This window comes from Bufo gargarizans, chromosome 3 (genome assembly GCF_014858855.1).
Source record: "Bufo gargarizans isolate SCDJY-AF-19 chromosome 3, ASM1485885v1, whole genome shotgun sequence".
NCBI lineage: Eukaryota > Metazoa > Chordata > Amphibia > Anura > Bufonidae > Bufo > Bufo gargarizans.
In genome coordinates, this window is record NC_058082.1 from 64,703,432 (window position 1) to 64,775,520 (window position 72,089).

Here is a 72,089-nt window from a genome sequence, read left to right on the forward strand (position 1 = left end):
ATTTTTTCTCGAATATCGCCACTTCGAGAATTTGCGAATATTTAGAATATAGTGCTATATACAGAAAAGAACAAGTAAGTATGTGGCTGGAGGTAGATTACTTGGTCATTGTATATCAATTTTACAGCAGGCCAGTGGACTACAGGCCCCAAAAACTATGCATTCACCGTACAGAAAAGAACAAGTAAGTATGTAGCTGGAGGTAGATTACGCAGTCATTCGATATCAATTTTACAGCAGGCCAGTGGACTACAGGCCCCAAAAATTATGCATTCAGTGGACAGAAAAGAACAAGTAAGTATGTGGCTGGCTGGAGGTAGATTACATAGTCATTGGATATCAATTTTACAGCAGGCCAGTGGACTACAGGCCCCAAAAATTATTCATTCACCGGACAGAAAAAAACAAGTAAGTATGTGGCTGGAGGTATATTAGACGGTCAATGGATATCAATTTTACTGAAGGCCAGTACAAATACAGGTCAAATACATATGTTTAAAAGAACTAAAATAATAAATTGGATTAAAACATGGCTAACGAAATCCCCCCTCTTGAAAAAAAAAACTAATGATAATTAGGGTGGTCGTCACAGGTGTTGAATTCCTCCAAGGCCCAGGCATTTAACGGACAGAAAAGGCCTTTTATGCCTCATTATTTACATAAGACAGGGACCATTCTTTGTTCTTGGTGTTGTAGGATATGTGTGGGCTGGCATGAGGAAATTCAACTAAACGTGGTCGTCACAGGTGTTGAATTCCTCCGAGATCCATGCCTTATTAATTTTTAGAAATGTCAGGTAGTCCACACTGTCGTGAGCTAGGCGAGTGCGCTTATCGGTCACGATCCCCCCTGCTGTGGGGGCTGCACAGCGCCTGTATTGATATACTTATAGCCTAGATCCTGACCCTGGTGGTGTATAACTGTGCCGACTACTCTGCCGGGAAACATATGCTGACACTCAGCTTCTGGGACCATCACATCCAAGAAACAACAATAGGCCTGTTTTACAAGAATGCATATTCATGTAGAATATGGATCATAATTCGACAGAAAAAGTAATCATTGCATTTGTTCAGTTAATCTGAATACAGTGGGACAGATTTGCTAGTTTTGCTCAAAAATCTGGCATACATTATTTGTGCTGAATTTATAAAGTGTTTTAGACACTTTTCTAACCTTTTTACACTTCATCCAACAAGGGGCATTGCTTAACGGAAAGGGGCGTGGCTTAAATGCACCTTCATATCCCACATTTTTCTGTGGATTTTTTTAGAAAACTGAGTCAACTAATACAGTGGGATGCGAAAGTTTGGACAACCTTGTTAATCGTCATGATTTTCCTGTATAAATCGTTGGTTGTTACGATAAAAAATGTCAGTTAAATATATCATATAGGAGACACACACAGTGATATTTGAGAAGTGAAATGAAGTTTATTGGATTTACAGAAAGTGTGCTATAATTGTTTAAACAAAATTAGGCAGGTGCATAAATTTGGGCACTACAAAAAATAAATGAAATCAATATTTAGTAGATCCTCCTTTTGCAGAAATTACAGCCTCTAAACGCTTCCTGTAGGTTCCAATGAGAGTCTGGATTCTAGTTGAAGGTATTTTGGACCATTCCTCTTTACAAAACATCTTTAGTTCATTCAGGTTTGATGGCTTCCGAGCATGGACAGCTCTCTTTAAGTCACAACACAGATTTTCAATTATATTCAGGTCTGAGGACTGAGATGGCCATTCCAGAACGTTGTACTTGTTCCTCTGCATAAATGCCTTAGTGGATTTTGAGCAGTGTTTAGGGTCGTTGTCTTGTTGAAAGATCCAGCCCCAGCGCAGCTTCAGCTTTGTCACTGATTCCTGGACATTGGTCTCCAGAATCTGCTGATACTGAGTGGAATCCATGCGTTCCTCAACTTTGACAAGATTCCCAGTCCCTGCACTGGCCACACAGCTCCACAGCATGATGGAACCACCACCATATTTTACTGTAGGTAGCAGGTGTTTTTCTTGGAATGCTGTGTTCTTTTTCCTCCATGCATAGCGCCCCTTGTTATGGCCAAATAACTAAATTTTAGTTTCATCAGTCCACAGCACCTTATTCCAAAATGAAGCTGGCTTGTCCAAATGTGCTTTAGCCCACCTCAAGCGCACTTTTTGTGCTGTGGGCGGAGAAAAGGCTTCCTCTGCATCACTCTCGCATACAGCATCTCCTTGTGTAAAGTGCGCCGAATGGTTGAACGATGCACAGTGACTCCATCTGCAGCAAGATGATGTTGTAGGTCTTTGGTGCTGGTCTGTGGGTTGACTCTGACTGTTCTCACCATTCGTCGCTTCTGTCTATCGGAGATTTTTCTTGGTCTGCCACTTCGAGCCTTAACTTGAACTGAGCCTGTGGTCTTCCATTTCCTCAATATGTTCCTAACTGTGGAAACAGACAGCTGAAATCTCTGAGACAGCTTTCTGTATCCTTCCCCTAAACCATGATGGTAAACAATCTTTGTCTTCAGGTCATTTGAGAGTTGTTTTGAGACCCTCCATGTTGCTACTCTTTGGAGAACACTAAAAGAGGAGGGAAACTTACAACTGACCCCCTTAAATACTCTTTCTCATAATTGGATTCACCTGTGTATGTAGGTCAGGGGTCACTGAGCTTACCAAACACATTTGCATTCCAATAATTAGTTCTAAAGGTTTTGGAATCAATAAAATGACAAAAGTGCCCAAATGTATGCACCTGCCTAATTTTGTTTAAACAATTATAGCACACTTTCTGTAAATCCAATAAACTTCATTTCACTTCTCAAATATCACTGTGTGTGTCTCCTATATGATATATTTAACTGACATTTGTTATCGTAACAACCGACGATTTATACAGGAAAATCATGACGATTAACAAGGTTGCCCAAACTTTCGCATCCCACTGTATGTGTGTAAAACTAGACTAAACAGTGTATAGATGCACCAATTTTTCATCCAGAATCAGTCCCTATGATAAATCTGGTGCAGTTTTGTACTCACTGTCTTTCTGTAATCTCATTTTATTCATTTTTGGTTTTCATAAGCAAAAGAGTCATTACATCACAGGCATTGAAACAAGTAATGTGGACAAAGTCCAACACAGGGACACGCAGGACCCTCACGAAAACAGTTGAAATATCATAACGGTAATGGCCATTAGTGGGACACGATTGTCCCTACCAAACAGAGAACCCCAATCAGGGAGGGCTAACCCTATGCAGATGAATTATCCGCGTTCTAATCCCCGAGAGGACAAATAATCGCACAAAGAGAGTAAACCTGAACGGGGGACCCAACCATACAATAGACATAAAAGACACAGAAGGGAAGAGGAATGAGAATGGGAAGCGGGAAGGGTACTAAGGATGATACGTCTGACAAAAACCCTACGAGGGAAAAATTCAGGGACACACCAAATCACCAAATCTCTGAGAGTCTAAAAAGAGAATCAGAGGATTGTATCTTTTCTGGTAAATCCCACCTCTCTCCTGGCTATCTGCTATCAACTCTTCCATCCTAAGAATATGCTTCAATTCCTTGGCCCATTCAGACAAAGTGGGCGGGGCAGTGGTTTTCCAGTGTCTTGGAATCACCATGCGCGCCGCTGCCAAGAAGAGGCGTAGTGCGCCTTTCTTAACTTGCGAGATAGAGCCAGGAATTAAAGACAGCAATGTAATCTGGGGTGTATTAGCTACGGACTGGTTCGAAAAGCTGGTATAGATGCTCAAAACTTTCTCCCAGAACGGTTTTATCCGCTGGCAGTCCCACCAGATATGCAGCATGGAACCTCGCTCCCTTTCACACCGCCAGCAGTGATCGGGAACCGACGGGAACATCTGGTGCAGAGTAGTAGGGCAGTAGTACCACCTAGAGACAATTTTATAATTCTTCTCTTTAATTTGAGATGCCATGGATAACCCATGGGAGAATGTACATATTTTCTCTACCTCCTCCACCGAGAAGGTAACCTGCAAGTCTCTTTCCCATTTTGCGAAGCAGGGGGCTCTGTCACCATTTTGGGATTGTAGCAGAACCTGATACATGGATGATATTGTACCGCGACCGTCGATGGAGGCCAGGTAAAGTTTGTCGAAATCTGTCAACTGACCTACTGCTCCACCTTGGAACGTCTGAGCCATAAAAGACCTAACCTGAGCATACCCCAAACATGGAACTTGTGCAAAAGCCACATTCTGTCTAAGGCAGTCAATGGAGGATAAGAGCCCCGAGGTGACTAAGTCCCTAACTCTCAGGATCCCATCCCCTACGGTCTTAATGAGAAAAGCAGATGGTCGAAGACCCGGTAAAAATGCAGGATTGCCATGCAATGGGGTCATGTGGCCTGGTCTAGCTGACACCTGTGACATGGAGATCCATTTATCCCAGATAGATAGGACGTGTCTTACCAGGTATGGCCATTCCTCAGGGGCCGGACGTTTATCCAATTCAAGCCAAGGCAGCGCTTGAAGAGGGAGAGGAGACAAAGACTGCTCCAAACCTATCCATAACTTCTGAGCATCCTTATGTAGCCAGTCCCTGAGTCTGGTTAGCACAGAGGCGCTATGATAGATTAGCATGTCTGGGAGGCCAAACCCACCCAGGGATTTCTGTTTAGTCAGGACTTGCCTCCCCAACCTAGGCTTGCTAGCTTGCCATATGAACTTATTTAAGCCTTTCTGCAGCTCTAGGAAGTACGACCGTGGTACGTATATCGGGACAGTTTGAAAGAGGTAAAGAAACCTCGGTAGGATGTCCATCTTGAAGGCAGACATGCGGCCAAACCATGACAGCTTCCTGAGGGAATATTTCTGCATGTCCTCCAGCGTCCTCTTCTGCAGAGGCAAGTAGTTGAGAGAAAAAAGCAAATGTAGCTGCGCAGGGATCTGGACACCCAAATACCCCAAACTTTGCTCCTTCCATTTGAAAGAAAAGTTAGTTCTAAGAGCGTTTACATCCACCTCAGACAGAGAAATGTTAAGTAGCTCCGTCTTAGAGAGATTCACCTTAAAATTGCTCAAGTGGCCAAATCTGTCAAACTCCCGGAGCAAAGATGGGATTGAGATATGAGGGGATGACACGTATAGGAGCAAATCGTCCGCGTACAACGCCAGTTTCTGTTGTCTATTCCTGACAGTAACACCTGGGATATCGGGATTGAGGCGGATAGCCTGAGCGAGATGTTCCATTTGTAATACATATAGGAGAGGGGAGAGTGGACAGCCCTGACGGGTTCCATTATGGATCTCAAAAGGAGGTGCTAGGACCCCATTATCCCTAACTCTAGATGTGGGGTTAAGGCCGACACATAATCCATAAATCTATGTCCCAATCCAAGATGTCGCAAGGAGGCTAACATAAATCGCCAATGGACCCTGTCAAATGCCTTTTCAGCATCTACAGACATCAAACCAACAGGGATCTGATTGTCTTGCACATGGTGGATCAATGTGATGGTGCGTATGGTATTGTCTCTGGCTTCTCTGCCAGGGACAAAGCCCACTTGATCCAGGCTAATACATTGCGGTAGAATCAGCCGCAACCTATTCGCCAGGATCTTGGAATAGACCTTAATGTCGCAATTTATTAAAGATATCGGCCTATAATTACCACAGACCGTACTATCTTTATTGGGCTTGGGAATGACAACGACATGAGCCTCTAAGGATTGTTTAGGGAAGGGACAAGCAGGAGAGATGCAATTGAACGCTTTTGCCATTAGGGGACTAAGTAGATCAAGGAATCTTTTATAGAAAGCGCCAGTAAATCCATCCGGCCCCGGGCTCTTATGACCTTTAAGAGATTTAATCACCAGTTTTACCTCAGTCTCAGAGAAGGGTAGATCCAGATCAGCTTGCTGCTCAGGCGTAATCGCGGGCAGGGCCGTCTCAGCTAGATAGGAAGATATACGACCGTCCAGATCAGAGGGCCTCATGTCCGCAAACTGGCCTCTGATATTATACAAAGATGCATAGTATTCTCTGAAAGCTTCAGCAATATGGAGAGGATGATGCAATGTCTTACCTCGCAAATCCTTAATCTCAGGGATATAGGATTGCAATGATTTAGGATGGAGAAGTTTGGCAAGGGCCGAACCACATTTATTGGCGTTCTCAAACAAAAAGCCCTGATATCTTTCCCTAGCGTGCGCATGTCTCCTGCTGATCTCCTCCCTCAATTTATCTCTCACTGAGGACAATTCTGACAACAGATCTGGAGTACGAGAACCCTTATGAAGGGACTCAAGGCGAAGTAACTCGTCCGATAAGCTCCTAATGCGTGCCTCCCTTTCTTTTTTCAGTCTCGAACCGTGTTGGATAAAAACCCCCCTCAAAACACACTTAAGTGCTTCCCACTGCAGAGGAGGAGCTGTGGAGTCATTGGCGTGAGTGACCATGAAGTCTGAAATGGATTTCTCTATGGCTTGTCTACAGACCATATCCTTCAATAAATGCGCGTTGAGCCGCCAAGTCCACTCTTTAGCTACTAAATCAGGAAGAGCCAGGGTAAGAAAAACTGGGGCATGATCCGACCACAATATCGATCCAACAGCCACCTTAGGCTGATAGGACAAAGCATGATGAGAGATAACGAACAGGTCAATCCTACTATAGGAGTCATGAGCTGGAGAGTAGTATGTGTAATCACGGCTCGTCGGGTTTAACACCCTCCAGACATCCACCAACCTATTGGATCGCAAAACAGAGCGGACCCTAGTAAGGGTCGAGTGCGGAATTAGTGATCTACCTAGAGAGGTGTCCAGCAACGGATCAAGAGGTAAGTTAAAGTCCCCTCCCAGCAGTACAATACCATCCAAGAAAGGTTCCATTTTTGACATAATAGCGGCAAATGCCTTACCTTGACCCGAATTCGGGAGATATATATTACCTACTGTGTACACTCTCCCATGTATGACCAGCTTGACAAAGACGTATCGTCCAGAACTGCAAGATCTAGAATCCAAAACAGAACAAGGTAAATTTTTGTTCAACGCTATCGAGACACCTTTTGCTTTAGCATCTGGGTTAGTACTATGGAACCAAGTGGTGTACGTTCTGGATCTGAAATTTGGTACATGATGCGTCCTAAAATGTGTCTCCTGAAGAAGTAGGATCTGAGCCTTTTCTTTTTGTAACCCAGCTAGGATCAATGCCCTTTTGTCTGGAATATTAAAGCCCCTAACATTCAGGGAGACCAGTTTGATCTCCGCTCTCTGACTAGTCGGAGGCGCCATGACCAAATTACAGGGAAACCCTAACAGGATAAGTGACAGGAGCGGGGGTGGGGAAACACACACCGGTAAAACCACACAACAGAGAATCACACAGAGACACAACGATACACAAAATAAGGGAAGGGAAAAGGAAATCAGACAAGACAGGACCACAAAAAGAACAAAGGAGAAAAACTACAGACAGACACAATCCCAGACAGGGGAGACACCCTAAGGTATCAAGAAAACCTCAGGAATGAGGTGAATAAACGAATAAACGTTAAATAGGGAACTGTCTTCCAACAGCAGGTGCAGAGACCTGCCTGAGAGTATCATTGACCAACTTTACACTCCAGCACGCCTCAGATAGATGGCGGGCAGAGAAGGGGGAGAGCCGTTCCATAAGAATTCACGCAACCCCGGCAAAAACACAGGAAACTCAGTAACCAGAGATAAAACTGCGGGGAAGGGATGCCTGGTGAGATGGGATGCTTCTTCCTAGGAAAAGAGAACCCCGACCCTAGAACATATAGAAGAGACAGGCATTTGAGAACTGGATTTAAGCCAATAGAGGCTTCGTGGGGAAACAGTGGAGAGGAGCACGTCCCGCTCCCCAAAATATAGTTAAGAGACACAATCAGAAAGGCTGTCTCCTGTCATCCACCCCTCTGCTCCGCCCTGGAGAGGCAGCCTTCCAAACCGAGAATCTCGACGGGATCGGGGGGGTGATTGTCCAGTCAGGAAGTTCAATATCAGGGAGGCCCAGCGCTGCTAAGAAATCGGCTAGCTCAGATGGGTCACGTAGTTCATAGCGCTTGCCCCCCCTTCTGACCACCAGCTGGAACGGATAACCCCACATATAGGGGATGTCCCTTTCACGGAGGCATTCCAGCAAGGGACGGAGAGCTCTTCTCTGCTGTAATGTGGAGCGAGCCAGGTCCTGCAAAAGAGAGACATGAGCTCCCCTGAACTCGATCGTAGCGGTGTTGCGCGCCTTCCGCATAATCTCCTCTTTGATGGAATAATAATGGAGGCGACATATCACATCCCTGGGTCTGGCAGGATCCGGGTTTGGAGGGCTGAGTGTCCTGTGCGCCCCGTCAATTTCTAGGTCATCCGAAATCGGCCTATTCAGGATCATCTTGAACAGTTCTTGCAAGGTGCGAATAAGATCAGCAGAAGGAATAGCTTCAGGGAGGCCCCGCAGCCTAATATTGTTGCGCCTACTACGATTTTCCACATCTTCATGTAGACGATAAAGCTGACCGATGTGTAGATCTCTCTGCACACCTTTATCTTCCAGCATGTCCAGGCGGGAGGACAGTTCAGCCTGATGGGAGGATACATCGTCCACCCTCTCCTCTACCACTTGTAGATTTGTGGATAGGGTATGGAGCTCCTGTTTGTAGGAGGTTTCTAGGCGTGCAATAAACTGTTCCATCTCTTGCCTGGTCGGCAGTTGTCGGACATGGGCTCTCCAGTCCCAGGGTGGCTCCTCCGAGTCCACCGTAGGGATAGCCTGGGATAAGGCCTGTTTTTGTGGAGTCTGCGCGGCCTGAACCGGCGACGAGGAGTCTCGTGGGGCCTGGCAAGATGGCGCTGACCCGTAGTCTCCGCCAGACATAGCGCCGGCCGGAGGAGGCGAGTCCCTCTTCTGGTGTACAGCGGGCGAGTGGGGCTGGTTCATGCTTCGGTGAGCTACCCCTGATTTCTCCACTTGTCTCGGAGACTGCGAGGGCTTGTATGGGGGTGCAGCGACGTTCAGCTCACTCACAGCTTGCGGGAGAACCGTGGCGCCCAAGTCGCGGCCCGTTACCTTCTGGCCTTCAGAGGCGAAAAACTGCTGGATGTTCTTATGCCTCACGTCCGTGGGGGTATTAACGGAACCGGCAGAGGATCCCCTTCTCGTCCGAACCATCGGAGCCTGGAAATGCAGGTGCTGGTGAGCTGGAAAAGCTTGCTAAGGCTCTCTCAGGACAGGAGCTCACAGCGATGCGTGTTCACTCCGCCATAGTCAGGACACGCCCCCCCCCACTGTCTTTCTTTTAGACTGTATTAGCAAATCCTCTCTAGAATGGGTGTATGTGAAATGATATTCTTTTGTAACTCTGGTCAGATCAAGGGCAAATTGATCGATGTAGAGACAACTGTACTACGGTATGTTATAAAAGCTAGAGCTCCAAATCATTTTCATGTGTGGGTAGATGGTGATGAATTCCAGGTGGTAATCTTTCTGTAGCTACCTCTCTAATAGGAGGCTAGTTAACCCTCAGTCTAGCCCTGCTGATGACATATCTGAAGGTGATTGGTAAATGGAGTGACTCTACTGAACAGTTTGGTGCTTATTTTTGGCAGCTGGGTGTTATAGATAATGTTTGGATAATGACCCTGTTCTATTCACTCCTATATTACGTTTAGATGGGTAACCACGGCATTTCAAAAGTGAGAGATGAGTTGAAACAGGATAGATTATTAGATTCTCTTATCTTTTAGTTGGATACAGGAAAGTGAGGGCATACTTAGGGCTTATTCACACGAACGTAAGGGCTCTGTGCCTGTGCTGTGGTCTGCAAATTGCGGTCTGCAATGCACGGGCACCGACCGTGGGGCAGCCACATGCGGATCACAGACCTATTCACTTAAATGCGGTCCACGATTCGTCTAAACAAGTTCTATCTTTTTGCGGAACGGAAGCATGGAAACGAACACCACAGAAGCACTCCGTAGTACTTCCGTGGGGTTCCTTTACGTGCTTCCATTCCGCACCGCATCTCCGGATTTGCGGACCCATTCAAGTGAATGGGTCCCATCCCTGATGCGGAATGCACACGGCTGGTGACCCGTGTATTGCGGAACCGCCGTATGTGGCCTGAAGCACGGGCCGGAGCCCTTACGTTCGTGTGAATAAGCCCTAAGGCCAAGTTCACACATTAGTTATTTGATCAGTTATTTCCATCAGTTATTGTGAGCCAAAACCAAGGTGTGGGTTAAAAACACAGAACAGGTGCAGATCTTTCCATTAGGCCTCATGCACATGAACGTATTTTCTTTCCATGTCGGTTCCGTTTTTTTTTTTTTGCGGACCATATGCAGAACAATTCATTTCAATAGGTCCGCAAAAAAAACGGAAGGTACTCCGTATGCACTCCGTTTCCGTATGTCCGTATTTCCGTTCTGCAAAAAAATAGAACATGTCCTATTATTGTCCGCATTACGGACAAGGATAGTACTGTTCTATTAGAGGCCAGGTGTTCCGTTCCGCAAAATACGGAATACACGCGGATGGCATCTGTATTTTTTGCAGATCGCAAAATACATACAGTCGTGTGCATGAGGCCTTACACCTTATCTGTGAAGGTTTCACTCCAGGTTTTGGCTCAGAATCACTGATTGGAATAACTGACCAAATAGCTAAAGTGTGAACTTGGCCTAAGGCTACATGCGCATGATCGTATGTGTTTTGCGGTCTGCAAATTGCGGATCTGCAAAAAAATAAACGGATGACATCCGTATGCCATAGTTTTTTTTTGCGGATTCATTGTAACAATGCCTAAAACGGATAAGAATAGGACATGTTATATTTTTTTTGCGGGGTTACAGAACGGACATACGGATGCGGATAGCACATGGTGTGCTGTCTGCATTTTTTGCGGACCCATTGAAATGAATGGGTCTGCATCCTATCCGCAAAAAAACGGAATGGACACGGAAACAAACAATGTTCGTGTGCATTTAGCCTAAGACTGTGGATACATTTTAGATAGTTGATAGCTACAGCTAACCCCCCCCCCCCCCCCCATACAACTGTTCTGATGGTGCAGCCAAGTGTGCATAGGTTCTAAATGGGGAGAGGGAAGAGATTGCTGCTGCCAGGAACCTATCTTCCTGAGAACAAAAGTCCAACAGCCCAGTTCATCTTTCCTTGGAGAACTGCCTTTGGGAAACTTGTACTTTAGATGGGCCACCCACATAAAAAGGTTGTGAAAGAATGGTGAGGGCCAGTTCCATTTATGTCACATGACACAAGGGGATCCAGTCTATACCTGTCACAGCCTCGGTGTTGTGCCCCATGACACTTTAGCCGTGCATGCTGGTTGCCAGGGAGTAACCTGTTGTTGTCGCAGCATGTATGTGCTTTGCTCCCCTTCTCCTGGTTCCTCCCCTGTTTGGTGTCTTTGGGGTTAACTATCTAGCTGGGTGTGGCCACTGGGTTCATGTTGCCTGTGGCTTCCAGGCTGGAGTCTGTTGTCCTCCAGCCTTGGTGTGTGCTGGAGTTGCTCCTGTCCTGGATATGTCATCGATCCAGTTTGAGGGCCACCTAGTTGGACATCGATGTCACCATGATGTCTTCCCTTTGTTCCCTCTGTTCTGTACCCTTCCTTACATGTTTGGTGTGGGTTTATGTTTTGGGTGTGTTGTAATGTCTAGTTTGGTGTTCCATGTCTGGTATGTTTGGTGTTGTTATCCAGCATGGTTGCTAGACATTTCCCCTGTCTGTTGTACCTCCGGAAGGGGGTGTCAGGGTTCTCCGGAGGGGGAATCACAAGTCAGCGTGCAGCTCTGCTGGGTCCGCCATGCATCCTGTCCGCATCGGGGTCCATTCTTCATTGTTGCCGCGGCAGGTAAGTGCGAGTTGTTTCAGGGCTCTTACCTGTCGATGCAGTAGCTGTGCACTGCCTGCCTTTGCCTGAATCTAGGATGAACAGGTCGTCTCAGCCCTTTTCTTATTTTGATGGATTATCAGGGTGACTGAGGGTCGTAGGTTTCCTGGGTATGAGCCGTCCTACCATTCAGGTTAGCTCATACAGTGAGGAGTTAGGGCGAGGATTAGGGATGCAGGTGACCTGCTCCCTTATCCCGGCCCCAGACCTAGTTGTATTCTTGTATACCCACCTTATTGTATCCCCCACTCCCCACCGTGACAATACCATGGCTAGTGATTTGGCTTTGGAGATGTCAAACCAGGTGTTGACATCTAGGGAACCCAGTGGAATATTGCAGGCCTGGAGGTGAAGTTACTTTTTTGAGAAGGAGCCACGAATATTCAGTAAGCGAGACAAGACACAAATCAGTTTTTTGATTGATAGTTATATAAGGTATGTATTATGAATGATAAAACACTCATTTTTTTTGCTGGTTCTTTATTTTTTAAGTTGTTCTCATCTGAGCCAATACAGTAAATGATGCTTTGTCGCTGATGATAGGTTTTCCTTTGGGATGAAATATGGAAGATGTCATCCATTTAGATGTTCTAAAAATAATAAAAAAATATATAAATATAAAACCTAAAGAGGGATATTATCTAAAACAAATACGTACATTACACACAGCCAACGATTCTTGATAGAAAATTGTGGAGCCATCAAGTCTTAGGCTTCATGCATTCGATTGTATCCGTTTTGTGGTCCTCAAACCGTAGATCCATGAAATACAAATACCACCTGTATGTCATCCGCATTTTATTGTCGGCCCATTGATTTCAATGGGTTCGTGGTCCACATTTCGCAGTAAATTATTCAACATGTCATGCACTGGTCTGCAAAAAAAATGCAGACGGCACATGGAAGGTATCCGTATTTTATGGATCTGCGGTTTGTAGACCGCAAAATACATATGGTTGCATGCATGTAGTCTTACTTTCATTACACATACTCATTTTAGGTCAGAACATCAATTTTGGAGTAATTATATACATAAAATGATGAGATTGATAACTTTGAAGCTTGATGCAGCTAAAGCCCACCATGACATTCCTTTTTTTTAATACGACAGAAGGGACATGAGGGGAAATTTATCATGAGGGGAATATTTGAAGTACATTTTGCTTGAGTCTGTGTTGGAGTACTTTGTGCCACATTTACCAAAGTCACATGATGTTTTATAAAGTTGTCTATCATTAAGGGCCCATTCACATGAACGTAAGGGCTCCGTGCCCCTGCTGCGGACCGCAAATAGCAGTCCACAATATACAGACACCAGCCATGTGAATCCCTTATTGCAGTGTGGACCCACTGACTTGAATGGGTCCACGATCCACAAAATATGGCAAAAGAAAAGACGTGCTATTTTATGCGGTGGCGAAGCATGGACCCAAAAATCCACGGAAGTGCTTCCCAGTGTTTCTGTGGGCTTCAGATCCATGCCTCCACTCCGCAAAAGATAGGACATGCCCTTGCCATATCTTGCGGATTGCGGACCCACCACCTTTGTGGTCTGCGATATGGCCATGGAGCCTTTACGTTTGCGTGACTGAGCCCTAAACCTAACAATTTTATCTAGAAGAGCTACTCCAGTTTTCCTACTCCACCCTCCTACTATAGTGAGATTGCGACTTTTTGTGTGACTTTTAAAAAAAAATCTCAATAATAAATCTGGAGTGAAGCTCATTAACATAGCTAACCACGTCCACTTTCCAACCCATATTTCAAAACTGTAGTGAGTGGTGTAAAACTGCAAAAAATTGCAAAATGTTTGCACAAGTGAGCCCGAAAGCAAAAGCCCTATTTTGCAACAACAGAGTTCTGGAGTGAAGACATGATAAATTAGTGCCAATGTGTTTTACAGTATGTCATTTTTTTTAAGCAAGACTGGAAAATAAAAAAACAATAACCTAGACAACTTTTTGTACTATTTTTTTTTTTTTTTACACACATATTAAAGGAGTATTTAATTTTGATGGACCGTTAATATCGATTGCCAGGAGTCCACCCCGGGGGTGAAGCTGTAGTGGAAGGCAGAAGAAGCCGCTGCTTTGCGGCCCAAACTAAGAAAAGACCTGCCCAGGAAGACTAAAAGATTTTAATATGATGGCCCCCTCAACAGTGTTATACAATGATATTATATACAGTTACACTATATATAGTGACATGACATACAGAATATATCTGCCTGGCTTGGTCAGAGAGCTATCTTGAGTGAGGGTTGCACAAAAGAAGGTCTTTGTTGGGGTGGAGGCCCATTCAAAAATTTGCTGTGTGGCCCAGTCAATTCTAGCTATGCCACTGGTCCATCCCCTACCCCTGCTGATCAGCTGTTTCAGAGTAGCTCCAGCACTTAACCTACACAGCTTAGTTGATTGTGTAGTGGACGCAGTTGGTATTCACAACTTTAGTGGGAGCAGTGCTGTACCTACCAGCATTGTCCACTATACAAAGGACAGACATGTGTAGTTCCTGATTTTGGGCTACACACTCTGCAACAGCTGATCGGCTGATTCAAATATTGAGCACCAATATAAAAATGTGACATACAGGGGTTCTGAATGATATATCCTGGATATTATTATTGGACAATGTTCATTTAGTTTAGTCACTTACGCTGTTGATCCAGGGGATGTAAGAGGAGGTTTTGGTAAACACGGATGGTTTCCGGTAGTAGTTGCATCCAAGAGAAGAACCAAAGCTGACAATACCATGGACTTGGTACACACCATTGACAGCGCAGTTAAGGGGTCCACCAGAATCACCCTAAGATACAGATTAAAAATTTCCGTTTGATACTAATGTCTGCTCTGAAGGACAATGCATAATAAGTAAGACAGAGCAGAATACATGACCATCATATAGCCAACATACAGCCCTTAGAATGATGGTAGAAGAGATTGTGACTTATGCTTTCACTGTTAGATGTATACATTTTAAGATAGAACTTACATTACAGGAAGACTTGACTCCATCTCCACCAGCGCAGACCATGGTGGTCTTGACAGTAGTACCCCACCAAGAGCTGAGAGAGCAGGTTGAGTGGGCAACGACGGGCAAAGTGGCTTGCTGGAGAATAGTTGCAAGAGCTCCACCAGCTGCAAAAATAAGTATTTTATTACAACCACTGTAAAGCCCATTCATAACTAGGTCTATCACTAACATCTATACCAGCCTATGCTAAATATGTCCTGTAACACATGCAGAAACATGTAAGAGTATAACAGGGAAAGATTTTGCCTGAAAAGTAGCACCATGGTTTGGCACATCATAAGGGTGTGCCAACATATTCAGTACATTAGGCTACTTTCACACTAGCGTTTTAGTTTTCCAGTATTGAGATCTATCATAGGGGCTCAATACCAGAAAAAAACATTCGGTTTTGTCCCCATTCATTGTCAATGTGGACAAAACTGAACTGAACAGAACCGAATGCCCCAAACTGCATTCCGTTCTGTTTAGTTGCGTCCCCATACCGGAGAGCAAACCGCAACATGTTGTAATTTGCTTTCCGTACTGGGATGCTGAGCAAGACGGATCCTGCATGACCCCAATGCAAGTCATAACCGTTCATAACAGATGCAGACGGTTGTATTATCAGTAACGGAAGCGTTTTTGCTGAACCCTGCCGGATCCAGTAAAAATGCTAGTGTGAAAGTAGCCTTAGTTAGTGAATAGTATCTGCAAACTTTAATGCTGGATTACTTAGTACAGCAGAATCAAGCTCATTGTCTGATAGACAATGGTAGAACTTACTGCTGGTTCTTCCCCATCCAGTAACGACACAGTTGTAGTTGTGGGCCAGGGTAGCTCCACTTGCTGGCAGAGTGGCCACTTTTACAGCACTGTTCAGGGTAGCACTGGAAGCCAGCCACAGGATAGCAATATCATATCTGAATTGAGAGACAAAAAAAGATGGTTCTCTGGTACCCCATGAAAGTTATAACATTAAATGGGTCATTCAGCTTTAAAGGGATCTGTCAGCCTGCTAGCGGTCTCCTGATTAGCTGTCACTTTGTGTGTTCAGAGCAGAGTACCCAGAGCACTGAACATGAGTATGAGCAAGAATGAATACTTTGATTTCTCAGCCAGGCAACCTCCATGACCATCACTCTCTAGGTATTGCAAGAAGATTAATTTTACCACCTCCACGTGTGTCGGGCCCATCTACCAACATCAAAGTGGCCTCTGCAGATGGATACCTAATACTAAAAGAACTGCCTCTCCTGGGCCTAGCCTAAGCCTACAATGTTCAGGGCGGTGGAGATAGATGGTAGATAGGTCTGACACACGTTTGGTCAAAAATGTGCGTGAAGAGCTTCCATTTTTCATGTTTAGTAGGTACAGTACCACTATAATCTATAATAATATGTAATCTCTAGTTCCATTGTTTGCATGTATAACAGTGTGCTGCCATATGTATTTTGTTTGTTGTCATCACTCTAGTTATGTCTGCACTGCTCTCAACTGTATAATTCTGTCAGCAGTTTTGAGGGGTTAAAACTGCTTACAGACACTCTTTAACCATTTCCCTACCGCCCATTGACTATAAACGTTCTTGGGCGGGCGGTTTATCTCTGAATGGACGTTCTGGAACGTCCATTCAGAGATCGCAGCTGCACGCTAATCGTGCAGCTGCTGAGTGGGGGGCCAGCTGTCGGCAACAGCAGGGCAACCCATAGAGAAGGCAAGGACAGTTCGCAGGTGTCCCTGCCTTTTAGATCGATGTATACACAGCTCTCAACGAGCGCTGTGTATACAGAGCAGGAAGCGCTATGCGCTTCCTGTACTGGCTTGGCGGTCATGTGTCCGCCGGGCCGGGTGAGTGCAGGAGCTGTCAGGTCTTCCACAGACCTCGATCAGCCCTGCACTGAGGCTGTACAGCGCTGTATTATTCTGTACAGCCTCTCTGGCAGGTGTATTTCTCCTGTAACTGGGGCTGACATAGTAGGTCTTGTATTACCTTATGGGGGACACAAAGTATAAAAAATAAATACATTTTCAAATAAATAAAAAAAATTCCCCCAAATCCGTTCTTTAAAATTTTTTATAAAATAGAAGGAAAAAAGTAAAATAGACATATTTGGTATAAATTCGTCCACAACGACCGGCTCTATAATAATATCATATGATCTACCCCATCAGGTGAACCCCAAAAAAAATAAAAAAATTAACATTGCACCAAAACAGATTTATTAGTGAGCTCACCTCCCAAAAAACATAATGTTAATCAATTAAAAAGTTGTATGTGCCCCAAAATGGTAGCAATAAAAGCATTACCGCATCCCACCAAACATTAGCCCCCACATAAGACCATAGCCAGAAAAATAAAAAAATATATGGCTCTATGAAATATGCAACACAAAAACATGATTTTTTATTCCAAAAAATGCTCTTATTGTGTCAAATGTAAAAAAATAAATAAAAAATAGACATATTCAGTATCGCTGCATCCATAACACAAAAATCACATGATCTAGTGCACGGTGTGAAAAAACAAACAAATAAAAATTATGCTAAAATAGTTTTTTTTGTCACCTCACCTCACAAAAAACATAATATCAATCAATCAAAAAGTAGTATGTACCCCAAAATGGTAGCAATAAAAACGTCACCTCGTCCTGCAAAAAACAAGCCCTCAAACAAGACCATAGCCAGAAAAATGAAAAGAAAATGGCAACACAAAAAACATGATTTTCTTTTCTAAAAATGTTTTTATTGTGTAAAACGTGAAAATTAAAAACTAAACATATTTGGTATCGTTGCGTCCGTAATGACTGGATCTATAAAAATGTCACATGATCTACCCCATCAAGTGAACGGTGTAAAAAATATAATTGGAAAAATGACACGAAACTGCTTTTTTTGTGACTTCACCTTCCAAAAATGTGATAAAAAGCAACCAGAAAGCAAAATGTATGCAAAAATGGTGCCAATAAAAATTACTGCTTGTCTCGCACAAAAAAGCCCTCACGCAGCTGATAAAAAAAAAAGAAAAAGTTATTGCTCTTAAAAACCATGACAGAATATTACATGTTAGAAAATTCAGATGCCGCTCCCTCCCTTTTGAGCCCTGGCGTATCCCCAAATAATAGCTTACGACCACAATTGGGGTGTTACTGTATTCACGAAAAAGTGGGTAGCAAATGGAAGGGGGATGTTCTCCTGTTATCTTTTGTGAAAAAGAAAGTTTGGGCCTAAAGCACCATTTTCTTGTAAAAAAAAAAAAAGGCCTTTTTTTATTTTCACATCCAAGTATTAAAAATTCTGTTGCGTGAAGTGCTCGCTACACCTCTTAGAAATTCCTTGGGTGGTGTAGTTTACAAACTGTAGTCACTTTTTGGGGGGTTTTCACTGTGGGGTTACCTCATGGCCTCTTAAAATGTAACATGGTGCCCAAAAACCATTCCAGCAAAATCTGCCCTCCAAAAACCATATGGCGCTCTTTGCCTTCTGTGCCCTGCCGTGTGCTCCAACAGCGACCACATATGGGGTGTTTCTGCAAACTGCAGAATCAAGGTAATAAATATTAAGGTTTGTTTTGTTGTTAACCCTTGATGTGTTCCAGGAAAAAAAATATAAAAAATCTGCAAAAATAGTGACATTTTGAAATTTCCCCTCTATTTTGCTTTAATTCCTGTGGAATAACTAAAGGGTTAACAACATTTCTCAAATCAGTTTTGAATAGTTTGAGGGGTGTCATTTCTTAAATGTGGTCATTTATGATGGGTTGGTTCTATTATGTAAGCCCCACAAAGTGACTTCAGAACTGAACTGGTTCTTTAAAAGGTTGACTTTGGAAATTTTCTTAAAAATTTCAAAAATTGCTTCTAAAATTCTAAACCTTCTAGTGTCCTGAAAAAAAAAAAAAATTACATTAAATGATTTTAAAATTAAGCCAACATAAAGTAGACTTATGGGGAATGTTAATAAATATTTTATGAGGCATCACTATCTGTCTTAAAAGCAGAGAGATTCAAATTTAGAAAACATTTTTGTTTTGTTTTTTGGATTTTTTTTTATAAATAAAGGTAAAACATATTGACTCAAATTTACCATTAACATGAAGTACAATGTGTCACTAGAAAAAAATCTCTGAATGGCTTGGATAAGTAAAAGCGTTCCAAAGTAATTACCAAATAAAGTGACACATGCCAGATTTGCAAAATTAGGCCTGGTCAGGAAGGGGGTAAATGGCCCAGTCCGGAACTGGTTAAATGACTCTTGTTATAGAAAAGAAAGTTCACTGTAAATGTCACATTTTGTGATAATATGGTTATTACTAGTTCTAAATGTTTTTTTTTTTTAACGCAAATGCTTTAAGGCTTCACACTTTGATTTTTCTACTACACTCTGCTACTCTTAGTTTACAGAAACTCTGCCCCATGTGGCTATAACCAATAAATAATTTGTTTTTCAGAGAATTCAATTTGTTTTAAGAGAAACCACCTGTCATTATTAAAATGTAAATGCTAAAAGATGTTGACTTACCCAGCAGCAACATTGTTGGTGTTCCAGCTAGCGTGTTTCCTGATGGAAGAGACTGAAATGTACTGTTCAGTGCCATCATTAGCACTAAGACTGTATTCTCCGAGGCCCACACGGAAAGAAACAGTTCTGCCGAGAAGGAGAAAAATTATATTTTGTCAGTGCTCAATTATCTGTCATTGGGGTCATTTAATATGCTTGTTTTGGGGCATATAAAGTAGCAAAATTAGGTGCCAGGGGCATTTTGAACAAAACTTTAGCAACTTTTTTTTCCCCAACACTCTCGCCACTTTTTAAAAAGTGGGTGGAGCTTAGCTGAGTGGACGGAGGCCCGCGTTGTTCTGACACATTAACAATCATTTACACTAGAAAACTGGCACATGGACAGCAGAAGATTAGACACATTTAATAATAAATTGATCAGATCTTCTTCCTGTAGGCTTTTTACCAAACTAGCATCTGAAATGAATGGAGCAGTAGTGTGCTTGCTTAAACACCACTCCATTTAAACGCCTCCAACTTGTGCTCTTTTAGGCTTTTGCAAAACTACAGTATAAGGGCTCATGCACATGACCGTATGCCCTCCGAGACATACAGTCCATGAGCGGGCCATATGTCCCGGAGCGGCATACATTGTGCGCACGGGAGTGCACAGCATCATTGATTACAATAATGCTGTGCACGCCGGGCCGCCCGCGGGGCCATTGTCCTGCACGCATAAATGCAGGTCATGACATGGTGGGACTTGTCATTTTTCAACAGCTGGAGAGCAATAGCTTGGAAAAAATTGTATGTTGAGACATGGTAGAGTTGCAGCAGATTTGTAAGAAAATAAGGTAATATCCACATAAGAATCTGCACGATCCACTATGTCTGGCCTTATCACCAGGAGCACACTACACCTCTAGAATGCAATGTGAATAGATACCTGTCCAGAGAATGAGAACCTGTCCACAGAATAAAATTTCACTTGTACACTACTACTGATTCAGGTAAGTTTTCAGGCATTGTGTGTGTGCGCCATTATATGACTTGTATTGTGCATTTATTGTCTGCCTTCTGCAGGCTCCATATCTAAATGTCAGTGTCCCATGAGACAGAAACGATCTGCTACATGTAGAGAAGAGGAGATCCTGCTTCACTATCAATCCCAGAGAAACAAAAGCAATATTATAGAGAAGAAATGAGCAGTGTTGTTGTGAATCCAGCTCTGGGGTGAGACAAAAGAACACTTACTAGGACCAGCACTACTGCCTGTATCTCAGTGCAGCAGCACCCATCTTCTCCTCCATTCCCCCTTCACACACATCTTTGGGCAACAGCATCAATCTGCTCTTTCCGTGAGTCAATTTGTTTGCATCAGTGCTTTTGTCACAATGAGTTTACCAGTGAATTGAGAATAATTGATCGGTTATGGTCAGTGCATGAAACAGGGAAGCTGGAAAAAGGCTCTGATAGGTGGAAAAAGAAGCATTTATATAAGATATATTGCAGAATTTCTTATCTAGGCTTTATGGGAAAAATGAACTGAAAACTGAGCGGTATTCTTAAATTGTAATACAATGTATTATGTAATTTTAGTTTTTTACCTGTCCACGCAATGAGCAGCGGTCAGCACGCGGTTAGCACGGATCAGGGAAGCCCCACAAGTGTGGTACCAATTGCCGCCAGACAGATACTGAAGAGAAACCTAGACGAATAGAATAATAGTACAGTATTTATTTTTTACCTTTTTAATAGTCCTTGGAGCCGTCCTACCTTTCCTCTTTTCTGATCCATGTTCTACATTCCTGGTTTTTATTCGCACTTTTGGACTTTGGATATTTCTTTTAAACAAGACAGATCTATATGTTGCAGTAACACATGGATACCCCACAAAGTTTTTTATTTTTTGTTTTGCTTTCATCAAACAAGGATTGATGCATATATTTAGACACCCACAATTCAATATGCAATGTACAGTGATCTTGGACTCTCTAAAAATTATAAATAATGAATCATTTGGAATATCCTGTGGATAGGGGATAACTTCAATGCTTGGCTTAAACTCTTTAAGTAATACTTTTGTATTTCAAGGGTTTTCCCAGTGTTTTATACTGATGACCTATCTTCGGGACTCATCAGTATCTCATTGGTGGGAGTCCGACACCCGTGACCCCTGCTGATGAACTCTTTGAGGAGGCTATGGTGCTTGACTGAGAGCCGCTGCCTTCTCGCAGCTTACCCCAGGCCAGTGATGTTACATTATGGGTCATATGTCCTAGGCACAGCTCAGTCCCATTCAAGTGAATGGCTATCAAATGCAATACCAAGCACTGCAGTTATCCAAGGAACAGTGCTGCATTTGGTGAGCTGTGAAGAGGCTGCAGCACTTGCTGATCTAATGGGTGGGGGGGTCAGATTTCAAAACCCCAATGATCAGATACTATGCTGAGTATAAAATACTTGTATAACCCCTTTAACCTAAGTCAATGCATTGTGCTGTACCAATATGTGCCACTCATTGTAGTCACAAAGTGATGGGTGCTGCAAAAAAAGGTCTGCAAGCCCTAATAAACACAAGGGACAATAGTAATTAAAATACTATACAGTATATGTGATATAAATGATCACACTTTTTCAATGAAACTATTGCAGCCACAATCAGTTTTGATAACCATACAATTTAGAATGTCCTTCTCAACAGCAACCAATATGACATCAAACTATGCTAAATACAGGCTAATATTCTATTATTAATGTGTATTGAAATATCATTTGAATGTAGTAAATCTTATCCTTCTCCATATAATGATCATCAGTACACACCTGCCAGGGCCAGGCGTTCCTTGCTGCATTAGTTCCTCCTACCACCCGTCCATTTTCATTGTCTTCAAGATAGCGGATGTCATCCTCATGACAATATCCTTTGTGTAGAATAATACAGACATTGAGATAAGTGGAGTTCTAGACTGAATTTTCATATACTTTCAATATAGTTTATATGGGATCCTCCATTACAAAATATGTAAAGCGATAGGTCAATCCAATCATGCCTATGTATGACTTAATGTCTGTACAGGACATACAGGGCCAACGCCAAGCTCTTTCTGGCATTTCAGGCTATGACAAAATCCATGTTACTTATTGCAACAAATATTATCTTAACGTTTGCCGATTTATTACAGCATCCACTTTATTTTTCTATCCCTGTATGAGGCCATCTTCCTAGATAGATTACTTACCGCCAAGAACAAGAATTGCAAGCACAAGAACCCTGAGCATTGTGCTATGATTCCACCAGAAATCTTCTGTAGGACGCTACCAGTGAGGTCTTTCTTTATATAATCACTGGATAGTGCCCGCTAACTGTGAGAATATCTCCAGGTGCTGAGGATAAAACTGCTGGCAAAAATATGTCCAATTTTCCTCAAGGGCAAATAACAAATTTGTTGCTTTAAATAGTGTATCACAATTAGCAAATAATAAGAAAATATTAAAAAGCTTGATAAAAAAGGTTATCAAACTTTTTTTAATGTGTTATGTGTGCAGCACTTCCATTGTCTTATTTTTCCTTTTGACTAGTCAAAAATAGACTACTGATTACATACAGTAAGAAAATTCCGGCACATGGAGTATCTCTTCATTTTCCAAATTTGTTCACAATAAACCCACAAACCTAAATGTATTTTATTGGGATTTTATGTAGCAACTATGTGTAAAGTGAAAAGAAAATGATACATGTTTTTCAAAACCTTTAATAAACAAAAATCTGAAAAGTGTGTGGTGCATTTGTATTCAGCTGCCTGTACTCTGATACCCCTAAATAAAATCCAGTGTGACCAATTGCCTTCAAAAGTCACCTAATTAGTAAATAGAGTCCGCTTATGTGTGATTTGTTCTCAGTATAACGACAGCTCGTCTGTGAGGGTCTCAGAGGTTTGTTACTGAGAATTAGTTATCAAACACCATCATGAAAACCAAAGAATACACCAGCCAGTTCAGGGATAAAGTTGTGGAGTATAAAGCACGATTAAGTTATAAAAAAATATCCTAGGCTCTGAACATCTCACGGAGCACTGTTCAATCCATCATCTGAAAATGGAAGGAGTATGGCAAACCTACCAAGACATTGCCATCCACCTAAACTGACAGCCCAGGCAAGGAGAGGACTAATTAGAGAAGCAACCAAGAGGCCCATGGTCCTTCTGGAGGAGCTGCAGAGATCCCCAGCTGAGGTGGAAGATAAGTCGTTTACTCCACAAATCTGGTCTTTATGGAAGAGTGGCAAGAAGAAAGCTATTTTTGAACACAAGCCATAAGAAGTCCCATTTGCAGTTTGCCACAAGCCATGTAGGGGACACAGCGAACATGTGGAAGAAGAATGCTCTAATCAGATGAGACCAAAGTTGAATTTTTTGGCCTAAATGTAAAGCACTATGTGTGGCAGAAAACTAAACTGGTCAGAGTTGATGGTAAGTTCCAGTACACCCAACAGGTCTTGATCTGAGGATATCCGATGGAACAACTGTGGGAACTCCTGATCTACTGACAATGATGATATCCTCTGCTCAATCCAAGACCTGTTGGGATGCATGAGTAATGGATTTTAAGGGTGTCGTTATTAAGACTGGCGTTTTAGACCCTATAGCTGGCAGTAGATCCGCCGGAGTTATGTAGAGGCACAGGCCTCTACATAACTTTGGCAAATTCACCTCCGCTTTTAAATGTAATACAGCTTACTAGCTGTTTTGCAGTTAGACTATTTCCTACATCTAAACCAGGAGTAAAATATAGTAAATGAGACAGGCCTGCCGGTCCGTCGACTTGCCCGCCCATTTTTTTTGAACTAGCATGAGCGGGGAAAAGTAGTAGATTGTGGCGCATAGGACCTTTGCCCTGCAATCTGCGCCATAAAAATGCCTAATATTTCTAGTTAATAAATGACCCTCCAAAGATATTGTAGCATCAACATAACCATGGTAGAGAAGCATTGTGTTTTCAGGCACCTCATGGGTTGAGCATGTTGACTTTTTTTAACTACATAGATTTCAGGAGTGCATTTCAAATCTGGATTTGTTTGGATGCCAGGTTTAAGGGGGTTTTCTAGCATTTGGCCCCTTTTTACTTAAGCCCCCTAGAGTGTGGTACCAAATTAAACAGTCATACTCATTCATTCTTTGGTCTTAGGCTCTGTCTCCCATTCAACTATCCTCTGGTCCTTGGTTTGTTTAGTTCCATCCACGATAAAAAATGTGTCACGTATGTCCACAAATGGCACTCCTGGGTCACATGCTAATTGGGGAAATGTCCCCACTGAGGCCAGTCATTGGCTGCAGCAGCCCCCGTGTCCCCTTCTGTACCCCAATCGGAAGGAATCAAGTTGAGGACCAGAAGATTACCGAACTGAACTAAGGTACTAGGAATGATATATTGTGATGTCCTTCAATAGGTAATAGTAGTGGTAAGTTATAATCACTATCAGACCTTACACACAGATCAAATTGATTTTTTAATTAAAGGAGTGTCGTTTATTTTAACTCATAATTATTTTATATTTGATTCAATATTTTATCTACAACAACGAGGGACCGCCATGGGTACCAGGTTCGCCCCCAGTTATGCCAACATCTTTATGGCCCAGTGGGAACATGATTTCATCACCCCACTACTGGGGACGAGCCTGGTACTATGGCGGAGATATATAGACGACATCTTTTTTATCTGGAGCGACACAAGAGATAGTTTAGATATATTCTTAGAGAAGATCAACACAAACGATAGAAATATAACATTGACAGCTAATATAAGCCAAACACAAGTAGAATTTCTAGACCTATTAATCAAAACAACTGAAAATAAACTACTATGCAGCACATACCAGAAGCCAGTGATGAAAAATAACTTCATTTTACACTCTAGCTGCCATTTACCTAGCTGGCTACTAAACATCCCGACCAGCCAATTCAGACGCTTAAAAAGAAATTGCACACTAGAAAGCCAATTTGAAACAGAGGCAGATAATTTGAAGAAACAATTCCTAGCAAAGGACTACCCGATGGCAGCAATAGACAGATCTTTAGACAAAGTAAGATCAATGGACAGAATAAAGTTTTTTGACATTAGTAACGAAATCACCACAACCATGACCAAAAAAGAAGAAACACCCCGATTAATTCTACCATATAATGCTCACTACAAAAAACTAGAGACAAGCATTCATAAACACTGGCACCATATCTTAAGTGACAAAATTATAGGTCAACTACTACCAGATAAACCACCGATTACATATACCAGAGCCCCCAATTTAGGCCTACGTCTAGCACCAACAATCAGAAGAAACACGACCAAACCAAATCAAAGCTGGCTTTCACTACAGGGTTTCTTCAGGTGCGGGAAATGTAATAATTGCAAAATTACAAATTTTCCTAAAAAAACAGCAACAGTTCATTCAACTATCAATACATATAAACATGAGATTCGAGAACATCTCTCCTGCCACTCCAATAATGTCATCTATGTTCTACAATGCCCCTGTCACAAACAATACGTTGGGCGTACTAAAAGACTACTCAAAACAAGAATATCTGAACACATCTCGAATATAAAAAAGGGCTACGAACTACATTCCGTCTCCAAACATTATAAAGAACACCACAATTGTGATCCATCATCACTTATCTATGTAGCCATAGAAAAAATTACACGTCAATGGAGAGGCGGGAACCACATAGCCGCCATGTCAAGGTCCGAATCCAGAAAAATATTCGAATTCAATACAATGATTCCTAAAGGTCTCAATGCAGAAATGGAAATCTTTGGCTTTCTATAAAAGAACGGAGACTCTGCAATTGGTGGGGTGCCCCCTCGGAAATTGGGGTCGTAGTCCGGCTGTCTACCAGCACTCCGACCCCTCCTCCCGGGTGGGCCCCTCCCCATAAACACTTTCCATCACGCAAAGAACACTTCCCATCATGCAAATATTACATTCCTCTAGTTAGTACTTCCTTCTAAATACGACAAGAAAGTACAACAGCCTAACGCAACTCCTAGACTGTACATTATAGACTGCAACCACTCTCCTGCGTTATGACCGGATATATAATCATTTATAGCACCATCCACCTATTATAATAAAATGAAGGTCATTCATTTTTATTTTTATTTTTATTTATTCTAATTCATATTTTTTATCTGAACCTTCATGCACTGATATATATAAATATATCTTCTATTTTTATATTATATAATTTCAAAATTTTATTCCATCTTTATATACGTTTTTGTACCCGACTAATTGTCCACTCATTATATTGGATTATACATCTCATTGCTTCCATTGAAGATTTATTATCCAAAGAAAAGAAGAAGAGAGAAGAAAGAAAGAAAGAAGAAGAAAAACCTTTTTTTAAACAAACTGTTGACCACTCCCATATCTGAAAAAAACTTTAACCACACCCATATCCACTAATTGGACCTAATCAGATGCATATATATTCCCAAAAAGAAATAGGCTACTCATTCCCACTGATGAAGGAGCAGGAAGCTCTGAAACGCGTATGGGGCATTGAGTAAGCCTATGACATCTAGCTAGCAACGAATAAGAAGGATCCCACAACTACAGAGGAGCTCCGGAGCTATCTATCCACTTCCCTCCTAAAAAGCTACAGCGTCTCCACTTCCCACCATTAGCCTCCACGTGGCAAGCTCCATCAGCATTGAGCGGGAGATCCGAGGAACGCAGGTGACGTCACCGGAAGTGACGACACCTAATAGCAACCAACGGCCGGAGATACCAGCGAGCGGGAACGGCACACGTGGACATCGCCGCCCGGACAGGAGCCGCTGAACAGCGCATCAACAGCCGCAAGGAGGGTAACGTACCTGCTTACTAAGCAGTCTCTATTCCACAGCCCACCAACACTGGATCTGTAAATAAATAATCAATACCAGAATTGGATTGAGTTTTAAACCCAAAATCTTGGGATATATGAATTAGACCTTTTATAGGAAGGAGCATCTTTCTCTCCCAACAGGATTCCACACCATTGACACTGTACCAGGATAATATTGGCCACCATATCACTGGTCATTACAATATAAGAAAAATACTTTTTTTCAGCAGATTATCTGTTTCTTTTTCCAGCAGGATTCATCCTTTTTTTCCAGCAGGATCTAATTGAATTGACATTTAACCACCCTCATATTTTTCACTCATATATTTTTTATTGTATTTTTTATATTTGTGTTTTTTATCTTTTAATCTTTATTACCATCATGTACTTATTTATCTAATTATGTACATATACAGCCATTATATTTAATATATTTTTAACATCAGCTATTCTTTATTAAACACTATTTTTCCATACACCTCAGGTGTTGAGTGCCATCCCTCTACTTTCACTCAAGTTATAATCTGTTTTCCAGTTGTGCATGTAATGGATCCATGTACATAGGCCTGATGTATAAGGCACATGGATAATGGAAGAATACAAATAAGACTAATACACATTGCATATCATTAATCACACCTTGTCATTAGCCACCTAGGCTTTGTTCATATTCTATAATTGAGCAAAAATCACTTTTATAATGTAAAACTAACAATATGCCCATCATGTATAAGTCAGGTGATTATGCTCTCATGATATATTGCCACTGTTTTAAGAAGAAGTATACATATGCACATTGCTTAATGGTATATCTACAAAATGTACCAAAAACAGTGAGGCAGAAATAGTTTTTTTTCCAGCAAACTCCTGTACACCATGAATTAGGAGCATACTTATTTGAATACCAGCGGTTAGAGGGATCAAACCAATGGACACCAAGGACTGGGGTAACATGATACATACGACCTGGGTCTAAGGGCAACAAATCATCGGATGCTGGGAGCTGGCATCAGTGAGCTTCTTGACACAAAGTTGATAATAAGAATGAACTGTATTAATTAAATGTTGAGTGAGATGTTCCCTGTATAACCCCATGTATCATACGGTACATGAAAGTAAAGAGTGAAACATTTACTTGAGGTAAGTACTTTATTAGGAATTTGTAATCATTAAAAAACAGGTAGTTTGTAGGTCGTTATCAGGTTTCCTTCTAGGGTAAAAGTGGTGATCCATTTAGATGTTCTGCAAAAGAAAGCATGTATAAAATGTCTGTTTTAACTTGTATATGTTATATCTCTACAGATTATTTTATAGTTTGGACATTCTAAAACAGATCAATTAACCCTCAGCCTAAATAACCTTTATTATGGTTCTATCAGGTCATCAAATGCCGGTTGCTCATTTTTAAAATAGATGAGTTATTCTTGTGCTTACCTATCAAATTCTGGTTGTGATTTTTCCTAGGTCTGGAAGATTAAAGCATCGCCCATAATAAAGTAAAGCTTCATACAGCTGACTCAAGTGATATAGAGCTATGCTTGGCATCCATGAAGTAGTACTGTTGCCCAATTTTGATTTAAAAGATCTAATGTGTTGTCTAACTGTATGTATTATTGAAGGTTTCATTACGCATGGTTTCATGGCACCTCTTCTCTAAAGCACCGTAATCAAACGTTTATTGAAGTCCAATCAAATGTTTTGCAATCATAGTCTATACTGATGCGTAAGCAGGTATTTCTGGGCATAATATCAACATTTGTATGCATCACTTACGCTGTTAATCCAGGAGATGTAGTCGGAGACTTTGGTAAATACGGCTGGTTTCTGGTAGTAGTTGCACCCAAGAGAAGATCCAAAACTGACAATACCATGGACTTGGTTCACACCATTAACAGCGCAGTTAAGGGGTCCACCGGAATCACCCTATAGAATAAAACAAAAATTCCATTTGACATTACTAATATCTGCTTTACAGGACAATGTAGAATTAATTAAACAATGACCATCATATGGTCAACATATGTCTCCAGGTGATTCATGTACTTCATCTCATGTTGGTAGAACAGATTTAAGAATTATGGTTAATGCTTACACTAACTACGGATGTAGCACAGTTAACACTCAAACTCTTAAATTTTTTAACTCATCGCGATATCCTAAAACAAAAGCCATTGAAAAGCAATTGAAGGTGTCGGCTTAACACAACTAGTTTAGTTAGCACATCTAGTTAACCCCTTCGCTACCAGTGTTATACATGTACAGTGGCACCCTGGCAGGGTCTTCAAACATGGCGCCCGCTCGTGCGTGCAGTGGGTTCCATAGCCTGTGGGTCTCTGGTGTTCAAACAGCAGAGGCCCATGGGTAATGTCAGCGACCTGCAAAAATGCCGATCGCAGTCATTAAAGCCTGGTCAAGCACAACCATGTCATCTAAACGCTGAAAAGCTCGATTACAGGGTGGTCATAACCATGAAAATGAGCAGTGTATAATGAAATGGAAAAATTAATCCAGCAAGCAAAGGATGCAATATGGATAATAACCATACATTAGTAAGTGGCTTGTATTAACTTCCTCTACAAAATAAATGCTTTAACTCTACTACATCTGTGAGAGGTAAACATTATAAGAAGATGCAACTTACATTGCAGGCAGACTTGACTCCATCTCCACCAGCGCAGATCATGGTGGTCTTGACAGTGGTGCCCCACCAGGAGCTGAGAGAGCAGGTTGAGTGGGCAACGACGGGCAAGGTGGCTTGCTGGAGAATAGTGGCAAGAGGTCCACCAGCTGTAAGGAAATTATAATTTATTATATTATTATGTATTATAATTAGTGTTGAGTGAATTGAAGAAGCACGAATATCGGGGAAAATGTAATTCTCCGCACAGCCGAATTTGCTAAAGCTTCACGGTAACTAATTGATTTTCCCTGAAATGGCAGTAAAAAAATAAAAAAAAACATCCTTTTAAGCACTGAGAGCTGGCTGCCGCCATCTTGATTGGAGATCCCGCTCAAAATCCCATGTGTGGTGACTATTGATGTCACCATGCAGGCTGACGTGGTGACGTTATCATGGGCTGCGCAAGATTTCACGCTGGATCTTCAATCAAGATGGCGATGGCTGGTTCTTCACGATCAAATGGATGAGATAAGTGTGATTTTGTTTTATTTTTTTAATTTTACACTTTAATATTATTGTCAGATGCCCCGATCAGCGATGAATGTGGTATCTGAGGGGTACAATGATAGGGAGTGGCGCAATCGTCACTCCCTGTCATTTTACCGACTACTTACCAAGAAATGTGCTTCGTGACAAAGTAATTCGTCGTGAAGCGAATTCTTCTGTAAAATTCAGCGAAGCAGCCTTATCGAATTTTTCAATACTTTGATCATCTCTAATTATAATCATTGCAATAAAATGTGATTCTCTTGTTTAAGTTACATTTCCTTATAGATGTAGCTACTTCACATGCGTAACTAGAAACCAGTGTATTTCTTGAAATTCAATTTGGGTCTAATTCTGATGCTAATTCATATGTTGCAATATAGCCATGGTGTCGATGCTGTGTTGGAACACCTATGGCTTATTTTCATCCTGCAGATCTTACATAAGGCAATAGTTTAGTCTGCAGGCACCGTGGAGATAAGTTACCATACAAGATATATCCACAAAGAGCTTCTAGCAGGCAAGCTTGGTCTAGGTCCGACATGTTTTGAGTCTGCATTAACAGTATTAGCATTATTACCTGTTCTAAAACTGACAACAATAATCGTTTTTTTGGAACTTTTAGCTGTACATTGGCTCTACTCTTTATTGCCGTCACCACTACTCCTCTTCTCTGATGTCATCTCCTCCTCATCAGCTTTATGGTGCCCCTCACAATTCTATTCTTTGTATTTGCCCTGAGTGCCACTGTCACTATGGCTACCAGGGCCACTGCTGCCACCACCAACACAGCTATGAATTCCTGAACCTCCTCCTCATGGTAGTCCAAACCCTGACTTTTCTCACACAACTCTTCAACAGGAAGACTATCTTGAATATTTTCCATAGCACATAGTATGTTGTTGGCTCTTCTTAAGACAAAACAAGGCTCCCAATTAGGAGGGTGCAGTAAAGCCAGGTATGATGTAAATGAAAGTTTTTTTGGGTCTGCAAGGAGGAGCAGAAGGAATATGCTAAACCCTGGCTAAAAGGCACAGTGTCAGACTCAGACATCATCAGCATCATCCTGCTGTGACTGAGATGATGAGAGAGCCATCCAGTTCACAATGTCATCTTCTTTGTTTGGAAGTCAGGGAGAAATGTGGCCTGCTGCTACTACTACTGGCTGGACAGCTGGTGACAACAGTGCCACTGATGTCTGCAAATATAGCCACCTACATTCTCATTCATGTGGCCCTGGTCTTTCATTTTTCATTTTTTAAACAATAAGAAATCATAGGTTTGGTACACTGACTACTAAATGAGGAAAATTGGCAACAGTTTTTTGGAAAAAAGGTGCAATAGGACAACCTTTGCAGCAAAAAAAATAAGCTGGCTGTAATGAAGGAAAATACGCGTATTTGTACTCTTATTAACAGTGTAACAGTAGAAAATTTGCAACTAGACTAGTTTTCTAATAGAAATGTACAATTTCAGTAACTAAAGTATAATACAAAAATGGTAATTATTACTGCCCCTACACGTTACAAAAAAAATTCAATGACAGTTACACCTTAAGCCAGTGATGGCTAACCTCTGGAACTCTAGCTGTGGTGAAACTACGACTCCCAACATGCTCCATTCATTTCAATCGAGTTCTGAGGACACCCAAGCAAGTGTGCATCTTGGAAGTTGTAGTTCATGGATGTCAAACTCATGGCCCTCCAGATGTTGCAAAACTACAACTCCCATCATTCCCTGATAGCTGTAGTATGCCCAGGCATGATGGGAGTTGTAGTTTTGCAACAGCTGGAGGGCCACGAGTTTGACATCCCTGTTGTAGTTTTACCACAGCTGGAGGGCTGGAGGTTAGCTATCACAGCCTTAAGCCAATAAATGCTATGGTTAGAAGGTAATTGTGGCCATAATGCATGTTGGTTTGTTTAGCAGTGGTGGTAACTGTGCTAAGTTTTGTTCAACATGGCTGGAAAGTGCAAGGATAGAAATATTTTCAACTATATTTGAAGACCCACCTAAAAACTTCTAGATGAAGCATGGGTGCATAGAGTGTGTCAGAGTTTGAATTGGGTGGCCCACAGGCACCCCGGTTCTATGTCATTTGCAGGTCAGTATCTCATATGATATTGAGCTTTACAAATTTTTACCACTTTGCATTAACTTGTGGAGTGAGCAACAGGTGAGGCGCAGGGCAGAGATGATGGGCGTGGTAGTTGTAGCCTGAGATGGGTAGTGGTAGTCCTCACTTTGTCACTTGCCGGGGAACCCTTGCTTCCTTCAGGGCATTCCCAGACTTTCTGCCCTTGATTTTAGGTGGTTGGCAGGGTGCAAGGCAGAAGTATGGATGCAGGGCTAGTGGAATTATGATGGAGTCGATAATCAGGCCCTTAGGCTCAGGCTCTTTCTTTACTGAATCGATGATGAGAGTTGTAGTACATATAGTCACAAAAGGTGCAGTTCCAAAGTATATCACGGTCTCCATCCACTTGATGTGTGTGGGCCGAAACTATGATGGCAGTAGTAATCCCTGACTCTCCTTCTAAGGAAACTTTGCAGTTTCTCCAAGCAACCATAGGTATGCTATACTGTACATGTTAACTACTTCTGCAATTCCTGGGCTGAGGGGTGCTTAATTTAGATCTGGATGGCCAGTCCATCCCAGAGTGTGGGTACTGGAGGTATAACTTTTCCACAGTAGCAAAATCTTTCTGCCATAAACAAGCAACTACCTTGGTGTTTTTATCTTGCACAGCTTTGGGGTTCTGGACCTTTTAAGATGGCCGGTTTGTTTCCTTCAAGGGCACAATGATGATAAAGTTTCTTCTTCGGCAGCTGAAGTCTAAGAAAGAAAGGTTCTCTGGACTTGGGCCTAATTTGCACATGTAGGTCTTGTCTGTAGCTTTGCTAAGACTATACTCTAATTAGGCAAGAGTCTATCACCCTGGTAACCTAACCAGTCTGCCAGTTTTAACCATATATTGTCCATATATTGCTATTTGGTACACAAAGTGCATAAAGAAATAAGTACTTTAACAGGAAATCACAACGTTGTCCTCAGGGGCACTGCGCTTGGCCATTTCACCCGAGTATATGAATCTATAGTGTGTGGCCCAGATTAATCCTATGAACAGCATAAACTTAGGCTTTCTAGACCTCCACCAGATTTATCACAGGGCCTCAGGCTGGATGATGAATGTGATGTAGGGATAGGCCATCAATATCAGATTGATGGGGGTTCAACATATTGCACCCCAGTTAATCTACTGTTACCTTTCAGCTTTGGAATTCTGCACCGGACCTACACAGTTCCTTCCATTGTGTAGTGGGCTGAGATGGATTGAAGTGAATGAGAGCAGTGTGGAGATACCAGCTCTTTTTACTCACTACAGAATAGATATAGCTGTGTAGTTGTGGTGCTGGCATCTGGCACAGGAAGCAGCTGATCAGCAGTGGTGTGGGGTTTTGAACCCCCACCAATCTGATATTGCTGGCCTATTCTGAGACTAAACCATCATTATCAAAATCCTGGACAACTCCATTGATTTCTTAAAATATAGTCAACCTCCTTGTTTAGAAACCAGTGTATAGAAAGAACTTACTGCTGGTTCTTCCCCATCCAGTAACAACACAGTCGTAGTTGTGGGCCAGGGTAGCTCCACTGTCTGGCAGAGTGGCCGGTTGCACAGCACTGTTCAGGGTAGCACTGGAGGCCAGCCACAGGATAGCAATATCAAATCTGTATGGGAGATGATACAAACATACAATATTAATGGACATAATTGAGAGTTTTAATCATTGAAATATAATCAAGGCATTGTGACTATATTAGCTTTGCTTCTCATGTCATATGACGTTCTTTACTGGTGCAGATTTTGAAATGTTTGGTTGTAACCCCTGCAGATAAAGCATTGTATACAGTGAATGCTGCAGTTGACTCCAAGCATGAATTCACATCAGCAGATATTAGCTCTTCTGAATTGAAATGGACTACACGTCTCAGCACTACTTGCCCCTCCCAGCCCCTGCAGCCTAGAGGAGGAGTAGCAGGGGGGAGGACTGATTGGCGGAGCAGGGGATTGTTGGACAAGGCTGGAGAGAGAAGAGAGGCAGGGGTCATCTTGAAAGCAGCTGCATGGAGAGTAGACAGAGAGACGTTGAGTGCATTACAGAGAGAAGAGATTCCTGTACTTGGGCACACAGCACAGAGACCCAAAGACAGCATTGACGGCCCACCATCTCTCTGTGAGAGAGGAGGGGACCCTGAAACCGCAATCTCTGCAGAACAACCTGATTCTAAGGAGGTCCTGGTCTGTATCACAGGAGGATTCTGCCCCCCACTCCATTTGTGTCCATAGTTCTGAATGCTGTGGCCTCTAGCTGGATGCTTGGGTAATATTGTGTTAGCTGCAAGAACCCATGAGTGCACCTTGCTGGGACTAATTGTACTGCTACTGAGGATTTAGTGAGAGAACTCTTCATGAGAGGAACAGCAGTAATTAAAGGGAACCTGTCACCGGGATTTTGTGTATATCGAGCGGAGGACATGGGTTGCTAGATGGCCGCTAGCACATCCGCAATACCCAGTCCCCATAGCTCTGTGTGCTTTTATTGTGTAAAAAAAATGATTTGATACATATGCAAATTAACCTGAGATGAGTCCTGTCCCTGACTCATCTCACGTACAGGACTCATCTCAGGTTAATTTGCATATGTATCAAATCGTTTTTTTTACACAATAAAAGCACACAGAGCTATGGGGACTGGGTATTGCGGATGTGCTAGCGGCCATCTAGCAACCCATGTCCTCCGCTCTATACACAAAATCCTGGTGACAGGTTCCCTTTAAGTGCACCAATGGTTTAAAAAAAAAAAATGTGTCAATGTCCACCACAACAGGATCCCAATGTTTGGACACAATCAGAAGCAATCTCCTTCACGGTATGAGGACGAGGGATAACTATTACGATCGCTCACCCCCATACAGAATCCTTGTTTCTGGGCAGGAGATCGCTGTTTAGACCTCACAATCTCCTGTCCAGAATTGATGATTGGTGGTGCCTGCACGAATGGCAGGATTACCTAATGAATGTGCGTTTTGCTTGTCCACCAAGTGATCGCCATCACATTTAGATGGGCAGATTATCGAGAACAGTCGTTCTCAATAATCTGCCCAAATATTGGGCAGTCTAAGTCCACCTTAAAGACAGTGGGAGTAATTTATCTAACTGGTTTAAAGGAAAACTGGCTTTTCCTTTACATCAATTTGATAAATCCCCCCCAGTATCTTAACCCTTTGTAATCCTTCCATATTATCTCAGATAACATTACTATTAGTTATACCAGTTAGGCCTGGAATATAGTCCATTCCCACCACTTTGGGGCTCCATCCTACAGAACTGTAAATGTGCTGTTATGTGCTCTGTGCTCGGTTTTGTCATTTCCATCATTCTTATTCAGCTCACATTGTTTACTCTTCCCAAATAAATTAGTTTATTCATTTAACTGGGGGCTTCCTGAGTCGGCCCATGGCAGAAAAAGAAGACTCATGCATTCATATAGAGCTCCCAGCAAGATTCGGGTGGAGGCACTGCACCATAGTGAGGTGAGTTACAATGCACCCTGCCTACAGAGGGTGAGTGTTACAAGTACATTACTGCAGCCTATGTGACAGTTGGCGCTAAATAAACAGCGATTAATAAAAAAAGATAAAAATAACAACAGCTCTCGGTATAATAGTAGTAATAAAAACAGTATAGTAGTGTATAGAAGTGTTAATTCTAATAATACTTATTGACTACTGACCTGTTTGTAATACCACTTTCCTCTCCAAAGTTCTGAAATGCCTTGGTTACTATCTGCTATCTCTCTATTAACCCTTTCCTTGACCCCTTACAATCTGGTTTCCCTACACGCTACATAAGCTGCTCTTTTCAGTGTCAATGATCTCCTGATGGCTAAATCTAACAGTAAGCACTCTCAACTCATTCTTCTGGATCTCTCTGCAGTATTTGACACAGTAGACCACCAACTCCTATACAATTTGCTTCTATCTATTGGCCTTGAAGGGAATTTCTCCCTAAATACCAAGAATACCAGCTAACATGGAAGATGTGCCCTTGTCAGCTGAATCTAATGGTGCTGGTCTCATCTCGGTCCATGGCCGCTTTGCAGAGAAAACAGCATTTTAATAATATGCTGAATTTTTGATAACTTTGCATCACTATTTATTTAATAATGGTCGAATAGAAAAGTTTGTATTATATCTTAATGTAAGTCCATTTATTTGCTTGTGAAAACTTTTTGTATGTCAATTTCTTACCCTGCAGCAACATTGTTGGAGTTCCATCTATTATGCTGCTTGATAGAAGAGACGGAAATGTACTGTTCAGTGCCATCGCTGGCACTAAGGCTGTGTTCTCCAAGGGCCACACGGAAGTTAAGAACTCTTTGAGGGAAAACAAGAATGACATTTATAAACCATATAGAAAAAATATGTTCAGTCATGGAAAACCACTTCCATATTTTGTTGTGCAATAACACATTGCATGCTTCAGAACCACTGGTTACTAGGTGTGCTACATAATACCACACGTATTTCCCTCTGGTGAGGCATTTATCATGTGGTGGAAGTTAATACAAGGCACTTACTAATATATTCTTATTATCTGTATTGCTTCCTTTGCTGGCTGGATTAATTTTCTCATCTCATTATACACTGCTCGTTTCCAGGGATTATGGCCACCCTGCAATCCAGACTATTTGGTGGCTGGCACCGTGGGAGCATGCATAAGCTGGTGCTTTTTTCTATAGTGTGCAAGCATGGCCACCACTGATGGATTGCAGGGTGGTCGAAATGTCTGTTATACTGTAATAAACGTTTTTGCACTGTCTAGTAATATCTACTTATGGGCTCATTCACATGACCGTTGTTTCGGTTCGGATCTGAGACGTATTTTTTGCGGCTCAGATGCGGACCCGTTTGTTTCAATGGGGCAGCAAAAGATGCTGACAGCACTCTGTTTGCACCTGGGACTAGCTCTGGTTGGGGCCTCTCTGCTCTGAACTTCCTGTCTGCCGAGAGGAGGAGCTGTCTGCTGATTCCACAAGGCAAGTAAGGGAGCGGTGCTCTACATCACCTGAAGCTGGCTTGCTGAATCACACTGACATGTAGCAGTAAGCTGAGGTATTGTTGTAGCTTTTTCTGATTATTTTTTTTTAGCTTGCCTGTGTAGATCTTGCTCAGTGCCACTTGCATGCCTCCCAACGGTCCCTCCTTTGGAGGGATGGTTCATCTTTTTGACCCAATCCCTCTGTCTCTCTTTGAACCTTAAAAGTCCCTCTTTTTGACCTGGGAAATTAATGCTTAAAGGGCTTCTGTCACTCCTCAAAAGTAATTTTTCATTTTTGGGCCAATTAAAATCCTTATAGTGCGATTTTTCAATATATAGTGCTCTCACCCTTTTCTGTTGTCTAGTTTCTTTAAAAACCACACTTTTATAATATGTTAATTACCTCTCTACCAACAGGTAGGGCGGTTACTTGCTGGTAGCCGCTGCATCTTCCTTTAAAAAAAACGCCCCCTCCTCCTGTTGATTGACAGGGCCAGACGGAAACTAATTGCTGGCATATATTGTCCGTCTTTACAATTTTCAAAGGTTGGGAGATATGCACTTGGTCTATCCCTATCTGCTTCATCTGCTATTCTTACAATGTGTCTGTATGGTTTTCACTATCTATCTCTCAGTATTTTCCTTATCTCACTTCACCGGGCTGATATGTATCAGGTTAGTTTGAAGTGCATCGCATACACACCAACGATGCAGGAGTTACAAAAAACAAAGTTGCATAACTGGAATACCCCTTGAAGGGGAGTTTTATTTTACTGTATGTATTTTGGCCATATTACCAGGGCTTCCAGCAGTTTCACTAACACTGAACTATACCCCAGAAAAATATAACATAATGGTGGAGATTTATCAAACTGGTATAAAGGAAAAGTGGCTTTGACTAGTTTTACACTAGCGCTTTTAGATCCGGCATGGTTTTCCAGCAGGGCACAGCCTGCTGGATCTCTGTGGATTTTCTCTGTGGATTCCACCTTTCATGTCCACAGCTCTTTTGGAAAATGAAAGGTGAAATCTCATTGGTGGCTATGGGCAACTAAGCTAGTTTCACACTAGCATTAGACATCTCTGTCAGGGAGCAGCCTGCTGGAGATGTCTGGATCCACTGGCACTGCCAGATGTTACTTGATACCTGCTGGCCCATTTAACTATAATGGGGACCAGTGAAGATCCGGCTGCAACCTGCACAGAGTTTTTTTGTCTAGCCCAGTATTGGCATGTTTGCCAGGTAGTAGCCAGATCTACACTGGTCCCCATTATAGTTAAATGGGCCAGCAGGTATCAAGTAACATCTGGCAGTGCCAGTGGATCCAGACATCTCCAGCAGGCTGCTCCCTGACAGAGATGCCTAATGCTAGTGTGAAACTAGCTTAGTTGCCCATAGCCACCAATGAGATTTCACCTTTCATTTTCCAAAAGAGCTGTGGACATGAAAGGTGGAATCTGATTGGTTGCTGTGGGCAACGAAGACAATTTTCCTTTACATCAGTTATCATAAATCTCCCCTAATGAGAAAATATTAAAAACGACATGATTACCTGTCCACACAGTGAGCAGCGGTCAGCACGCGGTTAGCAAGGATCAGGGAGCCTCCGCAGGTGTGGTACCAGCTGCTGCCAGACTGATACTGAAGAGAAACCTGGAGAAAGCCAATAATAGGAAAATTAAATGGAAATATGCGGAGAAAATTAAAATATAATTTTTTTTCTAAAATGTTTGTGATTTAGTGGCCTATTTTTCACATTCACCATGTGGCCTTGAAAAAAGACATAGGGCCAGATGTATCATTAGCTCAAGACAAAAAACTGCACAAAAATGTGCGACTGTTATTGGCTCTGCGCTATGCCCGCCAGTTTTCGGAAAGTAGGCGCATTTTCTTATGTAAATTACCGTAATCTCTAGACAGATTTACTATTGCGACAATTTAAAACAGTCGCAAAAAAATTGCGCAATTTCACTCCAGTGAGGACCATGTTTATCTTATGCAACTTTATAATAGAACATGCGACTTTTTCGTAAAGACGTGCGACTTTTGTAAAGCCGCTTACTGAAGGATAAACTGCTACCGTCAAACCACATTTATCACAGTATTAAAGGACCATTAATAAATCTGACTTGGCCAAAAGTGACTTTGGACATATGTAAAAGTGGAGTAAGATGTAAGTGTAATGGTAAATCTGGCACATAGTACCACACATTCACACAGGTACACTCCTGCTGTTTGGAATAATACCATATATATGCTTTTCATATAAAAGGTTGAAAGGCTTTAAAGCCTCGGACCACATTTTAGATTTTGGAGGCCTACTTTTCTATTGCTGGTTTTATAGCACCATACTGCTAGAACAGATGTTGTACAGTACCAGAACCTTAGAAACACCCATAAAGTGATGACATTTTAAGATGTTGACCCACCCCTCTCCCCAAGGTATTTATCTTTGGGAAATTTGGACATTTTATACTTTTGCCTAAGCACACACCTGTGGATGTATTTACATGCACAACTGAAACACACTGCTTCTTTATGTAGCATCATGGGAAAGTCTAAAGAAATCAGCCAAGATATCAGGAAAATAATTGTGGACTTGCACAAGTCTGGCTCAACCTTGGGTGCAATTTCAAGATACCTAAAGGTGCCTCGTTCATCTGCACAAACAATTATACGCAAGTACAAACAAGATGGGAATGTCCAGCCATCATACCGCTCAGGATGGAGACGGGTTCTGTGTCCCAGGGATGATAGTGCTTTGGTCCGTGCATATCAACCCAATAACTAAAACAAAAGACCTTGTGAAGATGATGGAGGAAACTGGTAAGATTGAGTCAATATCCACAGTGAAACAAGTACTGTATCAGCATGGGCTGAAAGGCCACTCTGCCAGGAAGAAGCCATTACTCCAAAAGAAACAAAAAAAGCCAGATTAATGTTTGCAAATGCACACAGGAACAAAGACCTACATTTTTAGAGACATGTTCTGTGGTCTGAGGAAACTAAAATCAAACATTTTGGCCATAATGACCATTGCTACGCTTGGAGGAAAAAGGTAGAAGCTTGGAAGCCTAAGAACACCATCCCAACTGTGAAATACGGGGGTGGCAACATCATGTTGTGGGGTTGATTTTCTGCAGGAGGGACTGGTGCACTTCACAAAATAGATGGAATCATGAGGAAAGAAGATTATGTGGAAATACTGAAGCATCTCAAGACATAAGCCAGGAAGTTAAAGCTTGGGCAGAAATGGGTCTTTCAAATGGACAATGACCCGAAGCATACTGCCAAACTGGTTACAAAGTGGCTTAAGGATAACAAAGTCAATGTTTTGGAGTGGCCATCACAAAGCCCTGATCTAAATCCTATTGAAAATTTGTGAGCAAAGCTGAAAAGGCAGGTGTGAGCAAGGTGACCAACAAACATGGCTCAGTTACACCAGTTTTGTCAGGAGGAATGGGCCCAAATTCCGACCGACTATTGTGAGAAGCTTGTGGAAGGATATCCAATATGTTTGACCCAAGTCATACAGTTTAAGGGCAATGGTACCAAATATTAATGAAATGTATGTAAACTAAAGTAATAAAAATGCCTTAAAACATTCTCTCTCGCTCTCTCATTATTCTGGCATTTGGCGGTACTGTTGGGAGGCATGTTGGGTGAATGGTAGTGGGGGGGGGGCGGCGGTGGGTTGGGGGGGTTGACGGGGAGGGGGCCCCATGGATCAGTTTTGCACCGGGGCCCCATGGATTGTGTGTACGTCACTGCATAAGTGTAGATGTCAGGAGTGGTGAAAGGTTCTCTCTCTTTTTTTTTTTTATGGCATTATAATTATTGTCTCTATTCCCAAACCTACCCTCCCTCTCTTGCGATGCGTCTCTAAACCCTCCTCAAGAATGAAGGCAAAAAAAAAAAAAAAAAGCAAGAAAAAAAAATAAAATAAATAAATAGATATGTAAAGTGTGTGTGTGTGGGGGGGGAAGAACAATAAAAAAGAGCTACCACTTCCAATCTCCCCATATCCTAGACCATTTTTCCTCAGAATATCTTTGGTTATATAAAACATTCTCGTATCTCTTGACCTTATTAACCAAATATAACCACTCATTGAGCTTTGGAGTAGTTTTTGAAGTCCAGACTAGTAAGCAACAGTCTGGCTAAAAACATAATTCTAATAAAAAGAATCTTTTTATACTTGGATGTTTTCCTTAGCTAGGTCACTCAGTATCCGGAATTACTACCCTCAGTTTTGGGTGATAAAATTCTGTATTGAACCCCAGTAAACTTTAAGAATTGGACACAACCAAAGCATGTGGAAAAAAATCTGCTCGCTTTGCATCACACTGTGGGCAATTTGAAGTTTCTCTTAAACCACATTTATTGAGCCAACTCGGCGTGATATACACTCTGTGCAAAATATTAAAATGTACCAATATGTCATTCGAATTATGAAATACTAATCTTAAATAAGCAAATATCTTTCCCCATTCCTGTAACGTGACCTTTGGACAATCAATTCCCCAAGCCCTCTGACCCAGGGAGACATCCTTATTAAATAGTGCCTTAACCAATAATGCATATAGTTGGGCGATCTTGCCCTTCTGGCCTAGACTCTCTACCACAACATTCACAGGTGAAGAAGTGTCTATCTCCAACAATAGAGCTTCTTTTACACAAAAGTGCTGAATGTATCTGAAAATACCTGAACCAACTTAAATTAAGGAAAGGTGAAAGGTCCTCTTTAAAGACTTTACCATATTTTTCACTCTATAAGATGTACTTTTTTCTCCCCAAAGTGGGAGAAAATGTCAGTGCATCTTATGGAGCAAATACTAATGAGCGCTTCCATTAGTACAGGAGCTCTTCCTGGTCTTCTGCAGGTCTCCGCACACTGTGCTGTCACCTGCACACAGTGTGAAGACATCGGCGTGCCCTCTGACCTCATGCTGTGCAACGTCAGGTCCCAGCACATCGTGGCAGGAAGACTAGGAAGAGCGCTGGATGTTAGGCGTGGCGGCATCCATTGCAGGATTTTTTTTTCTGCTCTGGGCTCTGATTAACATGGGGGTCTGATCTGAGGTCTAAATGGGTCTCTTATTCACACTGGGGCTCTGCTCTAAGGTCTGATTGGGGGTCATTCAAATTGGGGTCTGACCTAAGGTCTGAATTGGGGCTCTTATGAACATTGGGGATCTGATCTGAGGTCAGATCAACATTGGGGGTTTGATTAGGGTTCTGATCTGGGGTCTAATGAAAAATACATTTTTTCTTGTTATCCTCCTCTAAAACCTAGTTGTGTCTTGTGGACAGGTGCATCACATAGGGCAAAAAATATGGTATATTAACTACAGCTAAAACTAATAACTATAACTATTTGTAAAACAATTTTTAAATGACGAAAATGTATTTTGTATATTTTACACACATAAAAAGATTACCTACTCTAACTATATCTTAGCCTAACTTTTCAAATATTTTTATATTATATATTCATTATATATATATATATATACATATATACATACATATGTATATGTATGTGTATATATATATATATATATATATATATATATATATATATATGAGATGTGGGGATTTTTTAGATTCAGGGCAGGAAGGGAGTTAATGTAATGACAGCAGGAACAGTTTACACTGTGTCGTGAGGTAACTATGAAACTCAGCAGGGTCCCTCTCACTCCAAGCAATAAAATTATACGGCAGAGAAATGGACCTTGCTGAGTTTTATAGCCTTCTTTTGGTTACATTTTTTCAACTTTAGACTGTCCCTCAGATCAAAAGCCTGGAACCACTTTCTATAGTTCTTGAGAACTTTACTGAGGCTGAAGCTGTGTATTAACAGCGGTAGGTGGCGCCAACAGATCGTACTATAACCTGTCACTTACATATATGTCAGGTTACAGTTAACAGCCTACGGTCACAATGTATATATTCATGCAACAGTTTGTAAGGGGTTATTCTCACGCTTGCCTTTGATGCTATTTTTAGACACTTGCATTTGAAACTGATACAAATTAATTAATGTCAACCAAAAGAGGTTCCTTTAAAAAAAAAAAGAGAAGAGCTACTTATGTGTAGATGAGGGACAAGAACTCCAAAACAGTTGTTTACACAAGAGGAGTCTCTTTGGCTAACATGAGATAATTTTCATATTTTTCCTTCAGTAGGGCATAAAGATTCTTAAGCCACATCTCTTTAGCTATACACCACTCTTCATCAGTTTATCAGCTGAATATGTCAATATATCAGCATTAGATTAATTCCAGTTTTCTGCAGGATTTTTGTTTTCTTCACAGACATTCAAACATCCTGCAGACTGACAAACTGTGAAGACAAGATTAGCTACTATTTACTTTTAGCATCCATTTAAGGTTTACTTCCGTGAGTGAATCATTTTTGTCATACTCATCTTAAAGGAGAATATTAGAGATGAAATTCGTTTCAGGTCAGACTCAAGAAAATCGCTCTGCAGGATCAATTCAGGTACAAACCATCTTTCTCTCCAGCCTATGCATGGCCACCTTAGGGAATTTTCCCAGTGGGAAGATTGCAGCCTAGTTCTAGTTCACTAGTTTCCTGTGAAGGTGTGCCAAATTGCTTGCTTGTTCTGTGTATTGACCTCTGCTTGATGTTTGGATTTTGAACCAAACTCAGCTTTTTCTAACCTTTGCCTAATCTCCATACTGACCCTGTGCTACCAGCCCTAACTTTGAAATGTTTAGTCAACTTCCTGTACTCTGTCTTCCCTGGCCTTATCCTGATCCTGAATATGCTTTTGTCTGATCCCTTGGTGCCCCTCAGTGTCCTTTGACCCCCATAGGATCAGTGGTCACTCAAAGAGAGACTACTCCAATAGGTAGCCACCTGGTGGTTCCCCTGCAGCAGAGTCCAGATCCCTGTACATGGGTTAAATAGTGAAGACCTGGGGAGCCATTTAGATAACACCCTTATGTGTAGCCCCAAGTAATATATGTTCATGTGACATAATTAATTTGTATCCGCTTAGTTAAAGTTTGCTCAGGCCATAGAACCACTGTCCCACTCAAGTTGGGTTTGCCTGAAGTATATAAAGAGCTGACTAAGCGTGGTGACCAGGAGCAACTGCTGCAATATTTAAACACTATCCCTGCTTTGCTGGGCTCTGCAGTGGTACTACCTTCACAGTCTCCAGGTAGGAGTTCTGTTTTTGGAGAAGGTCACCTTCTATCTATATTAGTTCTCTCCTGCTGGGATTGCTGTGGCTCTGACTTCATGCTCCTGTGATTGACCACATCCTCACATGTTTATGTTCACCTTCTATCTTTGCCTGAGACCCAGGCTATGTCTGTCTATTTTAAGGATAACCATGACAGTGGATTAATCTGGAAATCCTCCTCACCAGCTGTAGCTAGATTTTTCTTTGTGAACAGGAAGAAATTATTCTGTTCAGCTATGTATTGAATACTGTGGTCTGACTAATATCACAGTATAGAACAAATATCCTCTGCCAAGACGTTTAAGATTGGATCTCCGAGGGGCTTACAACTTGATGCCTATCTGTGAAAGTGATGAATAGAAAACAAATTTTAACACCTATGACAACCACTACCAGTACCTTGTAATGCCATTTGGCCTCTGCAATGCTCGTGCAGTTTTCCAAGAATTTGTTCACAATTTCTTCTGTGACCTACTTGTATGTCTGTCTTTTGGTTTATCTCTGGACTATATCCTGGTCTTCTCTGGTCTTCTCTCCTGATCTGATCTACATTGTCAGAGCAAATAATACTGTCTATCAAAGCAATAAAAAAAAAAAAGCCACGAGGAGGAAATAACTGCCTGTAGAGCTCAGGGATAGAGTTTTGAAAGTTTCCAAGAGCAAAGTGGCCACCATAATTTTTAAATGAAAGAAGTTTGGAAGAGCCAAGACTCTAGAGCTTACTGCCCCACCAAACTAAGTAACTGGGGGAGAAACTCCTTTGTAAGATAGGTGACCAAGAACCCAATCATCACTCTTGCTGAGGTCCAAAGATCCTCAGTGCAGAAGGGAGAAACTTCGAGAAGGTAAAACATCACTTCAGCATTCCACCAATCTGAGCTTTATGGCAGAATGGCCTAAGAAGCCTCTCCTCAGTAAAAGACACATGATAGCCCATCTGTAGTTTTCAAAAAACACCTAAAGGACTCTCAGACTGTATGATACAAGATTTTCTGGTCTAATGAAACCAAGATTGAACTTTTGGGCCTCAATTCTAAGCATCATGTCTGGAGGAATCCAGGGACCACTTATCACCTGCCCATTACCAACCCTACAGCGAATCATTGTGGTGACAGTATCATGCTGTGGGAGTTGAGGGAAAGCTGAATGGAGCCAAGTGCAGAGATAGTATGCTCAGGACCTCAGACTGGGATGAAGGTCATCTTCCAACAAGACAATGACCCTAAGCACACAGCCCAGCCACAGCCCTCACTTGAACCCAATCAAACATCTCTGAAGACAAATGGCTTTCTGGTGATGGTCCCCATCCAAACTGGCAGATCTTGAGTGGATTTGCAGAGTAAAAAATCTGCAAATTGAAGTGTGCAAACCTTGTGGCCTCATACCCAAGACTGGAGGCTGAAATCACTGCCAAAGGTGCTGAGTAAAAGTAAGGCTCCTTTCACACTAGCGTTCGCTGGTCCGCTCGTGAGCTCCGTTTGAAGGAGCTCACGAGCGGACCCGAACGCAGCCGTCCAGCCCTGATGCAGTCTGAATGGAGCGGATCCGCTCAGACTGCATCAGTCTGGCGGCGTTCAGCCTCCGCTCCGCTCGCCTCCGCACGGACAGGCGGACAGCTGAACGCTGCTTGCAGCGTTCGGGTGTCCGCCTGGCCGTGCGGATCCGTGCGGATCCGTCCAGACTTACAATGTAAGTCAATGGGGACGGATCCGTTTGAAGATGCCACAATATGGCTCAATCTTCAAGCGGATCCGTCCCCCATTGACTTTACATTAAAAGTCTGGACGGATCCGTCCCAGGCTATTTTCACACTTAGCTTTTTTTAGCTAATATAATGCAGACGGATCCGTTCTGAACGGAGCCTCCGTCTGCATTATTACGATCGGATCCGTTCAGAACGGATCCGATCAAGCGCAAGTGTGAAAGTAGCCTAAATAAATATTTATGTCAAGGCAATATTTTATATATTATAAATATATAGGTTTTCCTTTTCAATAATTTAGCAAAGATTTCGAACATTCACTTTGACATTTTTATCTTGAACAAAACTCACAGAGAGCTGAAACATCACTTTTGGTGCAATAAAGGATCATTCACTGGAGTGCCGCCTGTGTGAAGGAAGCCCTCAATGGAGTTTCCAACACCAATAGAGCTGCTTTATTTCTTTGCTCTAATAGAACACAGTTTTGATTGGCGACTGCAGCATATTTACAATGTCTATCAGTTTCTTTGGCAGTAAGAGTCCCTACCTGTTTGCTTATGAAGGAAATTAATGCTGCTGTTGATTCTTTGTTGTTGCCCCTATAGATTTTACTCTATTAACTCGCCCCGTTCTGATTGGCTGCTATGTATATGCGCAAGCTCACCAGGAAGTCAGCATGTGAATAATTTATTTCAGTTACTACTAATGAAAATTGGCAGCAATTAAACCACTATTAGCTCATCAGATAACAGAAATAAGCCTACAAAAGGTGTAATATGGATATGGAAAACCATGATTCTTCTTTCTCTAATCACTGTAGTGAATATTGGTTAACAGTATAGATATATATATATATATATATATATATATATATATATCATGTCATATCCTTCAGTACATAAAAATGAACACTGACCTGCCAGGGCCAGGCGTTCTTTCCTGCGTTAGTTCCTCCTACTACACGTCCATTTTCATTGTCAATGTCTTCAAAATAGCTGATGTCATCATCGTGACATTGTCCTATGGCCAGAATTATAGATATGAAAATTGGAAAACATTTTTTAAGCCTTTCTTAAATTCAAGGGCATATTGCATATCTTCTAGGTTTGTGGATCAACAGTAGTTATCTAAGGGTACTTTCACACTTGTGGCAGGACGGATCTGACAGGCTGTTCACCCTGTCGGATCCGTCCTCCCACTATTCCGCCGTGCCGGTCCGGCGCCGTGCCGGTCCGGCGCAGTACGGCAGTTCGGGGTCAGAGGCCGCCGGACTAAAAAGTCGGACATGCAGGACATTTAGTCCGGCGGCCTTTCGCCGTGCACTTCCGTACTGCGCCGGAGCGCCGCCCGTGTCCCCATTATAGTCAATGGGGATGGAGCGGAGGTCCGGCGGCACGGCGAAATAGCGGAAGGACGGATCTGAAAGGGTGAACAGCCTGTCTGATCCGTCCTGCCGCAAGTGCGAAAGTACCCTAAAAGAGGTTTTGTATTTGGAGAGAGTTCAGATGTAAACAATATATCCACAATATTACTTATAATGTTACGTATAATAAGAAGAATCTACATTTAAAATTACATTGTCAATTTATGCTATATAAGTGAAAATGATCAGTGTAAATTAGTTTCAATACTTTTTGGAAACTTATGATATCCATACACACATATTAGATAGAGAGCTCCCCCACATCAACATGGCAGGGTGCGCTAGCTATAATGTGCATGTGCAAACATGTGAATGACTGGTAATGATCAGTACGTTGTCTTACACATAAAAAAATCTAACATGGCATGGCAAAATATGGAAGAACTTACCGCAAATGACAAGAGCAGTAAGCACGAGAAGCCTGAGCATTGTGAGATGATTCCTGAGAACTCTGCAGTGCAAACCCATCGGTGGCGTCTCCTTATATACCATTGAGAAATGCTAACTGACAGTGGGAATATTGCCAGGTGTTGTAGGTATCATTTAGGTCGAGTTTTCCACAAGGACAAGCAGATTATAAATATGCTGTTATAAGTATAGTTTTCAGTTTCCAAAAGCATGTTATATACATTTACTAACATTGACTATAATTAGCCAAACTGCATGGGATTGACTCAGTGACCCTGTTGCAGCCATAGAAAGAGGACTGGAGGATCATATACAGATTTGTGCAATTTTACCTTAGCTCTAATGAAACAAATTCAATACAATTCAATACAATATCACAACATGCTAGATATCTTGTAACACAATATTGAAAAATCATGTTGTTTGAAAAGCTGGTCATCTCGTGACACACATATCAGGACATGTCTAGTCAAGAGGAAAGGTACGAAATGACACATCTATATTCTCCTTAGCGGAAAAAGACTGACATGATAGTTCAATACATTTTCAATTTATTGTTAGATATGCATCCAACATGTGACGCGTTTCGGCTCTAACACACTATTGTAACTAGAGTGCCGACTGAGTGTTTCTACAACATCTGTATTCTCTATCCTCTGTTCCTTGCATTGCATCATCCCACTTCCTTCCCTACATGATTTGGCTCAAGCTGCTTCAGATTGTACTGTGCATGTTACAAACTGGCACATGTGCAGTCCAAACGCAGGCAGAAGGAAAAATGCCATTTTTTCTGGGTAATTGGCAACCCTGAACGATTGCCAGGTTTGCCATGGACACTAAAAGAACTTGTGCATCCTGTATATGGTATACTCATTTTTTCATTTAGTTTTACAGTACTTCATTCAAAGGTTCTTGCAATTGTTTGTGTAATATGAGGGAGAGACTTCTCTCTTTGTACTGTGCAGAGCAGCTTAATAATAATAACACAGTATGCATACTTAAAAAAAAAAAAATATGCGTAAAGTGTAACTGTCACTTGGGTTTAAAGAGTCTTCCATCAAAGCTGTTACTGAGCATAACTGAGGAGAGTATGTCTTTAGTCTACAGCATTTTACTGAGCACTGAAGATGCCTGTGTGTGTAACAAGTCAGATAGACAGGGTGATGGGCCGTGATAAATAGTGCACAAGGAGGCAGAGAGCGGGGGAGACTTGCTGCACATGTACAGAGAGAGAGCTGAGAGAGAAGAAAGCCAGAAGGAGATGTGCTGAGATTCTGATCTTACTGAAAGTTAACGAAATCACTGAGGTACGACTACCTAAAATTTAACCTTTATTGCGGTCACTTAAAAATTCCCTGAAAGAGGGACACCTAGTGCAACAAAATGCAAGACAAAAACAGTACAACAAACATATGAACGAGCAGGATTAGACAAGTGGATCAATATGGGATGGAGAAAAAAGGGGGGGGGGGGGGGGGGGGGGAGGAACGCGTCAGGGCATACGTGCCATGACCATTTCTGTCCCTGCAATATCCCTTTTTACCTCCTCCTCAGCCCGGAGATGTGTCTTGATGGTAGGCACACTCCGTCCACGTACCTATACTGCCTATCCTTATAGTGCCCTTTACATACTATCCCATATGGATGTCCGGGTAATAGTAAATGTAGAAAAAGATACCGGTTAGATAATCACGTGTCCCGACGCGTTTCCCCCCCTCCTCTCATTGAAGGGGTTCATCAGGGGACAAAGTATATGCCAAAGACAGATATCGATAAATCATACAACTGGAGGCCAAAAACACAAAAGAAACCCAAAGACCAAATGACTGACTAAAGACAAACGTCCGCACTTAATTGTGTAAAGATCAACGGATTTCAAACCAGTGAAGAATATACTTAGCTGGTCCACAGGGAAGATGTCCAGGTCAGCGGTTTCTAGGTGAACATGTTGTCAGGGCCTCCAGGGGGCAAGATGTGATATAGCTCCAATTTCTGTGGAGTTCCCACCAGATTTAAATAGCCAAATGGGGCTTGTCCCAATCCGAGGGGCCAATCAAGAGTACTGGTGTTGGTCATGTGGTCCTGTTATGGGGAGGAGCCAAAATAGGTTGCAGAAAAGAACCTAATATCCCCTAAATAAGAGGACACTAAAATAATCTGGCTATCTCCTAAACCTAAACGACGGGTGCGCCGCATATTTATTATCGAATATGCGCAGCCGTTACGATAATGCTGCTTAGGCCATCATAGGGAAAGGGTGGAACGCACGCCGAAAGTTAAAAATGGCCGTGCGTTCCACCTCCAGCCAATGGGGAAACAGAGCCCCATTGGTCCTCCCCCATGCGTCACAGGAGCACACGTCACTGAGGATGGAGCGCACACAACCAGGAAATGTTAGTGCGCTCCACACTCAGCCAATACGGGGCCACTGTGCTACAGGAAGCGGGAGGATGGAGCGCACGTCACTGAGAGATGTTCGTGCGCTCCACCCACAGTCGATCCAGGGCCACTGCCGCTTCATGCACAGGGATAAGGTTGTTCGAATATATGTCAGACATATGATTATAGGGTATCTGGATAAAGATATTCAAATATGTATCCACCATATGGCTACCTAAACACCCCCATTGTTCACAGGGCATAAAGAAGGGGCCTAGGGCTTTAAGATCCTTTCAATGTGGATCTATCAGTAAATAATAAACGAGTGAATTTATTTTGCACTGGTCTTACGCCGGCCCCTTCATTATAACAGAACATCATTTTGGTGAACTCCACAAATTAATGAATATTGTCAGTCAGTGCCATGTTAATGATGCACAAAAAACCGGATATTACAATAGATGTGATATGGGTAATGGATAAAAACTACCCCTACGATATACATAAATGTGACACTTTACGTGTCGATGATCAATTCTATCCATTATTTTAGGATCAGGTGCATGGGAGTATGCTGAGTAATTCCAATGACATACGTGCAAACTTAAGCTTATTGATCTATAAAAAGCATGTATATACGAGTTTTTCATTTAGACCCCTCGGTGACTGGGACCGCAGCCGATGGATCCATTCGGCTTCCTTCTGTAGGATCTTGCGGTCCCAGTCCCCTCCTCTAGGGGATGGTCTGATTATCTCTAAAGCCGCGAATCTAAGTGATTTTGGGTCCCCCTTATGGCACTCCCAGATATGGTTAGCCACAGGGGTTTCTTTCCGTTTTTTAATATCGTTAATATGCTCAAGGATACGTCTGCGGAACTCTCTGAATGTCTTTCCCACATAGTCAAGCGGGCATGTACACTGCGCCAGATAAATCACACCTTTGCTCCTGCAATTGGAAAAGTCTCTGATAACATAATTAATACCCGTCGCTGAGCAAACATTGATTTTCGTGTTATTAATATAGCTGCAGGCCATGCATGCCCCACAGCGGAACGTTCCCAGAGGTTTACGGTCCAGCCATGTCCCCTCAGGGGTTGGTCGTACATAGTGGCTGTGTACTAGGCGATCCCGGAGACTGCGGCCTCGCCTAAACGTGATGCTTGGGCGTGCAGGAAGTACGTCCGCAATGCCTGAGTCCATCAGGAGGATGGGCCAGTGTTTCGTGATAATCTTACGGACCTCCTTATTCATGGTATCATAGGTGGATATAATCCTCATGATGTCACCCTCCTTGTTGTTTAAATCCCTGGGTACCAGTAGTGTTTCGCGGTCCCTAGAGACTGCACTCTGGAATGCTTCCCGAAGTACATTCTGTGGGTAGCCCCTAGTTCTAAAATGATCTTGTAGTTTTCTGGACTCTTGGAAAAAACTATCATGATTGGAACAGTTTCTTTTCATGCGTAAATATTGCCCTCTTGGAATGCCCCTCTTCAAACTCTTGGGATGATGACTCTCCCAATGAAGGAGGCTATTGGTGGCGGTTTCTTTTCTGAAAGTAGAGGTCACTAGTCTATCTCCTTTTTTGGTAATTCTAATATCCAAGAAAGTGAGAGACTCATGGTGGAACTCGGAAGTGAATGCCAGACCTAAATCGTTGATATTAAGTGCCTTTACAAATAGCGCAAATTCTTCATCATTACCGTTCCAGATTATAAACACATCATCGATGTATCTTGTCCATAAAGTGATCTTATCTACCCACCAGGTCTGTGTGTCTGGAAACACCACTTTATCCTCCCACCAGCCCAGGAAGAGATTAGCATACGATGGGGCACAGGAACTCCCCATCGCTGTCCCCCTGAGCTGGTGGAAGACACGCATGTCAAAAAGAAAGAAGTTGTGAGTGAGAACAAATTCCAAGAGCGTCAAGACAAATTCGTTGTGATGCCTATATGTGACGGCCCTGGTTCTGAGGAAATCAGATACCGCTTCCAGACCCCTTTCATGAGGAATACAACTGTACAAAGATTCTACATCTATGCTTGCCAGTGAACAAGATGTTTCGATACTGATGGATTCAATCTTTCGTAAAAAATCCATAGAATCTCGCGTATATGAGGGCAGAGCTGATACGAAACCCTTAAGTACATGGTCGATATAGATCCCACTGTTTTGTGTTACCGAGCCCACCCCCGATACAATAGGGCGCCCCTTTAATGGAGAGGTGCCCTTGTGGATTTTAGGTAAACCATAAAAAGTAGCAATCTGGGATGTGCTCGGCAACAGAAAACGGTATTCAACATCAGAGATGACCTTTCTAGAGAGGCGATCCTTCAAAATATTCTCCAGTTCTTTCAAGAAAATATCTGTGGGGTCCGAGGGCAGCACTCTATAACAGCCGCGATCATTCAATAGGCGTTCACACATGTGTTTGTATTCTATGTGACCCATAATCACTAGGTTCCCGCCCTTATCGGCAGGCTTGATTATTATTGTAGTATCTTTTTCAAGTCCCCGAAGTGCCTCCATCTCCTGGCCAGAGAGATTGTGGAAATGTGATGAGTTAGCGGGTAATCTTTCAATTTCCTCTGTGGTCATTTGTAAAAATATTTCTATATGATCATAGTTCATCGGAGGTGCAGGTTTTTTACTTTTGGGTCGAAGATCAGTAAATGGACCTTGACCAGGTGTCCGTGTACCTTCCTCCATTAGATCACAGAGGATTTTGAAATCCGCATAATCACTTAGGTAACATGACTAGGAAGGCTGCTGTTGATGAGTTACAGATCATAAATCTTTCCACACGGACCCTTAGTGCCATTGAAGAGAGTATCCTCAAAAGGGGCTTATCCTTTGTTCCTACCACTAGGTTTGATGCATTTGTGTGGACCAAAGATCTAAATTTATTTTCAAGGAAACTCAAATGGCATAAATTTATGAAAAATAATAACAAAGCTACCTGTGAGCAATTGGGGTTACAAGAAAGTGATTATGCGGATTTCAAAATCCTCTGTGATCTAATGGAGGAAGGTACACGGACACCTGGTCAAGGTCCATTTACTGATCTTCGACCCAAAAGTAAAAAACCTGCACCTCCGATGAACTATGATCATATAGAAATATTTTTACAAATGACCACAGAGGAAATTGAAAGATTACCCGCTAACTCATCACATTTCCACAATCTCTCTGGCCAGGAGATGGAGGCACTTCGGGGACTTGAAAAAGATACTACAATAATAATCAAGCCTGCCGATAAGGGCGGGAACCTAGTGATTATGGGTCACATAGAATACAAACACATGTGTGAACGCCTATTGAATGATCGCGGCTGTTATAGAGTGCTGCCCTCGGACCCCACAGATATTTTCTTGAAAGAACTGGAGAATATTTTGAAGGATGGCCTCTCTAGAAAGGTCATCTCTGATGTTGAATACCGTTTTCTGTTGCCGAGCACACCCCAGATTGCTACTTTTTATGGTTTACCTAAAATCCACAAGGGCACCTCTCCATTAAAGGGGCGCCCTATTGTATCGGGGGTGGGCTCGGTAACACAAAACAGTGGGATCTATATCGACCATGTACTTAAGGGTTTCGTATCAGCTCTGCCCTCATATACGCGAGATTCTATGGATTTTTTACGAAAGATTGAATCCATCAGTATCGAAACATCTTGTTCACTGGCAAGCATAGATGTAGAATCTTTGTACAGTTGTATTCCTCATGAAAGGGGTCTGGAAGCGGTATCTGATTTCCTCAGAACCAGGGCCGTCACATATAGGCATCACAACGAATTTGTCTTGCCGCTCTTGGAATTTGTTCTCACTCACAACTTCTTTCTTTTTGACATGCGTGTCTTCCACCAGCTCAGGGGGACAGCGATGGGGAGTTCCTGTGCCCCATCGTATGCTAATCTCTTCCTGGGCTGGTGGGAGGATAAAGTGGTGTTTCCAGACACACAGACCTGGTGGGTAGATAAGATCACTTTATGGACAAGATACATCGATGATGTGTTTATAATCTGGAACGGTAATGATGAAGAATTTGCGCTATTTGTAAAGGCACTTAATATCAACGATTTAGGTCTGGCATTCACTTCCGAGTTCCACCATGAGTCTCTCACTTTCTTGGATATTAGAATTACCAAAAAAGGAGATAGACTAGTGACCTCTACTTTCAGAAAAGAAACCGCCACCAATAGCCTCCTTCATTGGGAGAGTCATCATCTCAAGAGTTTGAAGAGGGGCATTCCAAGAGGGCAATATTTACGCATGAAAAGAAACTGTTCCAATCATGATAGTTTTTTCCAAGAGTCCAGAAAACTACAAGATCGTTTTAGAACTAGGGGCTACCCACAGAATGTACTTCGGGAAGCATTCCAGAGTGCAGTCTCTAGGGACCGCGAAACACTACTGGTACCCAGGGATTTAAACAACAAGGAGGGTGACATCATGAGGATTATATCCACCTATGATACCATGAATAAGGAGGTCCGTAAGATTATCACGAAACACTGGCCCATCCTCCTGATGGACTCAGGCATTGCGGACGTACTTCCTGCACGCCCAAGCATCACGTTTAGGCGAGGCCGCAGTCTCCGGGATCGCCTAGTACACAGCCACTATGTACGACCAACCCCTGAGGGGACATGGCTGGACCGTAAACCTCTGGGAACGTTCCGCTGTGGGGCATGCATGGCCTGCAGCTATATTAATAACACGAAAATCAATGTTTGCTCAGCGACGGGTATTAATTATGTTATCAGAGACTTTTCCAATTGCAGGAGCAAAGGTGTGATTTATCTGGCGCAGTGTACATGCCCGCTTGACTATGTGGGAAAGACATTCAGAGAGTTCCGCAGACGTATCCTTGAGCATATTAACGATATTAAAAAACGGAAAGAAACCCCTGTGGCTAACCATATCTGGGAGTGCCATAAGGGGGACCCAAAATCACTTAGATTCGCGGCTTTAGAGATAATCAGACCATCCCCTAGAGGAGGGGACTGGGACCGCAAGATCCTACAGAAGGAAGCCGAATGGATCCATCGGCTGCGGTCCCAGTCACCGAGGGGTCTAAATGAAAAACTCGTATATACATGCTTTTTATAGATCAATAAGCTTAAGTTTGCACGTATGTCATTGGAATTACTCAGCATACTCCCATGCACCTGATCCTAAATAATGGATAGAATTGATTCATCGACACGTAAAGTGTCACATTTATGTATATCGTAGGGGTAGTTTTTATCCATTACCCATATCACATCTATTGTAATATCCGGTTTTTTGTGCATCATTAACATGGCACTGACTGACAATATTCATTAATTTGTGGAGTTCACCAAAATGATGTTCTGTTATAATGAAGGGGCCGGCGTAAGACCAGTGCAAAATAAATTCACTCGTTTATTATTTACTGATAGATCCACATCGAAAGGATCTTAAAGCCCTAGGCCCCTTCTTTATGCCCTGTGAACAATGGGGGTGTTTAGGTAGCCATATGGTGGATACATATTTGAATATCTTTATCCAGATACCCTATAATCATATGTCTGACATATATTCGAACAACCTTATCCCTGTGCATGAAGCGGCAGTGGCCCTGGATCGACTGTGGGTGGAGCGCACGAACATCTCTCAGTGACGTGCGCTCCATCCTCCCGCTTCCTGTAGCACAGTGGCCCCGTATTGGCTGAGTGTGGAGCGCACTAACATTTCCTGGTTGTGTGCGCTCCATCCTCAGTGACGTGTGCTCCTGTGACGCATGGGGGAGGACCAATGGGGCTCTGTTTCCCCATTGGCTGGAGGTGGAACGCACGGCCATTTTAACTTTCGGCGTGCGTTCCACCCTTTCCCTATGATGGCCTTTATATCTTTTTCGCAGCGGCTGCGCATTTTGGATAACAAATATGCGGCGCACCCGGCCCTACAGTTTGGGAGATAGCCAAATTAATTCTGTGTCCTCCTATCTAGGGGGCTATTAGGTTTTTTCTGTAACCTACATTGGCTCCTCCCTATGGCAGGACCACATGATTAACACCAGTATCCCTGATTGGTCCCCCGGACTGGGACAAGCCCCATATGGCTATTTAAATCTGGTGGGAACTCCACAGTAATTGGAGCTATATCACATCTTGCCCCCTGGAGGCCCTGACAACATGTACACCTAGAAACCGCTGACTTGGACATCTTCTTAGTGGACCAGCTAAGTATATTCTTTACTGGCTTTTAGTCCGTTGATCCTTATACAATTAAGTGCGGACCTTTGTTTCTGGTCAGTTATTTGGTTTTTGGTTTTTTGGTTTTTGGTTTGTTGGTTTCTATTTGCGTCTGTGGCCTCCAGTTTCATGATTCATTGATATCCTTTTGAACACTTTATGCGTTCGATTGACATTGGTTTTGTCCCCTGATGAACCCCTTCAATGAGAGGAGGGGGGGAAACGCGTCGGGACACGTGATTATCTAACCGGTATCTTTTTCTACATTTACTATTACCCGGACATCCATATGGGATAGTATGTAAAGGGCACTATAAGGATAGGCAGTATAGGTACGTGGACGGAGTGTGCCTACCATCAAGACACATCTCCGGGCTGAGGAGGAGGTAAAAAGGGATATTGCAGGGACAGAAATGGTCATGGCACGTATGCCCTGACGCGTTCCTCCCCCCCCTTTTTTCTCCATCCCATATTGATCCACTTGTCTAATCCTGCTCGTTCATATGTTTGTTGTACTGTTTTTGTCTTGCATTTTGTTGCACTAGGTGTCCCTCTTTCAGGGAATTTTTAAGTGACCGCAATAAAGGTTAAATTTTAGGTAGTCGTACCTCAGTGATTTCGTTGAATAGTTCTACGACTACCCGCTTTATCCATAATTAGAGCTTTACTTACTGAAAGTTATATTCATACTAGCTAAAGAACCTGTCTTCGCTCAGGTATATTTAATCTATTTCATTTAATGTTTGTGTGTGTCGTTAAAAGATATCAACACTATCCACTATAACAGTGACATCTGCAGCACCCCACCCCCAAAACAGTGACCTCCACAGCCCCCACCCCTTAACACTGCCCCCCCACAGTGCCCTGTGCCTTAAAATTGGACCTCCACAGCAGTTCACCCCCTTAACTTTGACCTTTATAGCAGCCTTCCCCTTTAACAGTGACTTTCACAGCATACCACCCTCTTGACAGTGACCTCCACAGGGGCCCGCCCCCTTAACAGTGCCCTTTACTGGATCGGGGGCGTGTGCTTTTGAACAGCTCACTCTAAGACAGCAGCACTGTACTGAGTGTGAGCTGCAGGAAGAAAGTCACCGTCCCTCCCACCCTTGCAGCTGACAGAAGTAGATTTTTACCTTCATTTTTTCAATCCCTGTCGGCTCAGGTGCGGGAGGGGTCATGACCTAACCAGATACGGGCATGACTTATCGGGACCTAGAAGTTGGTTTTTAACTTCATTTTTTCAATCTCAGTCGACTAAGGAGTGGCCTAACCAGATCGGGGACATGTTCTTTTGAATAGCTCACTCTAAGACAGCAGCACTGTGCTGTCTGAGTGTAAGCTGCAGGGAGAAAGTCACCCTCCCTCCCACCCCTGCAGCTGACAGAAGTAGATTTTTACCTTCATTTTTTCAATCCCCGTCGGCTCAGGAGTGGGAGAGGGCGTGGTCTAACTAGATCAGGGGCGTGGCTTAGAATGCCATGGGGGCGGGGTTTTAAGTCTGGGCTCCTTCCTGCAAGAGTGATGCCCCTCTGGGCACCTTACTGGCTCATTTGCATATCAAATAAACTGGATTTTCAGAGGATAAAAACATCTATTGCTGGAACAAATGCACATCTTGAAATAAGGTACTAAGTGCTATTAGGCCATGGCTTTACTTCAATAGCAATTATCATGGTGACAGATTTCCTTTAAAGCTCTCCTACAGCAGTGAAGAAAAATGGCTGGGTTGTTATGGAAACCTGGAGTAAAACGGTGTATGTGGAGACTGAAGGACCTGCGAGCTTCTATTGGCTGATAAGGGTTATGTGACAAAGCTCCTATTGTCTAATGCATTTTTGGGGAATATCTCAGGAACAGTACATCCTAGGGAGCTGAGACCTGGTATAAACCCTTCCCAGACACCTGATGTACCTGTGTGCCAAATTTCATGATTGCAAATGCAATGGTGCAGATTCCTTTAGCGGACACACACACATATACACTCAGCTTTATATATTAGAGATGTTGTATTGCTATTTCTGAATAAAACCTGTTGTTCCTTGCAGTGCAGTTTCTAGGTAAAATTTCTCTCAAGGCGAGAGTCAAAAAAACTCCCCCCCGCCCCCATCAAAACTGCTCGATGAAATCATATCAGAAGTATTAACACAAGATTTATTGAGAGCAAAAGAAAATCCTAAATTACTGCTTAAACTGCTAAAAGTCGCAGGCAGAGCGGTACAGGAGAACTGAAGTATAAAGGAAGGCAATACCCTTAGAAGAGTAGTCATGAAATACAATCATCAATAATGTGCAAAACCCCAAAACTGTCATGTTAGCATTTACTAACTAACTAAAACCCAATCACAGCAGGTCTCAACTAGCAGACCAAGTAAATGTACAAAAACCAAGTAACATATAAAACCAGATTCAAAGCATAGACGGCAAGGCGCATTACAGTATACTGTACATAAAATGTATGGAGGTTACACCATGCCGGACAATATAACCTCTGTGCCATGCTGTACAATAAACAGTATAACCCCTACACAGTGTAGAGGTATACTGTATATTGTGGGGCACAGTGTAGAGGTATACTGTATATTGTGTGGCACAGTGTAGAGGTATACTGTATATTGTGTGGCACAGTGTAGAGGTATACTGTATATTGTGTGGCACAGTGTGCGCTATATGTGTATAACATAAACATACCCTACATGAAAACTTACAATTACTTGGCTTGGCCCTTGGGGATCTCTGACACCACTTCAACACTTTGGCTGGGGGGCTCGGCAGAGCTGATTTTGTGTTTATCCTAATGAGAAAGATTTCATAATAAGGATTTGGAGAAAGGGCAGAGGTATAGCAGAGCAGGGAGAGGCTGGTGCTGCTACTAGGGGGTCATACCATGAGGGAGTAATAAAGCCCACCATAATGCCCCCCCTAGTAGAAATAATTCTCCTTATAATGTGCAAAACATACCCCCTTGTAATGCCCCCAGTTGAGCTAATGTTCTCATAATGTGCCAATATAAAATACCCCTTCTCAGTGCCCCCGTAGATAGAAACATAGAATGTGTCGGCAGATAATAACCATTTGGCCCATCTAGTCTGCCCAATATACTGAATACTATAAATAGCCCCTGGCCCTATCTTATATGAAGGATGGCCTTATGCCTATCCCATGCATGCTTAAACTCCTCCACTGTATTTGCAGCTACCACTTCTGCAGGAAGGCTATTCCATGCATCCACTACTCTCTCAGTAAAGTAATACTTCCTGATATTACTTTTAAACCTTTGCCCCTCTAATTTAAAACTATGTCCTTATAGAAACATAGAAACCCCATAGATGACCCCATAGTGCTCCTCTCCCCCTTCCCCATAGTACCCACCATAATATGTCCCAGTATAAAATGCCCTATACAGAGCCCCCCATAGAAAAAATACCCCTTCTTTTTAGCCTCAGTAGATACCCCTATAGTGCCACCCAATAATGTGCCAGTAATAAGTGCCCCAATAGATGCCCCCAATCGTGCCAGTAAGATGTGCCCCCATAGATGCCCCCAATCATGTGCCAGTAATAAGAGCCCCCCACCATCATGTGCCAGTAGCCAGAGTGCCCCCCTATCATGTGCCAGTAGCCCCCTTATGTGCCAGTCACCCCTTATCATGTGCCAGTAGCCCCCCTATCAAGTGCCAGTGGCCCCCCTTATGTGCCACTAGCCTCCGATCATGTGCCAGTAGCCCCCCTTATGTGCCAGTTTCCCCCCCTTGATGTGCCAGTAGTCCCCCTTATGTGCCAGTAGCCTCCTATCATGTGCCAATAGCCCCCCTTATGTGCCAGTAGCCCCCTTATGTGCCAGTAGCTCCCCTTATTTGCCAGTAGCCCCCTTATGTGCCAGTAGCCCCCTTATGTGCCAGTAGCCCCCCTTATGTGCCAGTAGCCCCCCTTATGTGCCAGTAGTCCCCCTTTATGTGCCAGTAGCCTCTTATCATGTGCCAGTAGCCCCCCAATGTGCCAGTATCAAGTTCCTCTCTCCTTCCCACCCCCCCATGTGCCAGTATCATAGTGCCACCCCCCCCCAATGTGCCAGTATTAAGTGCCTCTCTCCTTCCCCCCATATGTGCTAGTATCATAGTGCCATCTCCCCCCTTCCCAATGTGCCAGTATCAAGTGCCTCTCTCCTCCCCCCATGTGCCAGTATCATAGTGCCAACCCCCCTATGTGCCAGTATCAAGTGCCTCTCTCCTTCCCCCATGTGCCAGTATCATAGTGCCAAACCCCCCCATGTGCCAGTATCAGGTGCCAACCCCCCTCCCCCCATGTGCCAGTATCAAGTGCCTCCCGCTCCCCCCATGTGGCAGTAACAGTTGGGTTAAAAAAAAAATAAGCACTTATACTTACCTTCATGTCAGGGATGCGATGCAGGCCTCTGTCCCGCGCTGTATGTCCATATATGGAGTCAGTGCTTGTGTATTGTGTATTCTAATTTAGCCTATATTTCAGAAAAGTTTCTGATGGGACTTGAACCCACAACCTTCTGTATCAGAGGTAAGGCACTTAACCACACAGCTATAAGAGCTGCATAGCCACTGCCTGAAAAAATATGAGACTTCTACTGTAGACCAGTTTAACGCTTTGATAGCTAGTGTACATCCATACACATGACAGCTGCCCCAGTGCACTCAGCTCTGCTATATCTCTATATACATACACAATTAAAGATAAACTCAGACTAAAACGGGTATAGTAGCAAAATATAAATATACTTTAATAAGTGATACATAAAAATAATTAATTAGACATAATGCAATACATCAGATAAAAATGGTGGATTGCACCTGGGGAGGACATAGCGTAGTCACATAGAAATAAGGGAGGCAGCCAAGAAAAACCCATACAGACACAGAGGAAATGTAAATATAGTTCTACAAACATACATATGCATGTACAAAACCTATCCAATGTGTCTAAAAAAGTCGTAACTATCAAGGACCATATTGATATGTACCTATATGTCTTCGCATGAATGAGAACTACCAGTTAATGTAGCACATAAAGACATACATGCACATAGCAATCGATCGCTTAAATAGTCCCACATGTAAAGGGCAATCAATTACTAAAATGGTCTCATATCAATGGTCCCATACCCATACACATAGTGTCAGCCGTCTCATAAATGAAGAAACAGACTCTATATGCATGTGTAGGCATGCACAAAAAGTATCATGAGGCAAATAAAGTTATTACCAATCCATTCAATGAAGCCATTTGTACAGTTATGCCACAAAAGAAATGATAGTTGCAACAGAAAGTATAGCCTCACACATAAAGTAACATACCCATAGGGATAGAAATCTGTCCAACTCAGGAGAGCCACGTACCCCGACGCGCGTTTCGGCAGCAATGCCTTCCTCTGGGGGATGTCTCTATATATGATAGCTGCCCCAGCGCACTCAACTCTGCTATATCTCTATATATGATAGCTGCCCAAGCACACCCAGCTCTGCTACATCTATACACATGACAGCTGCCCCAGCACACTCACGGGGCAGGGCAATGAAGTTACATTTAAGAATGACCTCTGCATCATCTCAAAACAAGGGTATATATGCAACGGGCGCGTCCCCCTAGGGCCCTCTATAATGCAACCCAGGTGTAGGAATGCCGATGTCATGGTTTCGATATTGTGTGCTTGACACGTTTGCCATTACACTTTTGCAGCGCATGCTGGTTGCCAGTGGCAACGTGTTGTTGTATGCATGCGTGTGTTTTCTCTTTATTCCTGTTTCCCCTCCCGGCATGCGCACTTCGCTCGACGATGCCATTACCTGTAGTCCGCACGGGCACAGACTACAGTGTGTAGTGCGCACGTGCGGGATTTCAAACAGGCTCAGGGATTACGTCAGCACGCCGGCTCTTGAATATATTATATTAGTGGCGGCGCTGGACACCGGACCGAGGGGTGTGGCTGGGCACCAAGTTAGGAAAGGACATCCCCTTGGGCACCTTATGTAAGACATTAGCATATCACTAAAATCGATTTTTATCAAGAAATAAATCAAGACTATTAGTTAATAAGGGCATCATTTAATACAGCTCAGGGAGACCTACAAGTAGCTATGTTTTACTGTAGGGGGTAAAATGTGGTGACAGAATCCCTTTAAGTTGTGTGCTTGGTGGAGCTGGGTGGGGTGTCTTATCTCTTTATATATTGTTGCTATGAGACTGAGATCAGTTGGATGTCTGCCTTTGTTGGAGTAGGAGCTTGCTCCTATCTCTATGTTATCTGAGGGCCATCCTAGTTGTCATCGATGTCTCCTGCAATGTCATTGGCAACGTGTTGTTGTATGCATGCATGTGTGTTTTCCCTTTATTGCTGTTTCCCTTCCCTCCTGGTGTGCATGGGGTTAAGTTGTTTGCTTTGTGTAGCTTGGTGTGGTCTCTTGTCTCTTTATATATGGTTGCTGTGAGACTGAGATCAATTGGATGCCTGCCTTTGTTGGAGTAGGAGCTCGCTCCTATCTCTATATTATCTGAGGGCCATCCTAGTCTTCATCTACAGGTCCTTCTAAAAAAATTAGCATATTGTGATAAAGTTCATTATTTTCTGTAATGTACTGATAAACATTAGACTTTCATATATTTTAGATTCATTACACACCAACTGAAGTAGTTCAAGCCTTTTATTGTTTTAATATTGATGATTTTGGCATACAGCTCATGAAAACCCAAATTTCCTATCTAAAAAAATTAGCATATTTCATCCGACCAATAAAAGAAAAGTGTTTTTAATACAAAAAAAGTCAACCTTCAAATAATTATGTTCAGTTCTGCACTCAATACTTGGTCGGGAATCCTTTTGCAGAAATGACTGCTTCGATGCGGCGTGGCATGGAGGCAATCAGCCTGTGGCACTGCTGAGGTGTTATAGAGGCCCAGGATGCTTAGCGGCCTTAAGCTCATCCAGAGTGTTGGGTCTTGCGTCTCTCAACTTTCTCTTCCCAATATCCCACAGATTCTCTATGGGGTTCAGGTCAGGAGAGTTGGCAGGCCAATTGAGCACAGTAATACCATGGTCAGTAAACCATTTACCAGTGGTTTTGGCACTGTGAGCAGGTGCCAGGTCGTGCTGAAAAATGACATCTTCATCTCCATAAAGCTTTTCAGCAGATGGAAGCATGAAGTGCTCCAAAATCTCCTGATAGCTAGCTGCATTGACCCTGCCCTTGATAAAACACAGTGGACCAACACCAGCAGCTGACATGGCACCCCAGACCATTACTGACTGTGGGTACTTGACACTGGACTTCAGGCATTTTGGCATTTCCCTCTCCCCAGTCTTCCTCCAGACTCTGGCACCTTGATTTCCGAATGACATGCAACAGTCCAGTGCTGCTTCTCTGTAGCCCAGGTCAGGCGCTTCTGCCGCTGTTTCTGGGGAATGCGGCACCTGTAGCCCATCTCCTGCACACGCCTGTACACGGTGGCTCTGGATGTTTCTACTCCAGACTCAGTCCACTGCTTCCGCAGGTCCCCCAAGGTCTGGAATCGGTCCTTCTCCACGATCTTCCTCAGGGTCCAGTCACCTCTTCTCGTTGTGCAGCGTTTTCTGCCATACTTTTTCCTTCCCACAGACTTCCCACTGAGGTGCCTTGATACAGCACTCTGAGAACAGCCTATTCGTTCAGAAATGTCTTTCTGTGTCTTACCCTCTTGCTTGAGGGTGTCAATGATGGCCTTCTGGACAGCAGTCAGGTCGGCAGTCTTACCCATGATTGCGGTTTTGAGTAATGAACCAGGCTGGGAGTTTTTAAAAGCCTCAGGAATCTTTTGCAGGTGTTTAGAGTTAATTAGTTGATTCAGATGATTAGGTTAATAGCTCGTTTAGAGAACCTTTTCATGATATGCTAATTTTTTTAGATAGGAATTTGGGGTTTTCATGAGCTGTATGCCAAAATCATCAATATTAAAACAATAAAAGGCTTGAACTACTTCAGTTGGTGTGTAATGAATCTAAAATATATGAAAGTCTAATGTTTATCAGTACATTACAGAAAATAATGAACTTTATCACAATATGCTAATTTTTTTAGAAGGACCTGTATGTGTCACGGCTGAGGATGGGGGAAACCCTCAGCCGTGAGATGCCCGGTGATGTAGTGGCTACTCGGCCATGAGAACAGGATAGGGAGCAGGTCACCTCCTCACGCATCCCTAACCTGACCCTAACTCCTAACCTGCATGGGCCGACCTTGATGGTAGGAGGACCCATGCGCAGGAACCTCGGAGCCCTGACTTACCCTCCGCAGGTCCCTGAGCTAGGAGCTGGGTAAGACTACCTACTCCTCCTAGGCACGGAGGAGCAGGAGTCTCAACGGCCAAGCTGTTGGGCAAAGGGGGACATAAACAGCCTTACGGGAATAGCAGGCGAACACCAAGTTCCACCAACCTGCCACAGCTATGCTGACTGGATCCCTGAGCAGACAGGAATCCAGAACCGTGAGCTGCACCAAAACATAGGAAGGTCCCAACAGAACAACATAACACATCACACACATAAAGACATCAACAACACGACAATACTTTAACATAGCAACAATACTTTATGACCACAGGGGTGGCTCTCACTGGCAAGGAAGATGGCGGTCACAGGAGGCTGCTCCCGCAAGCATGGCTGAAGCAACCCACTGAGCCATGCTAAACACCCAGGCTATATAGGCCAAGAAGCCACACCCCACAGTCGGACACACCCAGTGACATCACACACACACTGGGAAGGGAGTTAACCCTTCCAACACCACAGGAGGGAAACTCAACATAAAGGGGAAGTGACCAAACTAGATCACACTGTGGCTGTTGCCGCAGGCAACGACATGGGTGGCAGCCGTCCTGGGAGACAGCCCGAAGGCCAGGACACTGCCACCACATGTACAACATACCAAACGTTGCCACGGGCAGCCACAGAGAAAGGAAGATGTCAAAGTGCACACCAGACATACAAACGTGCATACACACACGCACACAACTCCCAGGGAACCGCACACATCACTGTTGTCCGCGGCAACCGCACTTGAGGCAAACAACAACATGCCTCAAGCTGCGGTTGAAACAACTACCCAAACCGCGGGCAACTGTATGCGGCTCCCAAGGAGTCACGGTCATAACCGTGGCCGTGACACTATGTCTCCTGCGATGTCAGTCCCTTGTCTTCCTTTTGTCTCTTTGCCTTGTATGTTGGAGGTTTCCCCCACTCCCCACCGTGACAGCAGAGTGGTGTAATGATATAGCCTAAAATGTCCTTTTATGTGTGTCACAGTGCTCCTACCTGGATATGGCTGGACCCCAGGCTTTGGCTCTGAAGCAATAAATAGGGTGAATAATTGAGGGATTTGAAACAAATATTTATTCACTCTAAAATTACATACAGAGACATACAATAAAAATAATTAAAATCCCAAATAAATGACTGTTGAAGCTAATATATTTGTTGTGGTTAGCAATATCCTATGCTACTTCTGTTTTGCCAGTGACAATGGATTCGTATATCAAGTCCTCAGTGAGGTAGCAGCAGTTCAAAAAAGATAGCAGTTCAAAAGGTAGTTAGTGATGGTTAGATTCTGTTAACAGTGAGTCCTCGATGTATAATCACAGTCCAAAAACAGTTGAGGCTCAGTTAGAATGTTATTTGATAATAGCAGTTCTTTCAGTATATTATTTGATAGTATCAGTTCATATTGGTAATGCTGGCAGTAATAGTTATTAATAGCAAAGATGAGAATAACAGTGGTTCAGTTGGTTCGTAGTGAAAGAAAACATATTTTCTAAAAAATGCATTGAAGACGCAGATAAACCACATATGCGTTTTTTGCGCGAATAGAGGGAGAATTATTATAACAACTATTTATTTTATTTTATTCTATTTCACTATGTTTCAAAATGCCCTATTTAGGAGAAAATACTTTTTTTTTTTTTTTTAAACCGCATATGAGCCAGATGGAATGTTGAGTGCAATATATACATATAATTAGAGGGAGCTGCGTCTTTAAACACTTTTTAAGAATTATGGCAGGGCAAAAGATGGAATAGGACTGAGGCGATCTGCAGACGCCGAACACGTCTGAGGGACAGTGGAGTTACTTAGGCTACTTTCACACTTGTGGCAGTGTGATCCGGCGGGCAGTTCCGTCGTCAGAACTGGCCGCCGGATCCGCCGATCTGCTGCTGCCTGAAAGCATTTGTGAGACGGATCCGGATGCGGATCCGTCTCACAAATGCATTGCAAGGACGGATCCGTCTCTCCGCTTGTCATGCGGACCGACGGATCCGTCTTGTACATTTTTCGCATTTTTACCGATCTGCGCATGCGCATGCCGGAACGACGGATCCGGCATTCCGGTATTCTGAATGCCGGATCCGGCGCTAATACATTCCTATGGGAAAAAATGCCGGATCCGGCGTTCAGGCATGTCTTCAGTTTTTTTCGCCGGAGAAAAAACCGTAGCATGCTACGGTTTTCTCTTTTGCCTGATCAGTCAAAACGACTGAACTGAAGACATCCTGATGCAAACTGAACGGATTACTCTCCATTCAGAATGCATGGGGATATGCCTGATCAGTTCTTTTCCGGTATAGAGCCCCTGTGATGGAACTCTATGCCGGAAACGAAAAACGCTAGTGTGAAAGTACCCTTAGGCAGAATAGCCACTGTGAGGGTCACAGATAGGAGTTTTACACTAATCAGAGAAACATTGTAAAGAGTGACTGGCTACAATAAGTGCGGCTTGATGATAGAGTGCCTGGTGTCGGCTGACATTACAGACATCAAGTATAGTAATAAAGGTGTGAGTAGAAAGCCTGCAGGTAGCCTCAGTGAGATATGTAGTAATATTCCTCTGATTCACTAATAAAACAGAGACACTATACCCTCAGTCCAAAATACAGTAGCCCTCCATATGTATTTTTAAACGTCACGTTTGTTTTTGTGGTTTATTGAGTTATAAAGAAACAAATAAATGTTATATTTTAATAATAAGACCAGAAACAGGAAATTATATTCTTAGACTATTGGAATATTCAATATATACATACATATATGTATTCCTTTATTATATATTTTTACAATATATTTATATATTTTCTAATCAATAAGCGATTCAATTGGACTCCATGCCGGGTTTTCCAAGACAACCCACAATAAGATCCAAGATGGGTTTTCCAAGCAACCTCCAATAAGTTTAAAAGGAGGCTCTATGGTGTTTCTAAATATGGCTACTGAGGAAGAGGTCTGGGAAGCTCGAAACGCGTTTAGAAAATCCTAATAAATCCACAAGAAACACCAAGGAAGAAAGAGACTGGAGATTTTGTTACCCGAAATGACAACAAGGACAACGGCCGACTGACAGTGCAATAGAGATCTGGACTACTGAGAGAGAGAACCACGTGACACGTGCCTAGTCACGTGGGATGCCAAAGCTGGAACGACAGTGAACCACGTGAGACGCCGAACAGCTCACACGGGAGATATCGAGTGTAAGCGGCAGTGAGTAGAAATGACGAGCAGCGACTATACCATAACCAAGCGGGGTGAGTGTACTGATTATCGAGTGGGACGCCACCAAAATCAGTGTGACGCAACATAACAACAAACAGTGAGTACATAAAGCCTTTCTTTGGGATATCATGAGAAATCTATCATAACTATCAAAAGCCCCATTATAAAAAAAGACTTACACCCTGCAAACTACAATGATTATGGATGCACATTAACCATATATGAAGTAACTACTTGTAGTATATTTACTCCAACTCTAACCACTATTACTGCTACTAACTTCCACTGCCAACATCACTATGAACCAACTAAACCACTGTTATTCTCATCTTTGCTATTAATAACTGTTACTGCCAGCATTACCAATATGAACTGATATTATCAAATAATATACTAAAAGAACTGCTATTATCAAATAACATTCTAACTGAGCCTCAACTGTGTTTGGACTGTGATTATACATCGAGGACTCACTGTTAACAGAATCTAACCATCACTAACTACCTTTTGAACTGCTGCTATTTTAATTGCTGCTACATTTTTTGAACTGCTGCTACCTCACTGAGGACTTGATATACAAATCCATTGTCACTGGCGAAACAGAAGTAGCATAGGATATTGCTAACCACAACAAATATATTAGCTTCAACAGTCATTTATTTGGGATTTTAATTATTTTTATTGTATGTCTCTGTATGTAATTTTAGAGTGAATAAATATTTTTTATTGATCTATATACAACTAGATGGTGAGTGCCTACTCCTTTTTGATCTACATTTAATATTTCTTCGTGATTGTGCGAATCACTTTTGAGTAAGAGCACCTTTTCTGGTGCCACATAGAGGGTGAGCCACTATAATATTTAAAATACTTGTATAACGTTGAACAGCAGCTTCACTTGAATAAACGTTCATCAGAAACAGTCTTCAAGCTTTCTCTTGGTCCCAGCAGACTTTAGTATTAAACTGGCAGGCTTGCTCAATAACTCTGCTTGCTTTCTCTTTTTCTCTGCTGTACTGACAGGCTTGCTTAATACTCTGCTTCTTCTGTATGCTGCACTACACTTTGTAGTCTGACTCTAGGTTATGCCAGGGAATTCTCCTCCTGGCTCCTGAGGCTTTAAGATTTGGCCTCCAAGGCCAGCAGAGCTTAGGGTGCACCCTTCCCAAGCATAGGGGTTAGCTAGACTGACTAGAAACTGGTATCCACCCTTCCTGCAGGAAGTGGGACTAGCTCTGCCATGTTTGCTGCCACTTTCTGGTGAACCAGGCATATTACATATGAACATAACAGTTGCAAACAGATTAGGAATGCACATTGTGGAGGACCTGGAATAAGTACATAAGATGGCATTATAATAGCCCATTATAGATAGTAGCAGGGTGCAGAAGTGGTAACACCACTCTAGAGTGTTACATTCCCCCTTACTTAAAACCAAGCCATCCTCGGCTTGTGCTTAGGGTGTGCCCTAAGGTACCAAGGAGAAGTTAAAGTGCTACATGAGAATATAGACTACTACATACAGTACAGACCAAAAGTTTGGACACACCTTCTCATTCAAAGAGTTTTCTTTATTTTCATGACTATGAAAATTGTAGATTCACACTGAAGGCATCAAAACTATGAATTAACACATGTGGAATTATATACATAACAAAAAAGTGTGAAACAACTGAAAATATGTCATTCTCTAGGTTCTTCAAAGTAGCCACCTTTTGCTTTGATTACTGCTTTGCACACTCTTGGCATTCTCTTGATGAGCTTCAAGAGGTAGTCACTTGAAATGGTTTTCACTTCACAGGTGTGCCCTGTCAGGTTTAATAAGTGGGATTTCTTGCCTTATAAATGGGGTTGGGACCATCAGTTGCGTTGTGGAGAAGTCAGGTGGATACACAGCTGATAGTCCTACTGAATAGACTGTTAGAATTTGTATTATGGCAAGAAAAAAGCAGCTAAGTAAAGAAAAACGAGTGGCCATCATTACTTTAAGAAATGAAGGTCAATCAGTCCGAAAAATTGGGAAAACTTTGAAAGTGTCCCCAAGTGCAGTCACAAAAACCATCAAGCGCTACAAAGAAACTGGCTCACATGCGGACCGCCCCAGGAAAGGAAGACCAAGAGTCGCCTCTGCTGCAGAGGATAAGTTCATCCGAGTCACCAGCCACACAGAGTTCTAGCAGCAGACACATCTCTAGAACAACTGTTAAGAGGAGACTGTTAAGAGGATGAATCAGGCCTTCATGGTAGAATATCTGCTAGGAAACCACTGCTAAGGACAGGCAACAAGCAGAAAAGACTTGTTTGGGCTAAAGAACACAAGGAATGGACATTAGACCAGTGGAAATCTGTGCTTTGGTCTGATGAGTCCAAATTTGAGATCTTTGGTTCCAACCACCGTGTCTTTGTGCGACGCAGAAAAGGTGAACGGATGGACTCTACATGCCTAGTTCCCACCGTGAAGCATGGAGGAGGAGGTGTGATGGTGTGGGGGTGCTTTGCTGGTGACACTGTTGCAGATTTATTCAAAATTGAAGACATACTGAACCAGCATGGCTACCACAGCATCTTGCAGTGGCATGGTATTCCATTCGGTTTGCGTTTAGTTGGACCATCATTTATTTTTCAACAGGACACTGACCCCAAACACACCTCCAGGCTGTGTAAGGGCTATTTGACCATGAAGGAGAGTGATGGGGTGCTGCGCCAGATGACCTGGCCTCCACAGTCACCAGGCCTGAACCCAATCGAGATGGTTTGGGGTGAGCTGGACCGCAGAGTGAAGGCAAAAGGGCCAACAAGTGCTAGGCATCTCTGGGAACTCCTTCAAGACTGTTGGAAGACCATTTCAGGTGACTACCTCTTGAAGCTCATCAAGAGAATGCCAAGAGTGTGCAAAGCAGTAATCAAAGCAAAAGGTGGCTACTTTGAAGAACCTAGAATATGATATATTTTCACACATTTTTGTTATGTATATAATTCCACGTGTGTTAATTCATAGTTTTGATGCCTTCAGTGTGAATCTACAATTTTCATAGTCATGAAAATAAAGAAAACTCTTTGAATGAGAAGGTGAGCCCAAACTTTTGGTCTGTACTGTATATAGTTGAACTTGTTGGCCTAAATGCTAATTCTGTGTGGGGGTTTGAAAACTAACACTGCACATCACCCTGAACACATCATCCACACCATGAAACATGGTGGTGGCAGTATCATGCTGTCAGTATACTTATCTTCAACAATGACAGGGAAGCTGTTCAGAGTTGATGGAAAGATGTATGGAGCTAAATACAGGGCAATCCTGGAGGAAAACCTGGTAGAGGTAAAATGTAGAAAAGTTCAAGGGGTATAAATACTTTTTTCAAGGCACTTGTCACAGATGTTCCTGTGACAGGGGCCAGATCAGTGAGACTGGCAACACGTGGTTTGATATGATAGGTTCTTATGGATCAATTTGTGTCTGTGTTGTTTCTGGTGATGGCCACACCCCTTGCCTCAGATGTTTCTTATGTGGTCATTTATCCTTCCGTATTTATTGTGGCTTCTCCCACCATGCTGTGCAGGTTATAGCTTCAGTCTGGTTTTGGATCGCTGGTGTTTGGATCTTGGCAGAGTTCCTGTGCTTCCATTGC

General features: G+C 42.7%; 2 protein-coding genes across 2 annotated transcripts; both read right to left on the minus strand.

The window, feature by feature from the left end:
- Positions 1-14,540: 14,540 nt before the first annotated feature.
- LOC122931440 (chymotrypsin-like elastase family member 1) lies at positions 14,541-22,688 on the minus strand. The gene is made up of 7 exons (XM_044285512.1): positions 22,649-22,688; positions 22,233-22,330; positions 21,014-21,114; positions 19,428-19,553; positions 15,693-15,829; positions 14,889-15,034; positions 14,541-14,702 (listed from the first exon to the last, which is right to left on the minus strand). Exons 1-7 carry the CDS (start codon positions 22,686-22,688, stop codon positions 14,541-14,543), a joined length of 810 nt encoding a protein of 269 aa, XP_044141447.1.
- A 5,778-nt stretch (positions 22,689-28,466) lies between these two features.
- On the minus strand, positions 28,467-48,344 carry LOC122931439 (chymotrypsin-like elastase family member 1). Its single transcript, XM_044285511.1, has 8 exons — positions 48,305-48,344; positions 47,409-47,512; positions 39,127-39,227; positions 36,784-36,909; positions 34,064-34,200; positions 29,943-30,088; positions 29,075-29,224; positions 28,467-28,543 (listed from the first exon to the last, which is right to left on the minus strand). The coding sequence occupies exons 1-8, from the start codon at positions 48,342-48,344 to the stop codon at positions 28,535-28,537; spliced, it is 813 nt and encodes a 270-aa protein (XP_044141446.1). The 3' UTR covers positions 28,467-28,534.
- Positions 48,345-72,089: the final 23,745 nt, after the last annotated feature.

Coding starts and splice junctions, on each gene's coding strand:
- LOC122931440 (XM_044285512.1), bottom strand. CDS start 22,688: ATGCTCAGGGTTCTTGTGCTTGCAATTCTTGTTCTTGGCG. Junction 22,331..22,648: donor TGCAATTCTTGTTCTTGGCG/GTAAGTAATCTA, acceptor TTCTACACAAAG/GATATTGTCATGAGGATGAC. Junction 14,703..14,888: donor GAGTCAAGTCTTCCTGTAAT/GTAAGTTCTATC, acceptor TCTGTATCTTAG/GGTGATTCTGGTGGACCCCT.
- LOC122931439 (XM_044285511.1), bottom strand. CDS start 48,344: ATGCTCAGGCTTCTCGTGCTTACTGCTCTTGTCATTTGCG. Junction 36,910..39,126: donor GCTGCTCACTGTGTGGACAG/GTAATCATGTCG, acceptor TTTCCCTCAAAG/AGTTCTTAACTTCCGTGTGG. Junction 30,089..34,063: donor TGGATGGGGAAGAACCAGCA/GTAAGTTCTTTC, acceptor ATTTCCTTACAG/CTGGTGGACCTCTTGCCACT.